The following is a 72,089-nucleotide window of genomic DNA, read 5'->3' as shown; positions in this document are numbered from 1 at the left end:
CTCTCTTTGTCTGTCGTTGTCTTTTGGGAGTTAGAGCGATGTCAGAACGGGCTGCTTCATCTCGTGAAGTTGTTATATTGTTGGGGAGCTCCTTGTTGGTATCAATGTCGTTGTCTTGTACTACAGTGGTGTGTTCAGTTAGTATTTAATTACATAATTATATTCTTAAAGGGGTACAAAAGCTCACCATATAGCGATAAATGGGTCGGTCATCTGCCCAAACTGGGCATCAAAAAGGTCTCTATTAAAATGCCATGTGAATTTCTCATCAGTTAAGATTGCTCTCTCATTCCCTTTGAATTCGTTTCCAAACTCTTTAACCATGTTTGAAAGTGTTGATGTTCGAAAATGACATGCTAGATGGGGTGGCCTCTACACCACACATAGCTTGAACTTCCCCAAGCATCATCTCAAGGTAAGAGTTATCCTATAGCTATAGAGGGGCACCACCTAGCATAAGTGCGGCTAGGACGCAAACATAGATGACCTAGTTTGGCAGGAATAAGGTGCCATCTAGGTAACAAACATAGAATGATGATATAGCAAACATCCAGGTATAGAAAATGCCTAGTCAACAATCAGGAATGTGTGTATGAGAGAGGTATGTGACAAGGTCAGAATGAAGCATGACTGATTGGTGATGGCGCACGTGATGAAGCACAAGCAGAGTGATATACAAGGGCAAAATCATCCCATTGATATGGGGAGAACGAAACTAAGGAGAGGAGAGAATGGACCCAAACATCATGATAGAATTGCACACTTTTATTGATGAGATGATGATACTTACAAAACAACCGTCTTGGCTATTACCAACCATTTTTTCTGCTCCTGACACCGGGGACATACGATGGAATGTGAGCGCCGTATGGTGCAAGGCGAACTTTGGAGTTAGCGGTGTTAGCACATTAGCAGGAGGTTAGTTGACGGAAACATAAATGTTAGGTAAAGGCGGTGTGCCTCACCGTGCTTTGCCCGTGTCCGTCGGCCAGTATCCGGCTACCCACATTTATCTCCTTATTCTTTATACATACAAAGAATAAGGAGCTCTCACTCACATTCTCACATGGTGCTCACACAGTGAGATATGGGAGCTCCACCCACATCATGTGTCGTTCTCTCTCTCTTTCTCTCTCCCCTTCACACTCTCTGCGCACGCGTACCACATCCGCGCACTCACAATTGGTATCAGAACCATGGTGACCGCGGAGAGCACGACGGCTTTGAGAGCTTCGAGGCGATAGCTCCCTCGCTCACGACAGTGGAGAGATTAAGAAACCTTGGAAGCTTTGTGAGAATGCAATGGGAGCTTGTGATCTCAGTTGAGACTGATGTATGCTCTTGTGGAAGCTCAGAAAGGAGTGTGGAAGATTGTGTGTAAGTGAAGATGTTGTCCTAAAAACTATGTGCGCAGCAGCACTGTTTTCAGATTCGTTTTTCTCCCTGTAGAATGCAAATCTGAGAATTTTGTCCTCCAGACCCATCCTTTTCAACATGGTCTACAACTTTGCAGAAGAAATTTATTGCAAATTCCTCACTGTTTTGCTGATATTCAGCTCAGACTGACTGTATACAAAAATTGCAGGTTTTTTTGTTTTCGCATAGTGTGCAAGTTTGATGCACTTTTGGAAGCACGGCAGGTGCTCAAAGTTAGGTGCATAAATTCTGAGCTGAAGATGCAATTTCAGCTTGTGCAGAGCTTGTGGTTTGAGGGTTTTTGGTAGATCTGGGCAACAAGTACGGAAGCGTTTACACACCACTGAAGCGGTCTCTTGAGAGACACGGTTTTTGGAGCACACAGGTGGAAGTTCTTTCATTGGTTTTCACAGTATACTTTGGCACTGATTTTGTGCTTGGATTCATGGTCTTTGCGGATGGTTTGCATATGGTTATGGCGCATGGTTGATGCCCATTATACATGCATTTTGGCGAGCACTTTCAAGTGCCGGTGAGCTCTCTTGAGAGCATTGTTTTTGCATTGATCAAGTTTTCGGATTGCAACTCTTTTGGAACTTGCTTATGCGTGGTCACTCCGTTGATGTACGTTGAGTGCGGATTGCCATTGTATGTGAAAATGTGGAGCCATTTTGGCATTTCTACTCATTGGCATTGAGTAGTGTTATGATTTATGGTAGAGATTGTACTTGAGTTTTTGCTCAGTTTTCAGGGGAAACTCTGCCGGATTTTTTCCAGATTCTCGCCATAGTTTGTGATCGAGTGTTTACTCTCACTTTGATAGGTTTTGTCAGTTTGGACACAGTTTTGTGTTTTTGTATCCACTCTCGTAAGAGTGAGGATTTGTGTATCCTTCTTCGCTTGAGACAGTGGTTTGCTCTCAAGTGGGAGAGTCTTGTGATCTCGAGCATTGTTTGCCACAGTTTTGGCATGGAGATGCTTCAGGTTAGAGGCGGTTCTCGTTCACGATCGTGACTGACATGTTGGCACTGCAGCCATGATGGGCATATTAGCGTCGTTGCTTCAGGCGTATGAGGCAACGAAAGAGACAGATGCATGGTGCTACTATGAGGACAGATGCTAGAGAGTATGCATGTAACGGGCATGTCACTTTTGAGTCTAGTTTGCCTTCAGACTACTTTGTGTCTTGGGATAGCACATTGTCTACGCGTTTTCTACTAGACGAGCATGCAGTTTTTCACGTGACGCCATGTCGTGATTTGTTTTTCTCTTTCTCTAGTGGGAGACTTGGTTGTGTGCAGTTTGCTGATGGTTCAGCATATGACATAGAGGGTGCTGGAGATGTATGCATGTCTTTACCTAGCGGTGCATTGCTTACGCTACGAGATGTACGTTATGTACCAAGACTCAGCCAGAGTCTCATTTCAGTGCCTCAGTTGGGTTGCAGAGTAGTGGACATTGTGTACTGCTTGGAGAGCGGTCATTTCAGATGCATAGGGGATCACTGGTGATAGCCAGAGGTGGTAGGAGTGGTCTGGTATACCCTTTTCATATTTCTGACACACGAGGCGGTGTAGTCTCTTTGTATTTGCAGCCATGTTTGGAGCGAGAGACGAGACGTGTCTCTTTTGCGAATGTGCTGCATGGAGAGCAGGTTGTGCATTTGTCTTGTGGTGATATTCACACAGAAAGTGGTATCTCTAGGAATGCACAGCTTTGTCAGTCATCAGTTGAGGTGACATCAGTTGAGCCAGAGACCGATGCATTGTTCTATGATGAGTCTGATACGTTTGAGGGCGACAATGTCCTTTAGACAGCTGTGTGTGATTGCAGTGGTGCTGATTTTTTGGTTTTGCAGTCATTCTCAGCGGACATGCCTTTGCCAGATGATGTTGACATGGTGATGCATAGTCAGGTGGTTCCTGATGAGGATGCATATGGCACTGAGGTTGCTGACAGGGATAGGTTGGCACATATAGTGCATGTTTTGTCAACTTTTGGGTCTCTCATGTCTGACCTTTGGTTTCGAGACCTAATCTTGCTTATGCGGTTGGTGCATTTGCAGTGGGAGTTTTCAGTCGTGCGATGACTAACACTAGCATTGTGCATTGTGGAGCCATGCAGGTCGTCACTCGATACCTGCATCATGAGTGTCATTGTAGCTCTAGCCCTAGTGGTATGCATGTTGCATCTACACTAGAGCATGTTTGGAGTGAGCCAGTGGGCATAGGTTGAGAGTCGTCTTCTCTCACCTCTTGTATATACTAGTTGTAGGATAGTCTTCTCGCCACTTATCGGCACACAGCCTTTAGTGGGAGAATGTTAGGTAAAGGTAGTGTGCCTCACCGTGCTTCGCCCGTGTCCGCCGGCCAGTGTCTGGCTACCCACATTTATCTCCTTATTCTTTATACATACAAAGAATAAGGAGCTCTCACTCACATTCTCACATGGTGCTCACACAGTGAGATTTGGGAGCTCCACCCCCACATCCTGTGTCATTCTCTCTCTCTTTCTCTCTCCCCTTTGCACTCTCTGCGCACGCGCACCGCATCCGCACACTCACAATCAAGACGATGCAACCGTCGGTGACATCAATCACTAGCATCGAGAGTGGCCTGGGGTAGCATGGTGTCGGTGCATTCAATCCTAGCGTGCTCATGTTGCCTTGCGGGGTGATAGTGAGTGCCTTATGTGCATGGAGTGGTCATGACTAGTAAATCAACCATGGTGTGGGTGGAGATTGGTGGCGGTGGTGATGTTGCCAATGCTAAAATTCCCATGCTTGCAACAAGCATAGCACTATGAGCTCCCTAGCTTGGGAGATGCATTATGTGCTTAGTGATGTATGGAATGTAGAGTGCATGGAGCCTGGGTGGTGCCTCTAGTGTGTTCTTCCCTTTGTGCTTAGTGGAGGCCTCTTTATATAGGCCTGAGAGGTGGTCCTTACCTAATGGTCCTTGCAAATATCCACTGGTCACTGTAGAGAGTCTAGATGCCTCTCCAGTAAGAGAGATAGAAAGGGAGAGAAGGTAGAGATAGAGAGAAGGGAGATAAAAGTGGGGTGGGAAGTTTTTTACAATCCACTAGTCATTGGCTAGGTTATTAGAGAAGAGTGGTGATCGGGGCATTTACAATGGGTGTTGTTGATGGTTTGGGTGGCCGATGTGAGGTTAATGTTGCCAGAACTAGTGTTTTGATGATGTCAAGATGCTGCACGTCACCGGCCGGGGCATGCCTTTGATGTCAATCTTCTATTTGATGCTGCTTCCGCATGCTTTTGGTCATCTTCTTCTTTTGTTGATGGTGTGGTGCTCGTTTCCTTTGCATTACGTGTTTGTGCATATGTGCTTATGCGTGCATGTATGTACGTGTTGTGTGTGCACAAAGTGTGTGTTTATAGTATATAGGTGTGGAAAACCGAGGGAGTGTATGTGGGCGTGTATATGAGATTGTGTGTGTGTATGTATGTGGATGGATGCGCCTGCAAGTGTGTGTGGGAACGAGAGTGAGAGAGATTATTATTTTTATATTTTTCATCTTCCTAGCCGACTACAGAGAACAAGGGAGAGAGAGCATGAGTGAGGAGAGTAAGAGTGGGAGGGAGAGGGTGAGAGGGGCTGGGGAGTGTGTGTGTGTGTGTGTGTGTGTGTGTGTGTGTGTAGGGGTGAGTGTGTGTGTGTGGTGGGTGTTGAGAGAGAGGGAGGCTTCTACTTGCGCCCGCATGGGCTATTGCCGACACAGACTTGGAGAGAGAGAGAGAGCGCAGTCAACGGGAGAAAAAGGGAGAGAGGGAGTGTTGTTGGCGAGGGTGAGGGAGAGCGTGAGGCTGAGGGAAGGGGTGAGGGGGTGGCGATGGTGGCCGTGAGGAGTGTGTCCATGCATGCCCCCCCCCCCCCCCCCCCCCCCCATCCGGGTGACGACACACACACAGAGAGAGAGAGAGAGAGAGAGAGAGAGAGAGAGAGAGAGACAGAGAGAGAATGAGATATATTATATTTGTTTTGTTGTTTTCATGCGCCCTATGGGCTTGCCTACACAGAGAACGAGAGAGGGAGAGAGAGCGTGAGAGATAGAGAGGGAGTGAGGGGGTGTGTGAATAATAGATGAGAGGGGGAGAGAGTGTGTGTGTGTAGCTGAGGGAGACGGTGAGAGAGTGGGGTGGCGATAGTGGAGGGGAGAGAGGGGATAATGGAGGAGAGGGAGGGAATGGTGCCAAAGGGAGGCGCGGCATCTCATTGCATGGGCGCCAACAAGGGAGGGGAGGTGGTTTGGCGGCAATAATAATTTTAAAAAAACATTTTTTTGTTGTTTTTTTACCTTTAGCGCCCTGAATGGGGTCGATTCCCGCGGCCTTGGCTCCGAAGACCAGCCATCTTCTCCGTGTGGCCTAGAGGGCAGTGCGGCTAACCCGGTGTCATTAGCCCTCCCTTAAGGTTAGGGCATCTATGCTTCTAACTCATTTGTTTGGTCATAGTCATCAGAGGTGGGGGTTGATGGTGTATCCTCATCAGGAATGTCGATAGGTGGAGTTTGATCAAATCGTAGAAAATAAGGTTTAAGCCGCCAGCCATTGACTCTGGTCTTATGAAGCTTACCATCAACTTCCATGAGCTGGTAACTCCCATTGGCATATTTCTTCCTGATGATGAAAGGGCCTTCCCATCAGAGTAGGAACTTCTTATCTTTGCGTGTGTCGAAGCGATTGTCATAGCGGAGCACCAACATGCCCTTCTTTAAATCTTTGCACCGAAGATGTTGATTAAAACTAAGCCGTCTATGTTCTACCTGTGCCACATAATGATTGATTGCTTCTTTTCTGTCCAGTTATAGTCATTCCAAGTCAAGGATGTGATCTCTCAAATGCATGTTGGGTCATTGAAACTGGCTTGCCATCACTCTGAGACTTGCTAGTTGCACCTCAATGGGTAAGATTGCATCCTTGCCAAATACCAAATGATATGGGGTGAACCCCAAAGATGTGCGGAATGAGGTTGGGTAGGCCCACAAAGCTGGGAGTAAAAACTTATCCCAATCCCCAGGATGATTGTTAACCTGCTTGGTGATAATTTTACAAACCATTCCATTCACTTTTTCAACTAAGCCATTACATTGGGAGTAATATGGTGAGGAGTTCCTCCTTGTAAAGTCTAGTTTTTGCATTAATTCTCCTACCAAGTCTGCTCTGAAACCTGGTCCTCTATCAGAGAGGATTTCTAATGGTGTGCCAAACCTACAACATATGTGCTCATAGACAAACTTAGCTACCTCCATTGTTGTGATCCTAGTTGTGGCTATAGCTTCCGTCCACCTAGTCATATAGTCGACTCCCATGATGATGTAGAAATTCCCTGAGTTGGCCCTAGGCAATGGTCCTATGGCATCTATACCCCATTTTTCAAATGGCCCATATGAAAGGATAGGTGTCTGTGGTTCAGACATGAGTGATATGGTGCCAGCCTTTTGACACAACTTACATGCTTACACCAGTGGTGTGCATCACAATTGAGGCTAGGCCATATAAAACCAGCCTACAAGATTTTCCTACTTGTTATATCTAGGGCAAAGTGACCGCCACAAACACCATCATGACAACTGGCAATTACCCCCGTAATTTCATTAGAGAGAGGGACCTTTCGGAGTACTTGGTCCTTACCCTTGAAATACAAATCGTCATTGATAAGGTGATACCTTGTGGCCTTCCTGGTAAGCCATTGCTTCTGCCCTTTTGTTAGGTCCGGTGGACATTCCCCTTTTTCCAAAAAATGCATTATGTCGAGTAAGCCATTACTACGTTGAAATAGAGGGAGCTTTAGCTTTATAACCCCAACCACCACTTCCTGCAATCTTTCGCTTGCTAAGGCATCGGCTTCATGGTTTTGAGCCCTTGGGATGTGGTGTAAATGAACTGCTTCAAACTTACCCAACAAAGTTTTTACACAACTTAAGTGAGTCCTCAAGCTAGGATTCTTACATGTCCATACTCCATTTACTTGCCTTACCAAAAGTAGAGCATCCCCAAATACATTAAGGCGCTTTACCCCTTATGAGATGCACCATTGTAACCCCTTGGTCAGTGCTGTATACTCAACTTCTTGTTAGAATGTGATTCTAACAAATGGCCAAGCGAAAATACCTTGATACCTTTGTCATCGAAGACCACTATGCCTACAGCTGCTTTATCGGATGCTCGCTTGTAGGTCCGTCAAGTAGAGAGAGTGTGCTCTTTTTACCACTGGTGGCTCTGGAAGTGATTGAATTCCCTACCCTTTAGATTGCTTTATCTTCTTCTCAAAGTTCTGGTAGGTCATGAGTCCCCCCAAGTTTTCCCTTGTGGTGCTTTCCACCTGTACCGTGTAGTCAAATTCTTGCAGACGAACTAGCCACTTAGTAATCCTAGCAGAAACATACATGCGTTGTACCACATAGGGAAACATTCCATCCATGGTTAAGATTAAAATTGCCTAGGCAACAAATATGATCAAAACTTTGTAGTTGCAAATCTAAGAGCTAGGAGTAGGTGTTCCACAAGGTTGAAACCTTTCTATGCTAATGTCATCATTCGAATGGAGAAGTAGATTGGCCTCATGAAAGATGTTGTTGCATCCTCCTGGAGTAGCACATCCCCCAAGGAGTCATCACCCACGCTTGAGGTGACATACAACTCTTTGTCCCACTTAGGCGGTGAGATAGTTGGTAGGGTGGCTAAGACCTCCTTTACCTTGTTGTAGTGATGTTCACTCTCCTCGTCCCATGTGAAAGTTGATCATTGTGTGAGTTGTTGCAGCGATAGCACAAGTTGTGATAGTAGATGTATGAATCTACTCAATTACCTCACCTTTTGTAGAAAAGAGACTAGGTGACGTGCGATTGTTGGTGAAGGTAGTGCAATGAGTGAGGACATCTTACTTGGATCGGCATTGATACCTTTAGCTGAGATTTCATGGCTTAAAAGAATGACTCTACTTTCCCCAATGTGGCACTTGTCTACATTTAATTGCCCTCCTAGGTTTTGCAGCCTTGCTAAACCCTAAGTCACCTTTTCTAAGTGTGAGATGCAAGGGCTATATATACAAAAATCATCAATGAACACTCTTATGGATGTTCCAAAGAACGGTTGAAAGACATATGTGACATATCTCTAGAATGTGGCAGGTGCATTGGTGAGACCAAATGGCATAACTCTATAAGAAAAACAACCCCATGGTGTAATGAAAGTGGTTTCTAGTTGATCTTCAAAGGCTATGCGTATTTGAAAATAGCTGGAATACACGTCACACACTGTGTAGCATTCAAAACCAGCTACTTCATTCATAATTTCATCCAAGAAAGGGAGAGGGAAATGGTCCCTCTTTGTGGCCGCATTTAGTGGTTTGTAGTTGATGCAAACTCTCCACTTACCATTCGTCTTAGGCGTCACCACTACGGGTGACACCCACTTTGAGTTTTCCACATGATAAATGAACCCTGCTTCCAGTAGCTTCCTTACCTTGGCAAGAAGTGCCTTTTCTTGTATGACCCCCCAGCCGTCGTAGTTTTTGCACCACTGGTTTTACCCCTTCCTTCAGCTTAATATGATGCTCCACTACTATAATACCTGTAATTCTTTCATAGTTGCCAATGAAAAGGTCAGGAAATCCCATCAAAATTTGCAAAAATTTATCCTTCTCTTCACTTGTTAATTCCATAGACAACATACTATTCAACCTACCCTCTCCTAGGCCAGGTGATTTATTTTCCTCTCTATTGCTTTGACCTTGTGTGACGGGTCGCCAGTCGTGCTTGCCCTTTGTAGATCCTTCATGATAATGCCCATCACATCGATGGAATTGTTGCTCTCATTGGTGGAGGTGGTCTCTTCCCCAAAAATGGAAGACTCACTAGTGGTTTCATCTGTTGATGTCTCTAGGTCCATTTGTTTCTGCTTGCGGATCCTAATGTCATAGTAGATTGTTTCCTCCTTCTTACTAGTCATGCGTAGAAGAGACCAGTGCCCCAGTCCTGCTTTGCCTTCATGGCCATCAACCATGGCCTTTCCAAGATCAATGGATAACCCCCCCCCTTAGTTGGCATCACAAAAATAGCTACTTCTACCTCAGTGTTGAAGGATTTTACCTTCATGGCACTTACTACACCCGCACATTTTACTTTTGCGTTGTTTTCCATCTTTGCCTTGCATGGAAAAGGCATGTCAACCTTGAGCCCTAGTCGAAGCATCATAGCTTCACTCATCACACAAATTTGTGCACCACCATCAATGTAGGTTTTTCCAACCCTCTTGCCCTTTATGTTGACGTCGACAATTAGAAGGATGTCATCCATGTTGCAACCCGAAATTGCTCCGGCCACCTTTGCTTTGGAGCGCCTTGTACTTACCATTTTGGACCATTTCCGCCTTACCTTTGGTGCGAGATGTAGCAGCTATGGCCATGTAATATTTGGTCCTTGTTTGCCACATCCGATGTTAGATCAAGGGCCTAGAACTCTCCCCTAACTGAAGGTTGGTGATGCCTAATTTCTGTCGTGGCCTTGACGGCATCTTGCTAGTCTCTCCCTTCCTACTTCTCTCATCATCAGCTTCTACAGTTTTCTCCCTCCTAGCTCTCTTTACAGTCATGGCTTCAAATGGTTCTACAAAGGTTAACTTCTCCTTACCTTTATCTTTATCCTTTACTCTGGGTGGATCCACTACTACAACCTTTTCTTTCTCCTCTAATCTTATGATGTTTACAGTGCGATCATGTGGTGATGATGGTGGAAGATGTGGAATGGGTGCTTGTGGTGGTGCATGGGGTGGACGTAGAATTTTTGTTGGTGGGGCTGGTGCTCGGGGTGGAGGTGGAGGTATTCTCTCTCTAGGGGGTGACAGTTGGTTTCTCCTACCTCCTCTATTATAGTGTTGTCGTGGTTTGGGGCAGTAGTATATACCGTGACCATCTTCTCCATAGTTGTAGCAATAATACTCCCTGTTTTGTTGTTGTCCTCTCCCCGGGTCTTGATCTCTCTCTTGATTCCTTCCTTGCTATATCAAGTGGACATACAAATTTTGCAGTTGATCAATAATGTGGGCCAACATATTTTGTTGGGCATTTCTTATCCCAGGAACCGGTGGTGATGGAGGAATGGTGGTTGTTGTGGTTGTTGGTCGATGTGATGTTCCCAATTCTGCTGACTCAGTTTCTTTGGCTTTCATCCGCAGCTTCTTGTCCTTAAGGCGAGCAATCTCTATTACTAGCTCGTACGTAGCCGCGAATCTACCCTTCACCTTCTCTTTGAGCAGCAGCCACAAGCCATGCGCGAACCGGTCCCTTTTGAGGAAATTGCTTGTAGCTTCCCATCTTGCCAGTGACTCAACCCACCGTTCCCACAAATCCACAAACTTGGACTCATAGGTGGCATACTCTAAAAGACCCTCCTGCTTCAAGTCTCTCAACTTGTCCCACAGCTTCTCTGAAGTGGTACCTCCCCCAAAGCGCCTCTTAAAAGCAATTTTTAAGAGCTCCCAGTCATCCTTAGTTGCTTGTGGGAGTGTGTTGTACCACGACCTAGCTTCTAGCTTCATGAGATGCTTAAAGATTCTAACCCGGGATTCATCTGTGTCTTTGTTGCTTACTACACATGCTACTTCAAAGTCATCTAAAAAATCTGCTACCAAATCCTCCCCCTTCTTTCCTTTAAATGTTGGAAATACTACACTTTCCATGACTACTGAGAGAGAGAGCTAGAAAGATACACTGCTTAGCTTACAACCAAAAGATTTTTACTTTTTATTTTTTCTCTACAAGGAGGCGTGTATACCCTTTTTATACTAGAACATAGAGTAAAATCTCCAACGGCACATTGCCTTGTACCAAAGGTAGGACAAATGGCTGATCTGATGCCAGAACCTCAAAGAAGCACTCCCCGCCCAACATGGTGTTGATGACGTGCTGATAGTGAGCCTTCCAGTCCAGTATTACCTTGATTAAACATACTCGTATTGAATGTGTGATCTGCCTTGAGGTAGGTTGTACTGATTCATGTGAAGCTTGGAGGTGCTTAGTCACTGTGTCCAAACTTGTGGAAGAGGGTGGTGTCCTTTCTTGAAATAGGCTTAGTAGATCCCTAGTCTCTCTAGTGAGAGTGTGAGCATGTTCTTTCGTTATCTATATTGCAGTATCAGGGATGACTTGGAAACTGACTGTGATAATTACCTTGGTGACTTGAGTTACCCGATTCTCAAAGTAGAATAGTGTTGACTCTCTATTGTGCAAAGCTCCCTCCATCTTGTTGTTGTGGATTGGTCGTAGGTTGCGGACATGGTCTCGACTTTCTCCTCCTTCTCCTTGGCACACGGCCTACGTATATCCACTGAGTCTGACGTGTTGGTTGACTTTCCCACTGCAAATCTAGTACCGTTACGCCTCGCACTCGAGCTTCGATGGAGATGCGAAGTTCGTCCAGTTGTGCTTGGAGCTCTTCTTCTTCTATCGTCCAGTTGCAAACCCTGCTAACCATTCATCCATCCACAAAAGTTTAGGGTTTTCAGTCTTGTAAACTGAAGGGTTTCATGAAAGGATCCTGGTGGGGGCGCTAAGAAAATGATGTTCGAAAATGACATGCCAGATGGGGTGGCCTCTACACCACACATAGCTTGAACTTCCCCAAGCATCATCTCAAGGAGGAGTTATCCTATAACTATAGAGGGGCACAGCTAGCATAAGTGCGGCTAGGACGCATACATAGATGACCTAGTTTGGCAGGAATAAGGTGCCATCTAAGTAATAAACATAGAATGATGATATAGAAAACATCTAGGTATAGAAAATGCCTAGTCAACAATCAGGAGTATGTGTACAAGAGAGGTATGTGACAAGGACAAAATGGAGCATGACTCATTGGTGATGGCGCACGCGATGAAGCACAAGCAGAGTGATATACAAGGGAAGAATTATCCCACGGATATGGGGAGAACAAAACTGAGAGGAAATATGGACCCAAAGATCATGATAGGATTGCACACTTTTATTGATGATGATGATACTTACAAAACGGCCGTCTTGGCTATTACCAACCATTTTTTTGCTCCTGACACCAGGGATACATGATGGAATGTGAGCGCCATATGGTGCATGGCGAACTTTGGAGTTAGCGATGTTAGCACATTAGCGGGAGGTTAGTTGAGGGAAACATCAAGACGATGCAGTTGCCGGTGACGTCAATCATTAGCATCGAGAGTGGCCTGGGGTAGCATGGTGTCGGTGCATTCAATCCTAGCATGCTCATGTTGCCTTGCGGGGTGATAGTGAGTGCCTTATGTGCATGGAGTGGTCATGACTAGTAAATCAACCATGGTGTGGGTGAAGATTGGTGGTGGTGGTGATGTTGCCAATGCTAAAACGCCCATGCTTGCAACAAGCATAACACCATGAGCTCCCTAGCTTGGGAGGTGCATTATGTGCTTAGTGGGGTATGGAATGTAGAGTGCTTGGAGCCTGGGTGGTGCCTCTAGTATGTTCTTCCCTTTGTGCTTAGTGGAGGCCTCTTTATATAGGCCTGAGAGGTGGTGCTTACCTAATAGTCCTTGCAAATATCCACTGGTCGCTGTAGAGAGTCTATCGGATGCCTCTCCAGTAAGAGAGATAGAAAGGGAGAGAAGGTAGCGATAGAGAGAAGGGAGGTAAGAAGTGGGATGGAGAGTTTTTTACAATCCACTAGCCGTTGGTTAGGTTATTAGAGAAGAGTGGTTATCGGGGCATTTACAATGGGTGTTGTTGATGGTTCGGGTGGCCAGTGTGAGGTTAATGCTACCAGAACTAGTGTTTTGCTGACGTCGAGATGCTGCACGTCACTTTCGGGGCCGGTCGGGGCATGCCTTCGACATCAATTTTCAATTTGATGTTGCTTCTGCGTGCTTTTGGTCATCTTCTTCTTTTGTTGATGGCGTGGCGCTCGTTTCCTTCGCTTTGCGTGTTTGTGCATGTGTGCTTATGCGTGTGTGTATGTATGTGTTGTGTGTGCGCAAAGCGTGTGTGGGTGTGTGTTTATAGTATATGGGTGTGGAAAACCGAGGGAGTGTATGTGGGTGTGTATATGAGATTGTGTGTGTGTGTGTGTGTGTGTGTGTGTGTGTGTGTGTGTGTATTTGTGTGTGTGTGTGTGTGTATGTATATGGATGGATGCGCCGGCAAGTGTGTGTGGGAACGAGAGTGAGAGAGATTATTATTTTTTATTTTTATTTCCATCTTCCTGGCCGACTACAGAGAGCGAGGGAGAGAGAGCATGAGTGAAGAGAGTAAGAGTGGGAGGGAGAGGGTGAGAGGGGCTGGGGTGTGTGTGTGTGTGTGTGTGTGTGTGTGTGAGTGAGAGAGAGGGAGACTTTTGCTTGCGCCCGCATGGGCTGTTGGCAACACAGACTTGGAGAGGGAGAGAGAGAGAGAGAGAGAGAGAGAGAGAGAGAGAGAGAGAGAGAGAGAGAGAGAGAGAGAGAGAGAGAGAGAGAGTAGTCAACAGGAGAAAAAGGGAGAGAGGGAGTGTTGCGGGTCAGGGTGAGGGAGAGCATGAGGCTGAGAGAAGGGATGAGGGGGTGAAGATGGTGGCAGTGGGGAGTGTGTCCATGCATGCCCCCCCCCCCCCCCCCCCCCCCCATCCGGGTGATGACCGAGGGAGAGAGAGAGAGATAAAGATATTATATTTGTTTTGTTGTTTTCATGCGCCCTATGGGCTTGACTACACAGAGAACGAGACAGGGAGAGAGAGTGTGAGAGATAGAGAGGGAGTGAGGGGATGTGTGAATAATAGATGAGAGGGAGTGTGTGTGTGTAGCTGAGGGAGAGGGTGAGGGAGTGGCGTGGCGATAATGGAGGGAAGAGAGGGGATAATGGAGGAGAGGGAGGAAAGGGTGCCAAAGGGAGGCGCGACGGCTCATTGCACGCGCACGAGCAAGGGAGGGGAGGTGGTTTGGCGGCATTAATAATTTAAAAAAAACATTTTTTGTTGTTTTTTTACCTTATGCTTCTTGAATGGGGTCGATTCCCGCGGCCTTGGCTCCAAAGGCCGGCCATCTTCAGTTTCTCCGGGTGGCCTAGAGGGCAATGCAGTTAACCCGTGTCAGTGCTTGGCTTGCTGTATTCTTGTCGAGGACGACCAATTTATTAAGGGCAATTTTGTAACCGTAGTGAAGCATCTTGATTGCGTAGGTGGTGATTCCAGCAGTCTTTGTGTTTAATATTTCTTGTGCTTCTGTGTCTAGCAATACTTTGTTTGACTCGTATAAATCAATGCCCAAGGATAGCAGTATCTCTTTTTGTAACCATGTTTTAAAAAAAGATAGAGATTACAGAAGCAACCAAATTTCAGGACGGTAATAGAGCCATCTAGCGATGCAGGCATCCAGAGTTGAAGTTGTGTTGTATTGTGGTTTGAATGGGAAGCCGTATTTGCACACTCTAGCTGATCCCATGACTCTGCAACAGTCTTTGCATCTGTGTATTTGTTTTGTGATAACGAGGTTCCGCAACTCGGTGGTGAAGATGTCTTGTGATTCTGTTGGTATGTATGCAACAATCTCATTTGTAACTCGGCACAAATCTTTGTTAGAGATCCACATTATGATATGTGCATGCAATGAGCCCCAATTTTGCACTTCGTAGCGCACCATGTGATGCTCTACATGGCCAAGTATGTTGCTTCCATTGGTGATGTATTTGTTCAAGCTGTGGTGAAATAGCGTTGCACACTCAACAGGGCCATCGTTCCACTTGAAGTCTCGCTTCTAGCCTTGAGCAAGTTTCTCGATTGTGATGACTTCTTGCCATCTTGTTTGGGAAACCTCATCAATAGTGAATGTCAAGAACAGATGTGGTAGTCCCCATGTGTCCACCATTGTTATGAGGTCTCTCAAGTTTCGTTGATGCCATGACGGAGTACCTGGCATTATGGTTGGGAGATTGTATCGAATAATATGCTTTATTGCATCTTGCGTAGATGCAACGGTGTGTGTTTGTTTGTAGCTGTCAATAACCCTTTGCATTACTATTTGTGGAGTTTGCAATCATGATAGCTTGTTTTAATTGTTACATCATGAGCAAATATGGCTTGTCTAATGTGTACACAGAGAAGAAAGTTCCAATCCTCATTCTAATGTAGTCACTAAAGTCGAATTCTCCTTGGTAGTTTCCTTTTCCTATGGGAAAGAGGAAAGGGAATATCCCTGATTCTAATGTGATATCCTCCACTTCAGATCCATGGGCCATAAGTCCATTGTATTGAAAACTGACTATCCGCTCGCTTAGATGAGCGGTATCGCATATTTGTATGGAACCAAACTCGTGTTTGTCTTTTGCAGTAAATGCAATTCTCTTTGTTGTGGTGAACAAATTTTGCAATATGCTAATTTCACATTGTGCCTCTGCTTCATGCATTAGTTCAAATGGATCGTTCTACGAGTGGCCCCTTTAGATATTCTATATAGCTAATGCCGATAGAATACAAATAGATGTTCTTTTGTTTGGCTGCTCAGTGATGCACCGGTACCTTTTGAGAATTGGATTATTCTTTATGTTGTATGCTAGTATTGGTGCTAGTGGCGTGTTTGCAAGTAGCGAAGTTGATCGACACATGTTTTGCTTCATCTACCAACAGATTAGTGGATTGTCGAGTACGACCTTCTATCAAACAGATCTTTTGCAACCGCAGCTGCTGTTTTTGTGACGATGATTGTGACATCGATGACGCTAAGGAGCTACACAATTAGTTGATTTGTGTTTAGGATGGCTTGTATGTAGTCGGGCTGCAAGATGACAATGTTGCTTGTTCTTGGACTTTTTAGGTAGTCAGGACAGCAAGTCCAATTCACTTTAAGATTATGCATTGCAGTTGTTTGCAATAAGGTTGCGTTTGCTAACTTTGTGCGGGTGGTGTTAAGACCATTGTTCTAGATATCACCTCATAGGGTGACGACACATTTTGGCATGTCAAAGAAGGTGTTGCACGTCACCAATATCGACACCCTCAAACTTCGAGGTTGTTGAGTGAACCACTTCAGAGAGCAAGGCTTGCAACCGCGGTTCATCTCGCAAGGTTGTTGTTATCTCGTCCAACATGAGGGCATCCACTAACTAAATGTGTGTGTAATCGCGTTTTCAGCTGCACTGCTTGTTCGAGAAGCATTTTACCTACAAGCGGTGAAATGACGTTATGATGTATTGGCAAGAGCATTTATCACTTTATAGCTCAAAAGTGAAGCTAGATTTTTTGAAGCAATGACAAGTACTGTATTGACAAGGAGGAGGGAATGAAAATCAGCAAATTACTATCTATAATTAAATTTTTCCAGCAACATCAAATATTTGATAAAGCAGTGCAATACGTTTGGTCAAGATCCATGCTCGTAACTTGATAGGGGCCTCCACATACAAGCTAACAGGAAGCGCAATTGTTTCACATCGGATGGCATGCTAAATGTAACAACTAATGGGAATTGTTCTCCTACAATGGTGCCTAACAGAAAGTGGCTCGGTTAAGCACAACGACATGGGGGACCAAACTTTTGATAGCCAATGTTGCAGTACGCAACGCGATCTTTGCAGTGGGTAGGTTACACCATGGAATTCTATAAATAGTTCAACTTTACAGTTTAAAACGGGGGTGTGTATAAAGGAGACTATGACCACAGTGTGTTTGAATGGGAGACAATGACATTTGCAATCGAGAGGATGATTGGCATCGAAGTAATCAGGCTTTTGGAGTGTCATACCGGTCTCTATATCTACTCTACAACAGAAATAAGTTCAATTTTACAGTTTAAGACGGGGGCGTGTACAAATGAGATGATGACCACAGTGTGTGAATGGGAGATGACGACATTTGCAATCGAGAGGACGATGAATGTCGAAGTGATCAAGTTTTTGGAGAGTGATACAGCCCTTCACATCTACCCAACAACAGAAGTAAAATTCACTTTTCTTCTTAGTACCCTTAATTGATATGTACACAACAACGACCTCTAATCTTGCAATGACAAATTCACAATACTGAAAAATATACTAGCAATCAATTGATCCCGGGATTTGCAACAACAACATCGACATAGTATTGCATAATAGATGAGCAACCTTGATCACCAAGGTTGCTCACATAACGATAGAGTTTTAAGGAAATATGTCTTGTTAATAAAAGACAATGCAAAAGTTATGCGTTTATTGAGAACGTGAAATTATTTGTTGCAGTATACCGTGCAACAAAGCAACATGCACGTGCAAAATGCTAGTGTTTTTGGTGCAAACATCGTGCACGGAATGCTAGTGTGTTGTGAAGAAAAAACCATACATAAGTATGGTGTGGAGGTTGCACAATTCTCCACATTGTTTATAATACCGTAAGGAATGTGCCCTTCCCCCGCCACTTTTATCCCCTCCAATGTTGAAGGGGGACTTATGCTTTTCCTCTAGTGTTAGAGGGACTAGTTTTTTAAAAAGAAATAAAAAAAATGACAGCAGTTTGCTACCTTTGCTTTCTTGCATGTGATTCAAGGAACACTTGCAGTTGGCATGAGTCCAATGTTTAGATTCTTGGAGAAGTACACATGCAGCACTGTCGATATGCAGCATAGCAAAAGTTGAAGCAAGGTTTCTAATAAAGAAATTTTAACAGAAATGGCAAGCGATTGTTTAGCTTTGAGATCGTTAGGGATCCAAGACAAGGGGACTCCGACAAATACGGCGAAGTTTTGACAAATGTCCAACATTCATAGTGTAGTGCACCTCTCTCTCTTTATCTCCCTCTCTCTCTCTCTGTCTCCACCACATACACATGCAGAAAAATATTGCTCATCATAGTGAGAGCCACTGAGCTCAGGAGAGCTAGACACTCATGTCTTCCATGGCGACCACAAAGATTAATATAGAACATGAATTAATATACTGAAACAAAAAATTAATATGCACGAACATTGGCTAGTAGTCATTATATTGATGTTCTAGCAAACAAAGAGTCTTCGTGTTTACAACGTAAAAAGCTGACATCTGCTGCAATTAGGGCATCTCTCTCTCTCTCTCTCTCTCTCTACCCCTTTTGCACCTCCTAAAAATGGCGCAAAGCTTTTTGTCTGCTGCCGATCGCGGATTCCCCCCCTCACTTCTGAGCCTCTTCGTCTTCTTCTTAGCTTCCTTTTGCGTTTTGGTTTAGTGCTTCACTTTACTTTTTTTTTTTTAATATATATAACCATGACATTGGCTTAGACAAGGATTGTATTAGTTAGGTCTCATCATAGGTCAATTTAACCTTTTCAAGACGTTTAATATAACATCTAATTGCAAGCTCTCTCTCTCTCTCTCTCTCTCTCTCTCTCTCTCTCTCTCTCTCTCTCTCTCTCTCTCTCTCTCTCTCTCTCTCTCTCTCTCTCTCTCTCTCTCTCTCTCTCTCTCTCTCTCTCTCTCTCTCTCTCCGGTCTGCAGTGAGCCCAGGAAAGAAGGGAGATGATAGCGGGTTAGCAAAGTCATGATGTAACGATACAGCAGCATGTATGCAAAGCATGAAAAAGAAAACAAATGGGTAAAAATTACCTCTGCTCTGCAAGTGCTGCGTCAATTGCATGGAAAAGCAAAAAAACAGGTAAAAATTACCTCTGCTCTGCAAGTGTTGCGTCTCTCTCTCTCTCTCTCTCTCTCTCTCTCTCTCTCTCTCTCTCTCTCTCTCTCTCTCTCTCTCTCTCTCTCTCTCTCTCTCTCTGTGTGTGTGTGTGTGTGTGTGTGTGTGTGTGTGTGTGTGTGTGCGCGCTCTAGGAGTATAACATCGCTGCTATAAGTTGCTAAGATGTTGGCCGCTTTTTTCAATCTCTTTTTTTAAATGTCATTGCTTTGTTCTCTCTCTCTCTCTCTCTCTCTCTCTCTCTACATCCTCATTTAGCAGCACATCATTGCTTTGTTTCTTATTGCTTTGTTCTCTCTCTCTCTCTCTCTCTCTCTCTCTCTCTCTCTCTCTCTCTCTCTCTCTCTCTCTCTCTCTCTCTCTCCATCCTCATTTAGCAGCCCAATCACATGTGTCCACATGGCATGCAATTGACGCAGCACTTGTAGAGCAGAGGTAATTTTTACCCATTTGTTTGCTTTTCCATGCTTTGCATACATGCTGTTGTATCGTTACATCATGACTTTGCTAACAAATGGGTAAAAATTACCTCTGCTCTGCAAGTGCTACGTCAATTGCTGTGTGTGTGTGTGTGTGTGTGTGTGTGTGTGTGTGTGTGTGTGTGTGTGTGTGTGTGTGTGTGTGTGTGTGTGTGTGTGTGCGCGCGCACTAGGCCAGGAGTATAACAGCGCTGCTATAAGTTGCTAAAATGTTGGCCGCTTTTTCCGATCTCTTTTTTTAAATGCCATTGCTTTGTTCTCTCTCTCTCTCTCTCGTATTGCTTTGTTCTCTCTCTCTCTCTCTCTACATCCTCATTAGCAGCACGCCATTGCTTTGCTCTCTCTCTCTCTCTCTCTCTCTCTCTCTCTCTCTCTCTCTCTCTCTCTCTCTCTCTCTCTCTCTCTCTCTCTCTTAAAGAGACGGGCATCTTTCTCGGGGATGATCTCACCCTCTCGCAGATCGCTCATATGCAAGTGATGCCGGAGATTAGAGTGGCAAGGGGAAAGGCAAGATTGCCTTTTACCGAGATGGAAGAGTAGTAATACTAGAACGGCGTTCCACATGACAGCGCGAGACTTATGGGACCACACTCAAAGTGGATGCCTGGAACTGTAATGGATCTATGCGTCTTGATGTGGGTTTTTGAGGATAGCTTTACTGGAAGAGACATCATCTTTTACTCTGAGACACACCAGGCCCCCGGGCAATCCATGCCTCACATCAGTGGATACAGGTGGGAGACAGCCTACAGACAGGAGACATGCTCAGAGCACAGAGGACGGGGCTCGAGGGGAGTGGCAATGTTATTTAGAGAAGATCTACAGCCATTGATACATATAGCCCGTAGGGATGAGCAGGCTAGGTACATGTGGGTGAGACTGAAAGCAGAGACATGCAGATATCTTTACATTGCTATTTGCTACTTTCCCCCGAGTACATCAGTCTATGCATCACCTAGAGGGGAGTCCCCTTTTTCTATTTTGGATGATGACATATGGGACTTCTCTAGAGATGGTGACATTATCATTCTAGGGGACTTCAATGCTAGGACTACCCATCACCAGACAGTGTTTTATGATACTTCAGAGGAGATGCTGAGAGAGCTAGATGTTGTAGAGACGGGCCTATCCAGACTATCACACGATGTGGAATATACTGAGTATGGGCGACACCTGATAGACATGGGCACCGCACATGGATTGGACATCTTGAATGGCCTACAGAGATTTCCTATTGCGGGAGGTTTTACATGCTTCCCACACAGACATGGAGCCAGCACAGTGGACTATGTCATGGCACAGCCGAATCTCATCTCTAGTATCCAGGATCTCACAGTTGGGCCCAGACCGGTCGGAGTGGCAGTGGATCATGCTCTGGTGTCGATGACCATCTCCTTTCAGTTCAGTGTAGCACACAGGCCACGGGTAGCAGCCCCTACTCACTACACCTTCACACGGGAGACGGATTACGTATACATGGACGAGATCTACAGACACCTATGCACTGAGGACCTGAGGCGACCTCTGGAGGAGCTAACTACTATACTGACACAGACACTACACAATGCAGCAGCAGAGGCATACCCACACACCCAGCCTGAGCATGCCTCAGAACAGCTGGTACGATGAGGAGTGCCGCCATACTAGAGCTAGACTTCAGAGGGAGGTGCTTTTGGGGGACGTCACTCCCAGACAGTCACAGATTTGACTTCCAACGCTTGGTGCGGCGGAAGAAGAGGGCTTTTTTGCTCGACTCGAGCAGGATCTATACCAGCTATTCTTGAGTCAGGACTCACGTGAGGCGTGGCGGCTCTTTCATGAGCCCCCCCCCCCCCCCCTGCTATTTCCTCCACAGAGACCTGGGGTCAGTACGCATCATCTTTGTACACAGTACCTGGACAATCGCCCCTTCCCAACCCCCCCGATCCATGCCCACACACATGTGCTTTTTTCACTGCTGAGATGGTGAAGAAAGCCATTGACAAGATGAGGACTGGAAGGGCATATGATCATGATGGCTTAGTCGCTGAGCATTTCGTGCATGCCAAAGACCTGCTAGCAGAGCTTCTAGCAGTTATGTTTAACTGCGCCATGTGTGAGGGTCTACCGGACACTTGGATCCTATCTGCGATTGTACCTATCTTCAAGTCAGGAGACCCCATGGAGCTTGGGAATTATCGCACTATCATGATAGGACACACACTAGCACGGTTATATGCATCCATTCTTGAGCAACAACTAGGTAGATGGGCAGAGAGGGAAGGAATGCGTGCAGCTGGGCAGGCAGGGTTTAGGAGAGGCTTCTCTACTCTTGACCATATCCTGACACTCAGGGCCATCATCGAGGAGGGCAGATCTCATGGGAGGCGGATCTATTGTAGCTTTGTGGATTTCCGCAAAGCTTTTGACACAGTACCCAGAGCTAGATTGATGCGCAGATTACAGGAAATGGGAGTACCCACAGAGCTCATTTGGGGGATCATGGCATTGTAAAGATCAGTAGTAGGGCATCTACGCACCCCTGAGGGACTCTCTACACCGGTTCACTCCACTATTAGGGTGAAGCAGGGTTGCCCGCTCTCTCCTACTCTTTTCGGTATGTATGTGGATGAGGTTTCTGACTACATTGAGAGTGATGGTGATAGACGTGCACAGTTGGCAGGGACATGGATTCCACTTTTGTTATATGCCGATGATATAGTGTTGATCTTCGAATCCCCAGAGGGAATGCAACGTCAATTGGATGCTTTGCATAGGTTTGCCCATGAAAGTGGTTTGTTTGTCAACCTCGGTAAAACCAAGGTTATGGTGTTTAATACCACCCCACAATGGATCAGGAGGTCAGCACCTACATTCACATACGGCCAGGAGACTGTGGAGTACACAGATGCTTACACTTACCAAGCTTGGAGTGGTTTTTAGCGGACCTGCATTCTCACTCAGAAGAGTAGCAGAGACCAGACTGACTAGAGCCCACGCCGCATTGGGTAGACTGGAGAAGACGTGTTCGCAGGTTCAGTTTCAGGAACCCCGGACGAAGCTCTCGCTCTTTGACACTTTGGTGGCTTCAGCATTGCTCTATGGAGCTGAGATATGGGGACCTTCATTAGATCACCACGGGAGACTGGGTCGCACAGATGGATGGGGGAACATGGAGAAACCTCTCGTCTCTATGATCTCGCTGCTCATTAGAGCCAAGGCATCAGTACCACAAGCCATTATCCGAGCAGAGCTAGCGGCCCCCCCACTAGTAGTTGAGGTGCTCACCAGATCAGTCTCCTTCATAAACCGCACATGGGAACTTCCTAGAGACAGATATGCTCGTATTGCACTTGAGTCCTCTCGACGGTTAGCCATGCAAGGAGATACAACATGCTGTTATGGAGAGATGGCATCATGGTTTCAAGCGCATGGGTTCAGCATAGACAGGCTGCCACCATTCCAATACTCATTGGATGCACCATCTCTCACTCTTACACAGTCAGAGATCACCAAGCTCATCCGCCAAGACCTAACCCAGCTAGACACCAGGAGGACATGGATACAGCCAGCACAGGAATTGGGCACGAAGATGGCTTTCTATAGAGACCACCTTCTCCAGCTTACGGAGGATGGTTTTGTGACGAGACCCAGATACATGGACACCCACTTGTCTCATGGGATACGATGTGCTATTGGCCAGTTACGCACATCTTCTCACCAGCTGCGGATTGAGACTGGGAGATACAGCGGAGTACCAGCAGAGGCCAGGACATGCCCCTTGTGTGACATGGAGCCTGAGACAGAGTTGCATTATACATGTCGCTGCCTCGTCTACTACGAGATAAGAGGCCGCTTCCATTGCTTGTTCAGAGAGGGTTTTGGACCACTCTCAAGAGTCATGGGATATGAGGATCAGAGATGCCTAGGTTTGTTCTTGCTCGAGATGCACAGACACACAGACAGCCTGATGAGTGGCAAGGCTAGCCAGTCTCAAAGACGGATCACTGACTTCTTCAGAACAGACACAGGACAACCGCAAGAGCCACTCCCACAGCAGAGCTCCCCCTCGTCTCACACCAGAGGCACACTGATCGACTGAGCGATTGAACTGGGGAAATCCAGGCATCCACGACTGCGGAGGACTACACAGCATCGACGGAGGCTACATCAGAAGATTCGGAGCACTCTAGCCAGGCATGCACGACGCCCGGTCAGACTACTAACCATGGAGGAGATTGATGAGATCATTCAACGACCGATGCTAGATCTCCTTGATTCAGCTAGCTGCTTAGTTCACACCTAGCAGTTTAGGATTCCATAGTATTTTATTTTGTCATTTTGTCATCTTGTTACTCTGACTTTGTATGAGATCCACCACATTGTAACTTTCTGGTCTCATAGGTCACTTTGGCCTTTTTGAAGACGTTAATATAACATTTCATTTCATTTCATTTCTCTCTCTCTCTCTCTATCCTCATTTAGCAGCCCAATCACATCTGGCCACATGACAGAGCTAACCTTGCTCCTTTCACTAAATCGATCTTAGATAATCAAGGTAAAGAATACAATTATTAAACATACGAATACCTCCCGCCTCTTCCCTGCTGCCCCCCGCCTCAAAAGGTCCTGCAGACGGTTCGCCTACTGCCATCGGGGACGAAAGGGAGAGAAGAAGGCTAAATTGCACCGAAATCTTCTAGCAGCAATGAGTGCTGCTGATGGAGTTGGTCGTTATGCTCGATACAAGAGGGCCACGAGTGAATTCTTGGAATGGCTCTCGCATGCTGCTTCACACATACCCAATATCAGTCAATCAACTGGGACCATTAGGGATGCTGCTGCGGCAGTCATCAAAGAGTCGCTGGAGATACCTGCCAGAATTATGGCATCCTTGGAGACAGCAATCCGTTTGAGGAAGGAAACTCATCATTCTTTATTGCTCAAAAGAAGCAATATTCGAATAGATGAAAGCCATTCATATTTCATCAATTTACTGTGCGCTATTCATAGGCAGTTCAAAACAATGATGAGAGCTAAAGAAGAGCCTTCGACATTCCTCAAGAATCGATCAGGTGAGCCTTCGATATGCCTCGAGAATCCATTCGAGCGTCTCCATGTTGGGGATGAGGTCGATATGGTCGAGTCTGAATCTGAACAAGCCAATGATGAAGAGATGTCACTTGATGATTTCAAGGAGGAGAATGTCAAGTTTGAGGTTGATGTGGAGCCGTTCATGGTGATGTGCTTTATCATGGATGTTGAAGAGATAATGCATCAGGTTATAACTTCATGGAAGGAATTCAAGGAGCAAAAGATTACATTTATGGCTGCCACTGCCGTCACAAACTCAGCATTAACTTTGATCACGAAGCTCAGCAGCACGCTTCAGTTGGATTATCCTCACCTAGTCGATTTCGATTCTTTGTTAACCGTTCTCTACATGGATGATGTTGTTGACTTTGTTTTGCAATGCAGCCCAAATCTACCGTACGCAACTGCAATTGATATTGTTACCAAGGCCAGATACTGTACTTTAGAGCGTCTCATCAAGCCCACTGTGAAATATATTCGAAAGAAGGCAAATATTTCTTCTAAGTATATCATAGATCAAATCATCAGTCTATCCGTCCAGAGCCACTTGGACCAGGTGAATCTTATGTTTATAGGATCTCCATATATTGGTGGGCTGAATTCAATCACAAACACACATACAATGTTGACTAAGATGTTTGAGGCTATGAATGAGAATGTATACCTCATTGCTAAGCCTGGGATATTTGGTGCCAAATGGGATGAGAAGAAGCGTTTGGCTATCGGAACCTCTGATCTCTGCGACTTCCTTATGGCAGATGTGCTTCCGCCTTTACTCATTGTCTCCAGTGGCAACCATCCAACACTTGGAGAAAATCAATCTGAAATTTTTTCACTTTTGCCCATGGTCCGAGATTACCAAACCAACAAAGTGGTTTCAATTCCATTTACATTTGCTATGCATACCTTGCTCTCAGTCGTGGTGTCCACGCAAGGTCAAATGTTTATCTCACGAGTAGCGGCTGATTCTGTTGTGAAGATGGCCAATCTGCAGAAGCGCATCGAGCATGACATGGAAATCAATTTCATTGACACACCAGTCAGCAAGAAGAATTTATTGTATTTGCATACATGGATCAATGTCATGAACAATGCCAGCTACCGAATCGTTTTGGAGCCCAAGCAGAGGATGCGTGCTCTATTTAACCCTTGGATGGCTGGCCAACATCTAGCGCTAATGGCTTTAGAAGTGGGCATACATGCAGGGCTTTCGGCTGTAGATAGTATAGCTCAAGCACGTATGGTCCTTCATTTGTATAACGCCTTTCTGATTCTTGGCATCATCAACCATATGCCACTTCTGGATCAACTGATCGATGCCTACTCCAAGTCAGATGCTCTCTTTGTTGGTGGGCGTCCTGTACAAAAAGGACAGTTTCTGAAGGGATTTCTTTTGGCCTGGGGGTACGAAACAAGGTCAGCAGTGAAGATGGCAGCTGCACTGAATAGTGACGTCTCTACAATGAGTTTGTTTCGTCATGACTTCTATCGCAATGCACAAGGTCGTAATCTTCAAGCAGCCGAACCTGAAGATTTTCTCCATACCTATCGCTTAATGGCGCTGAAGGATTTTTCACGGCTCCCACCAGATTCCTTTGCCAATTGCACGACATTGCTCAAAGCAGTGAAACGAACTGTTCAAAGTGAGCGCCATCTTCTCGGGATCAATCTGAACACTCTTGGAAAGACATTTCTCAAGGTCTGGAATGGATTGTTGCAAGAGCTTGAGTTGGACACAGTCGTCAAGGAGCATGTGTCGAAACTGAGGATGGAGCACAAGGAGGTGCTCGACAAGAAAAAAGGCTCTGGATGGCGTGACTCTGAAGAGAATGAGCTTATCTTTTTTCAAACATCTCACCTCTGGAAACTGTTTGTGTTCTGTGATCAGGAAAATCCCACCTCGACGCAGTTGGCTTTCCTCGCCAAGGCAGCTAATGTCATTTCCTCTATCGTGTCACAGCTAACTGAGAAAGAATACTACATATTCAAGGAGTAAAGTTGTTTGTGGATCATCATATGCCATTGTAAAGCACAGTATCTTCGCAAAATGTTCCCAGATTTGGCTCTGCTGTAAAGTATTGCGATGCTTTACTTGAGCTCTGCTGTAAAGTATTGCGATGCTTTACTTGAGCTCAAATTTGACCAGACTCAGGTCACCTGTTGTCCTCTGCAAGATGAACTTAAAGGTAGCCGTATATATATGGTAATTTGCAAATTGCCACCTGGTCTGTTTGTGTTTTTCTGTAGATTTGCGGTATTTGTTCTCACTTTAGTGGTTCCGAAAGAGGGTGATTGGATGACATGACTTTGGCTGATTCCGCTAGTTTTCTGCTTGATTTAGTGATTTCAAAGATTCAGCAGTCAATAGTTTTTATTACAAATTTTGTGTGGCAAGTGTATCATTAGCTGTTTTTATCTGTAGTATGGTACTGACTCCTACTGAGAACATGTTTGACCAGTTTGAACTGCTGTTCAAATCTAATATGTTCCATGATTTATCACATTTAAAATTATTATGTTTGAATGTTGATATGTAGACATTTACAAAATGCCTGTGTAGGGGAAAACAGGGCGGGTGGAGTTTGATGCAACTTCTTTTATTGTTGGACATGAGAGTTAGAAAATTTACATCAATCCAACTACAAGGGCCTCTTCATGTAAATGTCAGGTGAGTGAGCGAGCGTGTGTGCACGTGTGCGTTCTTGGCATGTAATCAATGAGATGTTATAGAGGGAGCTGCTTGCGTTATGCAACCGATTCATTTGAGATTCCAACATGTGCACATCACAATGGTGAATACGTGGTGGGGCAACTATGAAGGTATTTTTTCTTGATTCTTTGGCTTCTTTGCCTAGCTAGCTAGCAGCCATGGTGTTCTTACTGGACACAGGGTCTGTCTTTGTAGTGCTTTAGCTTTTCTTGTATGATGCCTACACATACGTGCACATATTCATGATGCAGGTGTCGTGTTATTCCATGCTCTACAGTTTTTGCCTTAGCACCTTGCCGTCCTCGAGCAGGAGAGCACCAGGTTGAGTTGTATTTACAAGAGCAAGAGCACTTTTGGAACAGCCTGTGCCATCAATAATACATCACCATGTGTGTAGTGGTTGATTACCATAAGCTTATAACTGCCCTTTTCTTTATGGGTGAATGTGGGCCTGCACTTAGCATCTGCTGAAAACAATGCAGAGCTCCAGTGGTGTGGTATTCTTCACTTTATGGTATGGTATGGTATTTTATGGCTTGATCTAGATATCGGACTCTCTGTCGACGTGGTAGGGAGTCCCGCCTACCGGCAACCGGGGTCACGTCTAAAAGGGTTAGACCCCCTCCCCGCCTCCAGGTTTAAATAGGAAATACGTTTGAACAGGGAGCCTGGCATTGACCCCACTCACTATGCTTGAGTGCCAATACATGTATACAATACACATGTATGTACATAGAGATATGTGTGTGTACACCCACCCACCCATAAATATTTATGTGTGTATACACACCCACACACATAAATATATACACGTATGTATGTATCTACATAGAGATGTGCGTGTACACACACCCAACACACATAAATACGTGCACACACACACATAAATATGTGTATGTGTGCGCGCACGAGAGAGTGTGGCATTAAGGGGCAATGACATAGTCTATTGTTGACAAAGGGAGTTGGCCAATGCTAGGAGAATAGGGAGCCAAGAAGGGCTAGCCTCTTACAGCTAGACGTGACTTGGGAAAGGGAAGGTTTCAAAGGTCTCTAAAGCGCTAGGCATCCATGTTGGTGAGCACATAGGTTTGAAGGGAGGTGCAAGTGCTTTGCTTGAAAAACATCAAGAAATTCTTTGTTAAAAGTAGGATGCATGCTACTGTATGTTTAGGCTTTTGTATAGTTTAAACAATCTCACGAGGAAATGCCTTTGTGAATAGATCTGCAAGGTTGTCATGTGTTGGCATATAAGCCAAGCTGATCTCTCCTGCTGAGAGTCTCTTCCTAACATAGTGGTAATGCACTTCAACATAAAATTGGGTTCTTGGCAACTGCCAATGCACTCTGACTGTTAGTATAGATGATGTTGACAGTGTCCTGTCCAACACCTAAATCGGTCATAAGGCGTCTGAGCCATACACACTCAACTGTAGTTGTGAAGATTGTCCTTTACTCAGCCTCACAACTGGAAGTGGCCACAGCAGGTTGCTTCTTGCTCAACCATGATATGCATGAACTGCCGAGCATGAAACAAAAACCACTCGTGGACACTTACGTGTCAAAACAACCAGCCCAATATGAGTTCGAAAAAGCATGTAAATCTAGCGGCAATGATCCCCCCTTGAGATAAAACAAGCCAAGATGCAAAGTGCCACTCAAGTAGCGAAAAATCCCTTTGACAGCCTTCCAATGCTTAGACCTTGGGCTATGCATAAATCTGCTAACGCGTGAGACTGCAAACTGAATATGAGGCGTCGTGTTGCATACATAAATCAGGCAACCAACATCAATTTGGTAAAGAGTGACATCAGTAGGATCACCAGCATCATGAAGACTCAATTTCAAACATGTTTCCATGGTAGTAGCAATAGGTTTGCAGTCCTCAAGTCTAAACTTACATGTAACTTGTTTCACACAAGGCAATACCACCATCACACTGCTTAAAGTGTATGCCCAAACAATGGTGCAACAACCCCAAGTCTTTCATCTTGAAATGAGCATTCAAATTAGCCTTAAATTCAGTAATGTGTCTCGTTGAGTCCAGTGATCAACAAATCATCAATATAAAGAACGACGATGTGAAGTACATCACCCTCACGCTTCACATACAAAGTGCTTTATGTTGGGTTATTACGAAAGCTTCGTTTAACCAAGTGAGTGTGATTTTTCTCGTACCAAGCACGAAGTGTAATGGAAATGGCCTATGAACTTTGAGAGTAACGGAATTATGAAATTAGATAAAGCACTTTTGTGAGATTACTTTGTGCGCATAGTGGTTGAATTTAATTGATGGTAGCAACATAAAAACATGGTACTTAGTTAACTTGGCATGAACAATACTTTTGCAAGAGAGAGAGTTTAGAGAACATGACAACAATTGAGGACCGGATTCATACGGAGCTGGTCCCCCCTCCAATAGGCATTTGTATTATAGTTTCTCCCATCAAGAGAGACTTAGTACAATACAATCTTTGCGTTCCTTGTGACCTTGGTGATGCAATGAAGATGGAAAGCTTCATGCATAACAAGCATAACATAAACTTTGTAGAAAGCATTAACTATCCCAAGGCCTCAAACACCTTCGAAGGTGGAAAAAGCTAGTAGGGAATGAGGGTAGGGAAGAGGAAGAAGAAACATTCCATAGAAGAAAGAATAGTTCCTCACTTATCATCACTCTTCTTGCTAGTATACATGATAGCATAGTAATGAAGATGGAGAAGATGGCAAGCTTAAGCATTGAAGCATGACTCTTGGTTGGATTTGCATTCCATAGCCAAGAGTGTTGGTGTAGGCTCTCACTTCTCACAAGCTTGAAGAAGGAGGTGGAGTTCCTCTACTTTCACCAAGTGAGAATGAATCCACAAAATGTGTATGTGTGTGTGTGTGTATATATACTTCCCAGCACACCCTTGCTTGCTTGGGGCGAGTTCTACCTTTTCCTCATGCCTCAAGCTCATTGGACCCCTCTCCCCCTAGCTAATCACATGTAGCATGCATTTCAAGTACATGGGTAGTCTTTGGACAAGTGTCCTCCTTACCCCTTAGAGAGAGAGAGAGCTTGAAAATATCTAGATATTTGTTGGATGGAACTAAAAGCTCATTGGACCCCTCCTTAGCCCAACCAATAGCATTCAAGCACACCATGTGGCTAAGCATAGGGAGAGTCTGACATGTGTCCCATCTGTCCCTTTAGAAAAGGGGTGCCCTTTGGGTGAGTGGGAGGTTAAGTCAAAGATTCCCCTAACTTTGGGGCTTTCCTCCTCCTTTGTGGTGGGTCTCTTTTTTACTCAATCACCTTACCCTCCCATGCATGGGAAGCTTCTCAAGCACCTTCCTCATTAAGCATGACAAGCACATTAAGCACCTTAGTCATCAAGCACGACAAGCACCTCAAGCTTAGGTCGCGTTCCCACCTCAAACTCAGCCCTAGCTTACCTAAGGTCAAAGGACTTTTAACACTAACCATTATTGAGATGTGACCATCTCTCCCCTTGGTCCCTTGTTGAGATAAGTATAGAAGCACTTATTACAAATTGCTCTTTGGTAGACCGTCTCCTTTTGGACCCCTATTGAGATGCAACCATCTCTCCTTTTGGTCCCCTGTTGAGATAGGTCTAGGAGCACATGTCTCTATTCTAACTCTTGTTCCCATCTATCCTCCCACGTTAAATGATCAGTTTAATATGAGAAAATCATTTGGGTTAGCTAGATATTAGATTTTATGACATGAAGAGATTACTTCAACCCATACAAAGCTTTCTTACATTTGCACACGTTATTTTCTTTCTCTTTAATGACAAAACCAAGAGGCTGCGTTACATAAACTTCCTCAAATATATCACCATTCAAGAAAGCGGTAACAATATCTGATTGCTGTACCTCCCATCCAAAATGAGTTGCCAATGCACATAGAAAATGCACAGTAGTCATACGACAAGTGGGAGCAAAAGTCTCTTCATTATCTATGTCTTTCTATCGTGCATACCCTTTTGCAACAAGTCTAATCAATCTCACCATCTGGATTGCGTTTCAAGTTGTAAACCCACTTCGTACCAATGGCTTTTTTTGCCAGGAGGCAAATCACATATAGTACATGTGTCATTTTCTATAAGTGCATCATATTCTGATTGCATGGCAGCCATCCAATTTTTTGAATTCTGTAAAAGACAGAGGTTCCTCTACATCACATAAGCTAGAAATAGCCAAAGTATAACAATCTGATGCATAAGATGCATGGCGAGAACCTAAACGAGTACGATTAGACAAAGGTGCATCCAATTTACTAACAAAGGTGTTTTTTGTCTGTTGTCAACACCATCATATATTTTCTATCAAAACCTTGTTTTAGGTTGTCAATTGTCAGTTATTGTCGTGTCAAAATTGTACGAGTTATAGACACTGCCACATGAAAAGTGGTAATACCTCCCAAGTTGTCTAGTTGGTTTGAATTCTTGTTGTCTCCACTCTGATTATTGTCCAAGGGAAGTATACACCCCTCGATGTTGTTGTCGGGGGAGGGGGAGGGGGGGGGGGGGGGGGGGGGGGGGGGGGGCTTCTACTCATTGTTTTAGGTGGTTTGTTGAACTTTGCCATGGTTTATACTCAGCCCATTGTTTGTGGTTTGGGCTTGAGAGGGGATTGTTGGGTTTCAAGCCCTGATCATCGTGTTTAACCCATGTGAGAACACCCTATTGTCGAACTGATACACACCACTCTTTATAGTGGAGTTTTTCATGGTAAAAAGGGTGGCTACAAATAGTCAAGTTCTCCTATATATGTAAGAGGTTCCTAATAATAGAACATAGCGTGTTAGTTTTTGTGACTCGTTGAAGTTCTTTGCTCTCCTCTCTCGTTCCCCTTTTTTGTTGCATGTCCTTCCCCTCACCATGGCTCCTCATTGTCGTCATCTCTTATAGCCTAAAACCTAACATTGTTCCTCTCCTTAATCTCCCTTCAATAGGTTTTCTATAGTAGCAAAGATATCTCAATTCAATGGTTGAAACCATGTCAAATATGTTCCTTTCAAGGTCAAGCCGAATCCTTATAATTGGGTATGGAAATCATGCAACTGCTCTGCTCTAAATACTTAGAAAGAGATACATGTGCATGAGGATGTTTTGATCCACCATATTTTTGGTCATGCATTTTGCTACTCGAGATGGTCTCATTTGTCATGGTTCATCTATACGTTTTATCATTTCTAGGTGTCTTATAAAGACCTCTCTCCTTGGTTATTGTCATCTTGGAGGAAATCTTGGAGGCTTCCCGTCTAATATATGCTTTGGTGTTGTTTTTGAAACTCTATTTCCAAATTCTGCTCCTCTTGACTCCATTATGGCAGTATAACTACCTATTTGGCTCGTTGGATTTGGAGGTAGACTCCCTTGAACAGTAGTTCTCGATGTTTGAGATTCCATTGATATTGTAGCTTCAATTTTTGAAACATGGATATATCCTTGAGACTTCTTGGATCCCAATCTTCTTGTAGTTTGTCTTAAATCCTTGCGGATTAGTTTCAAATATCCTTGGTGCGCTCACACTTGGCTATATGTAGTGAGTGAGTAGAGATCAGAGTATTCATATAGGTTTCTAGCTCGATTGGATCGGCAGGTTTGTACTCTCGTCCATACTTATCTACCATTAGAACTTGCACTCCTTGAGCATATGTATACGTGAACACGTAGAGGTTTTTGTGGTCTTTCAACTCTCTAGCATTGGGTTCTACACACTTATAGAGGTTATGTTGATACCCATATATAGGCCCATGTTAGTATAATATGTATTAACTCTCATGGATTTGTTGGTCTTGATGATCTCACATTGGATTTTTTGATCAGAGAGTGTTTCTCCTCTAGGTCCTTACCAACTTTTACTCTCGTGCCAAACATACGTATTTGAGTTGATGGATATAGCGGTTGATATTCAAATGATGAGTTATATTTCCTTGGTCAGTTTGTGTTTGATTTTGATATCTTTTGCTTGTCCAAAATGCCAGTATTCTATATCAAACTGTTTAAGTCCAAATAGAACACTTTTGCTTATCCAAATTCAGATTTGAAAAATCCAATGGACTTCTTATGACTAGGCCTACCTGTGGTATCACCCCTATGTCAGTTGGCTAAATATTTTGGATCGAGATCCAACTTTTGTAAGCTTTTGAGATGAAATTTTACCAAGTGACTGACTACCCACAATGTATAGACGACAATGTAGTTATCTGTGTTTCAATTTTTTCACTTGGCTAGGGTACATGAATCGTGATTTATGTTCTACTAGATTAAGACTTCGAACTTTGGAAGCAGTTAGAAGAGACTCTTTATAGGTTGTTCCCTAAGTTTGTGTTTGATTTGGATGCCAAAATTTCAGCTTGCAATTTTCAAGCTATTCTCCTAGTTTCCTTGATTTGAAGAGGTTTCCACTATTCTCCTAGTTTCCTTGATTTGAAGAGGTTTCCACTATATTATTGAACTCAAAAATTTGGCTCTGGTTTTAGCAAACCCTTGTGTTTCAATGTATACTCAATGTTCCAATTTTTTGATTTGAGGTACATGAATCACGATTCATAATTCTCCACGTGGACTTGATCTCTTGGCAACTTATTGGTGAGATGTGAAGCTCAACATGTACTACTCTTGAATGACTCTCACCAACAATCATCATCATTGGCGTGCCTTCGTGGATACACATATCTTTGCTAGTGATACTATAGTTGGACTACATCGGCTTGGTCTGGCTATCGGAGTGATGGCACACTTATCTATCTAGCTCACTCACTAGCGGTTCACACTAAACCCTTGTATACTTATATGTTGTACCTTCTCTTTTATGTTTTGTAAACTTCTTATCTTGAATAAGTGAAGAAGAAAAAGTAGAAGGTTTTGCCTCCATCTGTGTGTGTGTGTGTGTGTGTGTGCGCGCGCGCGTGCACACACACACACACACACACACACACACAAGTGCACGCGCACTTGCAAGAGCTCAAGAACCTTTCAAAATTTCAAGGATTTGGTTGAAAAAAGATTGGGAAACAAGTAAAGTGCATGAGGTCAGATGGAGGGGGAGAATAATTCTCTAATGGGTTTAATGGTTTTTTGAAAAAGCATGGAATTCAGAGTTAATTTTTATAATGGTATATAGTGCAACAAAGAAGATGTTGTTGAGTGTAAGAACAGGCACATAGCAGAAGTTTCTACAGCATTGATGAATGAGAAGGGCATATATCATTGTTATTGGGTCGAGGTTGTTGCTACAGGTGTCTACATCATGAACAAGATCCCTATTGTTGCAATACATGATATGACACAAGAAGAGAAGTTTTGTGGTGAAAAAATAGATCTATCAGATTTCAAAGTGTTTGGATGTATTTCTCATGTGCATTGTGCCAGATGAGCTTAGAAATAAGTATATAGCGCAGCAAAGAAGATGTTGTTGAGTGGAAGAACAGGCACATAGCAGAAGTTGCTACAGCATTGATGAATGAGAAGGGAATATATCATTGTTATTGGGTCGAGGTTGTTGCTACAGGTGTCTACATCATGAACAAGATCCCTATTGTTGCAATACATGATATGACACAAGAAGAGAAGTTTTGTGGTGAAAAAATAGATCTATCAGATTTCAAAAGTGTTTGGATGTATTTCCATGTGCATGTGCCAGATGAGCTTAGAAATAAGCTTGATTCAAAAGCAAACAAATATGTGTTCATTGTGGATATTCCCTTGAGCAAAAAGGGTATCAATGTTATAATTCTATCGCAGGTAAAGTTAGAGTGAGCAAAGATGTTTTTTATGAAATGGTGAGTTGGTATGTGGATGTGAAGGATGATTTAGGGACTGATGTAAGAGAAAATGTGGCAGTAGAAAATACAGATGCTCATTCATAGGTTTTGGGTGGGCCAAAAGGGTCAGCTAGTGCAAGTTAGGGTGAGAAGCCATGGAGTGACAAGTTGCATGATAGAATGAGTCTTGCTAGCTCATCAAATGTATCAAGAAAAGGGAAAGGAAGAAATTGATGATACCCCTAAGGTGCCAAATTTGAGCGGTGGTCATGAGGATGGTGATAGAAGTGGTTTTATGCAAAGTTTAGATGAGGAGTTTTGCATATCCTCTATGAAAACTCCAGGTACAAGAAAGATGCAAGCAAGAAATAAGGCACTGGAAGTGATTTAGGATCACACAAGTTTGAGAGAGTAAGAAATATTGTGCAGAGATGGACTTATGATAGTTATGTGGCTTGTCAGTGTACATATATAGCAAAGATTACACAAGAAATGGAACCTAACTACTTTGAAGATACTATCAAAGATGTCAAATGGCGGAAAGCTATGGATGAGGAGATGGTTTTCCTTGATACAAATGAAACATGGGAGTTGGTGCTATTACCAAAGGGAAAGAGTGCAATTGGATGCAAATGGGTGTTTAAAATAAAGCACAATTATAATGGTGGTGTGAGTGGCAAGGCTTGTGGCCAAGGGTTATGCACAAATGTATGGTATTGATTATGAGGAGACATTCGGCCTTGTAGCCAAGATAGCCACCGTTCGTGTGTTTATTGTAGTGGCTTCGACTTTAGAATGGGTGTTGAAACAAATGGATGTAAATAATTCTTTCTTGAAGGAAGATGTATATATGATGTAGCCACAAGATTATGTGAATATGAGGCTACATGACCTTGTACGCACGTTAAAGAAAGCACTTTTATGGGATGAAGCAAGCACCTAAAGCTTGGTATGAAAGGATTGTGGCATTCCTTGTTTCTTTGGGTTTTGATATTTCTGATGCAAATCATTCATTATATGTGCCAAAGAATGAAGCAGGACTTGTTGTGATTCGCATTTATGTGGATGAATTGATTGTTGGAGGTGATAATGTGGCGAAAGTAGAGGGTATATAGGCTCTACTTATGCAAGACTTTGAGATGAAAGACTTGGGAGACTTGTGGTATTTCTTGGGTATTGAAATTGTACGCACAGAAGAGGGTGTATGGCTGTCACAAAGACAATATGCTTTGGATATGCTGTAAAAGTGTGGTATGTTTGATTGTATGCCAATTGCAATGCCCTTTGATCTAAATTTGAAGTGGAAATGATGCAAGTCAAGTGCTCGAGAATGCTACCGTGTACAGAAAGATGGTTGGTAGCTCGATCTACTTAACTATCTCATGTCAATTTATACAATCTTTGGAAACCATACTTGAATGTCCTGAGGTGCACATTGCGCTATGTGAGTGCAACTTTGGATAAAGAATCTTTTATAGGGATGATGTTGTGTTGTAGCTTTATGGTTACACAAATGTGGATTGGGTTCGTAGCACATATTATTGTAGGTCTACAAGCGGATTCATGTTTTCACTTGAGAGAGTTGCTATCACATGGAGCAACAAGAAGTAACCTACGGTTATGGTTGCTCTGTCAAGTACAAAGATTGAGTGCACGGATGTTACAGTGGCTGCATGTGAAGTAGCATGGTTGGGATTGCTACTTTAGGACTTTGGAGTACATATACAAAGTCCAATTATCATCTATTGTGACAACCTCAACAACATACAATTGGCTTAAAACCCAATGTTTCATGTGAGGACGACGTGGATTTTGGCAGGCGACATTGACCTTGAGTACGTGACGACGGATAAGCAAGTTGTAGATATCTTCAAGGAGGCCCTTGGAGCACAAAAACTACGGCGTTTTGAGTGATGCTTGGTAAACTAGAGATGGCGTTGAGCTTGAGGGGGAGGATTGAGATGTCAAGAGCAACATGTACTACTCCTAGATGACTCTCACCAACAGTTATCAAGGACTAGATGGTTTTACGACTAAACGAGCTCAAGACACTACGAAACTTTAGGACTATAGGCAAGGACTAGTAAAACATATCTCGACCCTGAAAACCTAATTACAAGATGTACACAAATTGCAATTCATCGTCGATCATGTCTCCAGAACGGGGACAAAAACGGTCTAACAATCTCTCTTAAGGTTTAGAAACAATCTCCTATCAAAAAATTAGCATTAAACCTTGAAAATATCATCAAAGTAGCAGTTGAAGGCTCACAAAGCGTAAACACAAACCTTCACAAAACCGACGATCCATACACTTAAAAGATAGAGCAAGAGGAGAGAAACTCAATGCTTTTGATAGAACTTGAATTGGATTACCGGATTGCAAAATATATCGATCACAAAGTAGCCCTACTTTCTTTTCTACTGGTATGCACAATGAGTTCTCGCAAGTTCCAAAAAACTAGATTTCTCACTTACATTTTGACCTTTATGCTTAGGGCTTCTTAGATTGGTTTTTAAGCTTATTACATTTACAAAACTTACATCTACATCAAAAGTAAGTGAAACAAATCCACTTTTAACATAGTCTGTGGGCTTCACTTATATCCTGAAAAGAATTACAAATTATGACTTTAATAGGGAATTGGTTAGGAGGAGTATTCGTAGTCAGCAGCTCCATAGTATTCCCTAATAATTTTAGCCTCTACAAGGTTCCTCATTCTATGCAGATGTAACCGAGATAGTGAAGTTAAGATAGGAAACTATATCTAGAGAAGCCAATCTAGTAATGCTCCAAATTACCCACTCTTTACATAGTTTAAAAAGTCCAATACAAACTGCAATGTCAAAAAGAGACGCAACAAAAAGTGCCCTTATTGCCCATTTTATCAAAGTCTCAACAAAAGACATGTTGCTCAATCATTTGGTAAAAAAGATTGGAAGTTAACAAAGTTGGCCTTATAGAGTAGGCTCTATGAAGTGCAAAACACTAGTGAGGTCAAAGCTGCACAGCAAAAAGCTCTTTCGAGAAGTGAACAAGATATGCACTACCAAGCTTCGGGGAACCATATCAAGAGAATGCAAACCAATAATACTCCATATAACTCACCTTTTACAGAGTTAAGAGGTCCCAACAAGTATTGCAATGTTTGGAGAGAAGACAGCAAGTAATACCTCTTACCGCCCAAAAATTCAGAGTCTAAACCAAACGACCATGAAAATTTGCTCAATCATTTGGTCATCATGTTTTAAGGGGAGACAAAGTTAACCACATAGTGAATACTCTATGAATTGTTAGAGAGAGAGAGAGAGAGAGAGAGACTCAATTGCACACATCAATCTACAATAAGTATCAACTTTGCTTGTTTTGTAAAATAGTCTTGTTGAATTTTGAGACAACACACCCACAAGCTTGTAAGCACATTGCACACAAGGTTGAGTGAGATCCAATCCAAACTATAAGAATATTTAAAAGCCAAAGGGAACCATAGAAACTTGGCTAAACTATAGACACAACTAACAAAGCACTCTATTTTTAACCTTGGGTTTTATAGACTAAAGGTAAGGCGCAGGGTGTGCCTCCAATGACTTGTCATTTCAAGAAATTGAGAGGGATGTAAGGGGTTGCAATCACAAGCCACGAGATCTCTTTGCAGTAGCAACATCAAGAGTCATTACTCAGCAGGTTGCACCTATGTCATTTTGTTGACGGAACATCGCAAGAAAGCATCACAATATTCAGACCCCATAATAAGAATTAGAATTCTAGAATCCCTTACAATTCACATTTGGTATAAGATCCTCTCATTGACGTGACTTTCAATTAAAGGAAGGTGATTGGGTGCTTCTCAAGTTTGAGAAGGTTAGAATGAGAAAGATGAAGGGTAAGGAGAAGCTTTATCCAAAGCTAAGTATGAGGTACTATGGGGCCTTCCTAGTCTCAAAAAAGATCAATGAGGTCTCCTTTAGACTGAAGTAGCCAAATACTTGAGGATTAGCGATCCTTATCATGAGAGCCTACTACGACCTTCTATGGGACAAGTGCCAGAGGACACGGAGCCAGAGCCTACTACGACCTTCTATGGGACAAGTGCAAGAGGACACAGAGCCAGAGGAGCAACCAGAGGCTTTGCAAGCTCATGTGCACAGGAGCCATGGAAGTATTGCCCATAATGGCAAACCGCATTGCCACACTTGACAACTCATTGAAAAATCTGGCACATGATGGGCGACTTCGGAAGCATAGCCCATTGAGTCGATCATCTTTCCATCGCCGTGCCACATAATGGATGCCTACATCTAAGAATGCGGCCCTACTCATTCAAGAAAGCCAATGTACTATTTTAGAAATACTTTGAAACAGCTGGTTCTCTACGTTTAAGGAATGACCCAAGTAACAGAAAATATCCCATCTTACACAAAATAACACACGTACAAGCCATGAAACTGACAAGATGCATACTTGGCGAGCGTCTATACGCAAAATCAAAGAGAGATAGAGCGGCATGCACACCTCCGAGTCTGAAGTGCTATGCATGCACGTGAAAGAGAAGAGGAGAGGTACAGTGGAGAGAAGAACCTGTCTCTTGAATTTAAAGATTACATCAAAGAGAGCTTTACAAAGAATGGCAGCCAACATAAGAGCAAAGAGGTGACTAGCAAAGAGGTGACTACAGGCACGACATGCTGGTGAAACACAGACCAATTACAGTAAGCGTACATCAGGCTACTCGTTAATATCTATTGAACGCTCCATCTTCCAATATATTTGGTTTCTGTTCCAAGCAGCTTCATGCCAGTAAATCAATATTCTGTTTCTAAGAGACCGTCGATCAAACCAAACTCCATGGCCTGCAAGAAAATGCTGCAAATAATTAGGCGAAACATTGCAGAATAAATTAAGGTCACATATACAAACATATAGTCCATTCTGACCCATGCACACCTCTAGAATTTCCTTCATTAAAAGACAACTTGCACCCCTACAAATCTAAGTTAACACGCCCACATTACCCACTCATGCATACTACCAAAACAGCATATGTGATTGCATAATAGTGGACACTGCATTCAATCAAACCTCAGTCAAGGTCGGCAATCGGGGGGCTGAGCATCTCGGCCGTCAAACCTGCAGGCATTCTCTGCCATAATAGCAGCTGCAACTGACAGATGCCAGCCAGCTCGGCAGCTGTATTTTGGCAGGATGCATACCAAACAGACCACTCCCACTCAGCACTTGGAATGGCCTCAGATTGCGACCACTCAGCAGACAGAATCTGCAATTCAATCATGCATGCAGAAGGCCCCACTTCAGCAGTCGGAATGGCCTCAGAATTCTGTGCATGATTAACACTCCCCCCTCCTGCCAAGCTTGACGGCCAGGAATGGTTCCCCTGCAATACTGCTCCTGGCCTCCGCCACTTGCAGCAGTATTACAGGGAATGGTCACTGACCACTCCCTACCCCTTAAATTGTGAGGGATTCCTCAGGCATGCTTCAAGGGATTGGTATACAGAACTTGCAACAATCTTTGCCACTACTAGCACCACCCATTACTATTAACCTCAACTATTTGCATGCTTTCATAAAGGTGCAGATTTGTGATGCTGCTTCAGTAAGCTTAAATCACAACTAGTACTGCCATTGACAATAGCAAACATGATAAGGTCCCTCAAAAAAGAGCTATAAAAAAATCCAACCTCAGCGGCAGAGAAAAAGTGATCTCTATCTGTAAATCTCTGAACCCTTTCCACTGGTTGGCCAGTAAACGCAGCATACATCTTGTCAATCTTCTGCCCCTCATGAAAGTCACAAAAGTAAAGACGTCTTAGTCATCACCATGCAGTTCCCTTCTAGCAATCCATATTAAAGGCATCCTTGGTCTCACAACCAGAAACTCGAAGAGCGAAAGTTAGTAAAAAAGACCCACATCTCTTGATGCTACCACTTCATTGACCTGCCTTCTTACATCCTCCATAGTTCCCTGAGTGCAAGCAAGCATCGATTAGGTACCACTGTGAGGATACACTGTAAAATGTTAGGAGCTTTACAAACTTATGACGAGGACCACCACGGTCCTGATTTACTGAAATGCTTACAAACAAAAATGCTTTAGGACAAGGTTGTCCACCTTGGAGTTCAGGACAAAATTGACAACCTTGTCCTAGAACAATTTGTTCATCCTAGAATACTGCACAACCTTGTCTTAGAACACTGCACTCCAAAGATTTGACAGCATACAAACAAAATCTGTGATCCATAAAATATCAACAGACCAAAAAGTTCACAAGCAGTAACGTTCCAACAAAAAAGTGTATCAACTAACATACCCCACAACCTCCTTGTGGTTGATGGATCATAATTCGAGCATTTGGCATGGCAAAACGCCTTCCCTTTTCCCCACCTGCTAACAAAAGGGCACCCTGACTTGCTGCAATCCCAAAACAAACTGTTTTTATTTTGGGCTTTATCTGCACACACGAGAAGAAAATCACTGGAATGCCCTAGCTACAGGTAAAGATGTTGTTGTTACTCAGACCAAACATTCTGACATAGAGACATGGAAACAAACTGAAATGGACACGGAATAGACCCTCACAAATTCCTTAGTTATTCCCACAAAGAAGATAATAATGTTGCTCAGGTCCGCCTATGACAAATAGTGACCAAAGTTAAATCGTTTTGTATTCACAACTGGGCCTTGATCCCTTGACACAACCCACCAATCCTGAAAAAAAATTATATGCTGTACACATACCCCAAAATCTACAGAAAGAGCAATGTCACCACTTCCAAGTTGCTTTCTGAGAAACCTCAGTACCCCTTGAAATTTGGAGATTAAAAATAGGCCAAAATCACTAGAGCTGTAAACATTCTATACATCTTCATAACGTCTGACCTGACAGAACTATAAGAAGGGTCAGAGAAAGACAAACAACGGTACAAAACACGCAACCAGGAGATACACACATACCAATAAAAAATAAAAGTTTGATTTTGAATTATTATTGGAATTTTACTTTTGAGAAAAACAACAACACCCTTTAAAAGAACAAATCCCCATTGAAAAGAGAGGCAAGGTCAATGAGAGAAGCTTACTTGAATGACATTCATTTATCTTCTTAAAGAACTCAATTTTACGGCCATTCAAATAAGGACATGCAACCAACATGCAAAGACTTGATTCCTGACCTCAAGCTCTTACAACAAAGATCATACAAGGCTAAAAAGCAGCAATGTGACCTCATAAAGTCTGACCTTACAAATTATAAGAAAATCTAAAACACTTGCACAAAACACACAATTGAAACATACATATATATTTAGAAGATTCAACCTGGTCATTTTCAGAAACATTTAAACAAAAGAGATAGTGAAGGGTAGTACTTAAATGAAACTCATCTACTTATGAAACTTTTGAAGATTGTTTTCAATTAGTGTGTACATGCTTGCACTAAATTTTACTGCCCTATGCAGGGCTAATACAAAATGTTGAAGCAAGAGAAAATGCAATAGCTAAGAGAAGATTCTTGCATCCCAGAAGCGAGATTTGGTGATACTTGCTGTGAGGCAAATTGACAAGATAGTTTTAGGTTTACTCCCTGACTCCTGTCCTTGGGAGAAACTAGGACGAACTGGACGAATCTAGAGAGACATAGATGAATGCAACATAAACTAAAAAGTGTGACTTTTTGAGGAATGGAATTATGGGTTTTACTCGAGGAGTTGAGGTTCTATTCCTATGCGTAAAAATGAGTCAACCAATAGCTGGGGGCTGTTTTGTGGCTGTCCCCGGCCGGAGTGAGGTAGTTTTCTCATGTCAAGATTTAGTTAGCCATGTTTAGCTCGGGGTTTTGGCTTGGTTCCATGGCCATATAGGCTCTTGTAGGCCTAGGATATATTTTTATCCCAGCCTCTCGTTTTTTTTTCCCCAGGTACTGGTATCCTTTGCCGCCCTTGTTTCCTTTTCCCTAAGGCTTCTCATGCAAAGAAAAAATGGACACGATAAGAGATGAGACAAAATGGGCAAAAAAGGGGACAAAGTCTAGAGACCAAGAACATTGTGTGCAAAAACCTACTTGTAGCCACGGGTGACCAACCAACAACCAAGGGCCCAAACACTAATGAACAAGGCCTAAGGAATTAGCAATAGATATCATTTAGAAGCAATGATAGGTTGTTTCTTGAATTCCTATGATATTGATAGCAAAACAAATCCTCTTCTTACAAATCCCAAGAGCACCGTTTAGTAACTTCACTCAAAAAAAAAAAAGGGAACAATGTATTGGAATGGAATGCAGTCTTTAATATTACCCAGGACATGCAGTCGTAGATTGCCAAAACCGAGTATGTGCTTCCACCTGGACAGTTGATGTACATCTGAGGATTGATCGAAACAAACAATATTATGCAAACCTTCAACACCAGTAACTAATGCATGATGTATGTGATATAAGTCAATGGCTAAGCCGCTCCCCATACATCACAAATGTACCACAAATAATTCCATGCATACTCTTGATAGACAGTTGTAAAAATTTTGAGATACCTACTGAAACAGTCACTCCTTACTGTATATGCATATGCACAAACGGCTCTTGTACAATAAATGAGTTCAAAATAGTACCTGAATTTCCTCATCTTCATTAACCGCAGCTAATGTCATCAGTTGGGATATAGCACGTTGTGCAACCTGTGAATTAACTGGCTGGCCAATAAAGATGATGCGATTTCTAAAAAGGACCGATGATAGATCCATTGGACCGGCTGGTGTAGCCACAGCTGGCATGATTGGTGGAGGTGCTTTTCTGGCCGCCCTAATGCTTTCTCTGGCAATCACCAGATGATCAAATTTTAGCTAGATTGCACCAACTTACAACAGCATCACAAGAACAATGTTTTAGTGAGAATATCTACAATCAACTGGCATCTTCATACACTGCTAAAACAACCATTACAATAAAACCAGTCATATGTTGTACAAATGGAATCTGGATATTTTCACGATTGTAATACAAGTGTTGTGAGACAGACCCACAACTCCAAGAGTGAAAAATTCTTGTCAGGCTTCAGCACCTACCCAATGAAGAAGAGAAGATAGACCAGAAGAGGAATGAAACTGAATATGCAGGCACGAGTAGACTGCTATTAAGTACATAATAATAATTTGACACTAGGTGTTTACACTAGAACCTTGACAACCACACCAACTGCAAACTTCCAAAGCTAAGTCATCAATGATGCTTTTTATGGGCTTTAATTGCTTTTAATAGATAACAATGGCATGTTTGTTTTATCCCATATGGGCTTCAATCTCATGGGATCATCTAAATCTCATTTTGGGTCTCTCTCTCTCTCTCTCTCTCTCTCTCTCTCTCTCTCTCTCTCTCTCTCTCAACCTACAAGCCCTCCCCCCTCGCGTAACCTGCAGGCTCTCCCCCTCGTGCGTAACCTGCAGCCCGCCCATCACGTAACCTGCAGCACACCCCCACCTCCTTTCGCGCGTAACCTGCAGGGGATCAACTCTGCAGGTCGTGCAGGGCTCCTAAGATTCGCAGGTGGCGCAGGGCCTCCAGAGACTGCTCGCTGTCCAACAGTGCTGACTGGGCTATCGCAGCAGAACAAATTACTACAGGGGCAGCAGGGGGCAGAAAATCTGCAGTCACTGGCGCAGGGCAGAGCTGCCGACGAATGTGTAGGACACAGCCCTACAGAAAAAAAAAAAAAAAAAAACAGAAATTGCAAACAGAATTTACAGAAAATTCAAAATTTCAAAAATTGCAGAATTGGCAGTTGCAGAAAGCGGGACTTTGTCTTGACTTGCAGAAACTGCAGAAGTGCAAATGTATGCCGTGTATGCTTAAAGTGGGAGAACATGTATGCATAATGTGGTGCGTGTAGTGTGGTCTCCTACTACCGTCGCAAATTTCCCTCTCGTTTTTTACGGCGACCAAGCATGAGGAAACAGAATGATAAGCTCAACCCCTTAAAGGATGCAGTTCCAAAGTGCAAAGAAGAAATGACCGAAACCATTAACAAGATCAAATGCAACTTATTGGGCACGATAAAAATGCTCTACGAACGTGTGTTGGCCCAAAAAAGTAAGATAACCACACTGGGAGATCGTGTGACGGCCCAAGACGAAGAGATTGCGTCACTCAAGAGGGAGCTCGCTGAGGTACGATCACAAAATACACTTGAAGGAGGAGAATTGCAACCTTCAGTAATAGAAGAGCTCAACACGATCAAAGAGCAAGTGCAAGCCATCAAAGAGGGGGAAGAGCAACACAAAGAAATGACGACCTCTTGGGTGGACGTTATTACAAAGACTCAACAGAAGGCAAAAGAGGCCGAGAAATGGATTGAGGTTGCCAAGAAAGGGAAAAGCAAGGAAACAACAACGTCCACACCCACCATAATTAGTCTGACACTAGAAGAGGAGCGAAGAAGGCGTGTGCGCTCTCTACATGTGAGAATTTGCGGCCTTAAAGACAAAGATAACATGGACGAAGAGGTAAAGGAACTCATGGCTTTGATGGGGGTTCATGAGCCGATGCACTCAAGAGCTTGGAGAGTGGGCAACAAGAAAAATGGGAGCAAGGGGAAAACCTCGAAAGAAAGGGCACTCGTCCTTCATTTTTCCTCCATGAAAGCAAAGGACTTTTTGAAGAAGAGACCAACTCTTAAGAAAACGGGCATCTTTCTCGGGGATGATCTTACCCTCTCACGGATCACTCATATGTAGGAGGTAATGCCAGAGATTAGAGCGGCAAGGAAAAAAGGTAAGATTGCTTTTTACCGAGATGGAAGAGTGGTGATATTGGAGCCACGCTCCACATGACGGTGTGAGACCTGGAATTGTAATTGGATCTATGCATCTTGATGTGGGTGCTTTTGAGGAAAGTTTTAGTGGGAGAGACATCATCTTCTACTCTGAGACACATCAGGCCTCTGGGCAGTCTATGCCTCACATTAGTGGATACAGATGGGAGACCGCCTGTAGACAGGAGACACGATCAGAGCACAGAGGGCGGGGCTCAGGAGTGGCAATGTTATTCAAGGAGGAGTTGCAGCCATTGATACATATAGCTCGCAGGGACGAGCAAGCTAGGTACATGTGGGTGAGATTGAGAGTAGAGACAGACAGATATCTTTACATTGCTATTTGCTACTTTTCCCGAGTACGTCAGTGTATGCACCACCCAGAGGACAGTCCCCCTTTTCTATTTTGGATGATGACATCTGGGAGTCCTCTAGAGATGGTGACATCATCAATGCTAGGACTGACCATCATCAAACAATTTTTTATGATACTTCAGAGGAGATGCTGAGAGAGCTGGATGTTGCAAAGACAAGCCTATCCAGACTATCACAGGATGGGGAACATACTCAATATGGACGACACTTGATAGACATGGGGACTGCACATGGATTGGTCATCTTGAATGGCCTACAGAGATTTCCCGATGCGGGGGGTTTTACATGCTTTCCACACAGACATGGAGCCAGCACAGTGGATTATGTCATGGCACAGCCGAGCCTCATCTCTAGTATCCAGGATCTCACGGTTGGACCCAGACCTGTTGGTGTAGCAGTGGATCATGCTCTTGTGTCGTTGACCATCTCTTTCCAGTTTAGTGTAGCACACATGCCACAGGCAACAGCCCCTACTCGCTACACCTTCACGCCGGAGACAGACTGTGTATACATAGATGGGATCTAGAGACGCCTGTGTACAGAAGAGCTAGGGCGACCTCTGGAGGAGCTTACTGCTATACTCACACAGACATTACATGATGCAGCAGCAGAGGCATACTCACACACCCAACCTGAGCAAAGATGTCGTTCTGGGAGCATGCCCTAGAACAGCTGGTATAATGAGGAATGCCGCGAGACTAGAGCTAGACTTCAAAGGGAGGTGCTTTTGGGGGATATCACTCACAGAGTCACAGATTAACTTCCGGCGCCTAGTGCAGCAGGAGAAGAGGGCATTTTTGGCTCGCCTAGAGCAGGACCTATACCAGCTATTCTTGAGTTAGGACTCACGTGAGGCATGACTGCTCTTTCATGAGCACTCCCCCCCCCCTGCCATTACCTCTACAGAGGCCTAGGGCCAGTACGCGTCATCTCTGTACATAGATCCTAGACAGCCGCCCCTTCCCGACCCCCCCGATCCATGCCCCCACACATGTGCTTTCTTCACCGCTGAGATGGTGAGGAAGGCCATTGACAGGATGAGGACTGGGAGAGCTTATGATCATGATGGCTTAGTAGCTGAGCACTTCATGCATGCCAGAGATCTACTAGCAGAGATTCTAGTAGTTATGTTTAACTATGCCATGTGTGAGGGCTTGCCTCATATTTGGAGCCTATCTACTATTGTACCTATCTTCAAGTCAGGAGACCCTATGGAGCCTGGGAATTATCGCACTATCATGATCGGACACACATTGGCACGGTTGTACGCATCCATTCTTGAGCAACAGTTGAGCAGATGGGCACAGAGAGAGAGAGAGAGAGAGAGAGAGAGAGAGAGAGAGAGAGAGAGAGAGAGGATACGCGCAACCGGGCAGGCAGGGTTCAGGAGAGGTTTTTCTACTCTTGACCATATCTTGACACTCAAGAGCCATCATTGAGGAGGGCACATCACATGGGAGACGGATCTATTGTAGCTTTGTGGACTTCCGCAAAGCATTTGACACAGTACCCAGAGCTAGATTGATGCACAGATTACAGGAGATGGGAGTACCCACACAGCTCATTTGGGGGCTCATGGCATTATACACGTCAGTAGTGGGGCATGTACGCACCTCAGAGGGCCTATCTACAGCGGTTCACTCCACTATTGGGGTGAAGCAAGGTTGCCCGCTCTCCCCTACTCTATTTGGTATGTATGTGGATGAGGTTTCTAACTACATTGAGAGAGATGGCGATAGAGGTGCACAGCTGGCAGGGACATGGATTCCACTATTGTTATATGTTGATGATATTGTGTTGATCTCGGACTCGAAGCAACGTCACTTGGATGCTTTGCATAGATTCGCCCATGAAAGTGGTTTGTCTGTCAACCTTGGTAAAACCAAGGTCATGGTATTTAATACCACCCCACAGTGGATTAGGAGGTCAACGCCCGCATTCACATCCGGCCAGGAGACGGTGGAGTATACAGATGCTTACACTTACCTTGGAGTGGTTTTCAGTGGACCAGCATTTTCATTGAGAAGAGCAGCAGAGACTAGACTGACCAGAGCCCATGCAGCATTGGGTAGATTGGAGAGGATGTGTTCACATGTTCAGTTTCAGGAACCTTGGACGAAGCTCTGGCTCTTTGACACTTTGGTGGCTTCTGCATTGCTCTATGAAGCTGAGATTTGGGGACCTTCATTGGACCATCACAGGAGGACAGGTCGCACTAATGGATGGGGGAACATGGAGAAGCCACTAGTCTCTATGATCTCGCGTCTCATTAGAGCCAAGGCTTCAGTACCACGTGCCATTATCCGGGCAAAGCTAGCTGCCCCCCCACTAGTGGTGGAGGCGCTCACCAGATCTGTCTTCTTCATACACCGCATGTGGGATGTAACAGACTTGGACACTCCAAGTCAAGAATCAATCACGACAGCACCAAATAACCACTTCAAACAATTCACAGATCACAATATATTTGCACTGGCCCGGCGGAGTTCCGTGCCTAGAGATATTGGCCCCAAAGACTGGCGCCCCTTTCAGTATTTCTTTTTGTATTAATCAATCATCAAAGTACAAGAGAGCGGTTAGGGTTTCACTCTCAGACTCTCCGTCCAAATGCTCTGAGAAGTGAGGCCCTCACCACTAATTTAAAGATTACAAGGGATACCCAAAAGCAAAGCCCTAAAAGCTTGAAAGCAAAAGCAGATTCTCTCTCTCTCAATGAGAGTCAATAAAAAGCAAGTTCTCTTTTTCTCTCTCTTTCTCCCAAATCATAGCAAAAAGCTGAGATTTGCGTCGCTCAAAATTTCCAAAAAATATATATATTTTTTCAACCTCCACGATTTTCGAAAATTAGGGTTTTTGGCAGAAATTAGGGTTTGCAGGAATTTTAGGGTTTCTGGCAGAAATTAGGGTTTCTGCTGTCCGTAGCCACGTCATCACTTTGTGACATACCCCCCTCTTGAAAGCAATTGTAATCGACCACGATTACGCCTGCTAAACCGACAAAAGCCATAAACCGTCTTAGAAGACACTGACTGTTAGTACCTACGTACTAGGAACACACATCTAGCACATATACAAAATCGACAATCACATCACACGACATCACAGGACATCACATGACATCACATGACATTCAACATTCATTCGGATCTTAGAGCATGATTTATCGGCAATGTAGCTAGCAATCACATCTAGGTCCAATCGGGACCTCATCGATGTCCGATTGACTAACCCCTATTGCAACCATGTCTATTCAAGATCAAGTAGACCAAAATGCTACAGTCATTTCGTCTATCAGTTCCTGCACTCAAAAGAAGTGAAGAAATAAATCAGTATCATTATTAGGAATTCCATTTCATAAAGTCATCCAGCAGAATACTGTCAGCTATCAGTATCCCTGAAGCTCAAAGAGACATCAGTGACTTTAGTATCAAAATCGAGGCATCTGTTGACAAGGGAGCAGAGTGACTCCCCTCTTGTGCATCCCACTGCACCAGATCTCCGGCCAAGCTGAATTATGGGTTCCGTTTGGAGTAGACTATGCTAAACCAAAACATCGAGGTAAAGTTTCACAATCCGAGGAGTATCTGCTAGGTCCTCCTCCTCCATCCACTTCGCATCAAATGCAGGAAAGTTCTTGAACTTAACCAAGAACCGCCTTCGGACTTTACCTTTCTTCGTATCATTATGTGCCAAAATCTGTTCAAGAACAAGGATCTCCTCGTTTTCTTCCACTTCGGGTTGCTTATCAGGCTCCCCATCATCAAGCACATCACCCTTAACAGGTTTCAAGAGACTCACATGCAATGCATTGTGAATCCTCCAAGTATCTGGCAGTTTCAATCGGAAGGAGACATCATTTATCTTGTCAGTGATCTGGAAAGGTCCGTAGTATCGCATACTAAGCTTTGGAAAAAGCCTCTCCTTTCCCTGTTTCTTTCGTAGGCGTGCCTTCTCAAAACGTAAGAGCACCCAATCATCCTCCTTCAATTTCGAGTCGCGACGATGGCGATCCGCTGCCTTTTTCTGTCGTTCTTGAGACTCTTGCAAAGTCTCGCGAACCTTGGCAAAAGCCGTATCCAAATCTCGCGAATATTCATCCGCTTCAAATATCTAATCTTTCGTGCTCGGGAAGGATAGAACCTTCGCAGCATTTTCAACAATCTCACATGGCGCCTTCCCCGTCGAAGAGTGTATCGTGTTATTGTAGGCAAATTCCACCAAAGGTAAGTTCCTTTCCCATTGAGTCTTCTGATCCGAGATACAAGACTTCAATAAATCTAAAATCACTGAATTGGCAATCTCAAATTGCCCGTCAGTCTGGAAGTGGAACGATGACGAGAACTGCAACTGCGTGCCAATGTTCTCCCAAATTTCCTTCCAAACCAAACTCATAAATCTGGGGTCTCTGTCGGAGACAATCATCTCAGACGTGCCATGTAATCGGAAAATCATCGTGATCATTCTGTGTTCGCGGGAGATCAAAAATGAAATCCATTTCAATACTTTTCCAGAGGTGGGTGGGTATGGGTAAAGGCTTTAACAATCCCTGTGCCTTATGCCTGTCAAAATTGACCTTCTGGCATACTAAGCAACTGCGCACAAACTCTTCCGCATCCTTTTTGAGTCTCGGCCCAAAGAAGTATCTCTCTACCCCCTTCATGGTGGTAGTAATGCCGCGGTGACTCGTAAAAGGTGGACAATGGCATTCAATCATAACCTTTTCCCTCAACGGCTGTGTAACGCACAACATAGTCTTTTTCATCAAGTAGCCTTCCCGAAGGGAGTATCCAGCTACTGTCTCCCCATCCCATATCCGTGTGAAAATATCTGCAAAAGCTGTATCTGTGGCATACTGATCGACCATATCCTCGAAGCTCCTATGATGTATCGCGGAAATAGCCAAATCCAATGGCTTCCGAGGCAAAGCATCTGCCACCACATTCTTTTGTCCCTACTCATGGACAATCTGGAAGTGAAACTGTGACAAGATGTTCGCCCACCGCATCTGCTTTTCCGAAAGCTGCTTCTGTGACAAGAAGTAGCGCAAACTTTGATGCTCTGTAAAGACAGTAAAATCCGCTCCAAGTAGGTAGTGCCGCCACTGAGTAAGAGCATGGATCACTGCCAAAAGCTCTTTCTCATATATCTGTGCTGTCATCTCCGGCCTAGAGAACAATCGGCTCTCGTAAGCAATGACATGGCCTTCTTGCATCAAGACCGCACCTAGACTACGACCACAAGCATCACAATATACTTCAAATGACTTTTGCAAGTCCGGCAAAGTCAAAATTGGTCCCGTAGTCAATTTCTCTTTCAATGTCTGAAAGGCAGTCACTTATGTGGATCCCCACGAGAAAGGGACTCCTTTCTGTGTCAAGATATGCAAAGGGGAAGCAACCTCTGCAAACTTTCATATGAACTGTCTGTAGTACGAACACAATCCCAAGAAGCTTCCAACTTCATGGACATCCTTCCAATCGGGCCAATCACGTATAGTCTCTATCTTGGCCAAATCCACTTGCGCTCCTGCTGCTGAGACAAAGTGTCCCAAAAAGGGTATCTCTAAAGCAAATGATCTCTGTGTTCTGCCTCATTCTTGGAGAAAACAATGATATCATGAAAGAAAGTGCCAACAAATAGCCTGTGCTCTCGAAAAATCATGTCCATTATCCGGTTAAATATCGCAGGAGCATTGGTTAAACCAAAAGCTGCCTTGTAGACGTCTTCCAGCGCGATTCGGATCTGATGATATCCACTCTTCAGGTCAATCTTGCTAAAGCACGAGGATCCCTGTAACCTGTCGAGTATATCATCGATCCTAGGAATCGGAAATATGTTCTTGATGGTGATTTTGTTGAGAGCTCTATAATCAATGCACATTCTCCAAGATCCGTCTTTCTTCAAATCCAACAGTGGAGAGCAGTACGGTGAAGTACCAGGCTGGACAAGGCCCTTTTCCAAGAGGTCTTTCACTTGGTTCATAATCTTTTCAATCTGTACTCGGCTCACACGGTAAGGTGGTCGGTTTGGTGACGTGCTTCCAGGTATCAGGTCAATGGTCTGATCTTCAAGCCCTCTAAAAAAAGCAATCGGTATGAGTGTGGAGAAAAATCTTGGCGTTTTTTTGTTCAGGTCAAAACATATTCAACCTTTATCCATCGTTCAGTTCTCTCCCAAAAGAATGAATAAAGAAACTGAAGTTCACAAGTACAATCTCTGAGCCCTTCATTTGTCAAAGTCGCTTTCTCGGCCCGGTAGTCAACCACGGCGTAGTTCTGGTGATACCAAGGGATTCCGAGTAGAACGTCACTCGCGTGCCCTGAACACCCTTGTCATTGCAAACGAAGTTTGCCAATGCTCGGTGTAATGGCAACATCCCGTCCGGGTGCCAATCGAACTACCTTCGCCTGTGGCGTCAGTCTGTCGGAAGTAGTTCCAAATCGAGCCGCCAATTCCAAGTGAAAAGAAGTTGGCCTTGGCTCCTTCAAAAGAGCTTCCTGATCCTTCACTTTGCCCCAAGAGCGGCAAAGTTTGTACTTTCATTCATTAGATTCGGTGCAGGTCCCACGCCATGTGGTACCAGTTCTGCTTTTCTATCTCCCTTTTCTGCCACATTCCTCAGCTGCTCTCGAACTCTCAGGCCTGTCGTCGTTCTTATCATTCTGTTCTTTTTGTGCCTTTTTAGGGCACTTCACGGAGATATGTCCATGTTCCCCGCATCCAAAGCACTTCCCCTCTCTAATGAAGCGAGCTCTCTCCTCAGGAGTAAGCTTGGGTCGTGCATCCTTTTTCTCTGGGGGTTGCTCTTTTTTCCTTCTACTTTCATTCCCAGAAGTCTGTTCGGCTCGTTGTGTCATGGCCTCATCTGTGGGGTAGGTCAGACTGCCAGAGTGAATGGCAAAGCCCCGCTTCGCATGACTCATCAACTCCTGAATAGAAGCTGACTTCTGTTCCAAGCAGTGATCTCGGATCTCTCTAGGTAGACCCAAGGTAAACCGCTCAATCTGTTCTCTGAATGAGATCTTCTTGAATGAAGAGGCGGGTAGAAAAGAGCTCCAGAATCTTTCACAATAAGCATTGATTGTATCTTTCTTGGTCATCCGAAGATGGTTCCAAGCAGCTCGTACATCTCGTTCATATTCTTGAGTCAACCAAGAAGAAATAAAAAGCTTCTTAAATTCCAGCCATTTAACTGGCGCAGTCTTGTTTAAAAGAAGAGTGGACCACCAAGTACGAGCATTCCCCTTAAAGTAAGAGGTAGCTCTCCGAATCTTGGAGTGCTCTGAATAGCGTCCTCCCGCGAAAGCGATGTCAAAATGTTGTATAAAAGACAAAGCCTTCGAAGCATCTGAGTATCCTGAGAAAGTATCAAACTTGATCGAGTGGCCACCTTCCTTAAATTGTCGGACTTTCTTGCTTTTATCTTCGAGAAAGTCATACGGGTTGGCTTTGTAAAAATTCTTCTTGTTTGCATAAAAGTTTTCGTCATCGGAATCTAAGCTGCCTGTAGACGAGTCCTCATTAGAATTGTCAGTCTCTGAGCGAGATTTAGCCTTCTTTGCCTTTCTCTTGCCCTTTCCAAAGCGTTACTTCTTGCTTCGCTTTTTACCTTTTCTGCCTTCTTCGCTCGAATCCGAGGAGCTAGAAGAACTATTAGAAGAAGAAGAAGAAGAAGAACTGGGTACTCCTTCAAATCGAACACGCTTCTTCTGTTTCTTAACCTTGTCAAAAGTCGACTGACGACCAAAATAACCTAGAAAGTCAGTGCTTTTCTTTTGCTTTTTGCCATGCTTGTTGGCTTTCTTCTGTGCGTCAAAAAGCTGAGCAATCCGTGCATCAACCACCTCTTCTAGTTCCTTCTCTGAATATTGTTTGGGATCAGAAGGTTTCTTGAAAGCAGATTTCGGGGGTGGTGTAGTGGTTTTCTGCCACTGTGCATGCACTTCCTGAAAAGAAGTCTCGCTCATATATTTTGCCAATTTCGGATCCTTCCCAAAACTGAGCATCATCTTTGTTGCATCGCCGATCAATTGACGACGCTTCATCTCTCTTTGCTCCGCCTGAGTAGGCCGAGGCGGGCCATACTCTCTGTCTGAATCTTCGTTGTGATCCCAACCCGCATCTCCATATGCAGAGGGAGTCGACTGGTGCTTGCGTGAAGCCATAGGTGCCGCGGAAAAAAATTGGGGATCGGATTTCCCGTAGAAGAGAAATCAGCCGTGCTTTGATACCACTGTAACACACTTGGACACTCCAAGTCAAGAATCAATCACGACAGCACCAAATAACCAGTTCAAACAATTCACACATCACAATAGATTTGCCCGGCGGAGTTCCGTGCCTAGAGATATTGGCCCCAAAGACTGGCGCCCCTTTCGGTATTTCTTTTTGTATTAATCAATCATCAAAGTACAAGAAAGCGGTTAGGGTTTCACTCTCAGACTCTACGTCCAGATGCTCTGAGAAGTGAGGCCCTCACCACTAATTTAAAGATTACAAGGGATGCCCAAAGGTAGAGCCCCAAAAGCTTGAAAGCAAAAGCAGATTCTCTCTCTCTCTCAATGAGAGTCAGTAAAAAGCAAGTTCTCGTTTTCTCTCTTTCTCCCAAATCATAGCAAAAAGTTGAGATTTGCGTCGCTCAAAATTTCCACCAAAAAAAAAAAAAAATCACCTCCGCGATTTCCGGAAATTAGGGTTTTTGGCAGAAATTAGGGTTTGTAGGAATTTTAGGGTTTCTGTTGTCCGTAGCCACGTCATCACTTTGTGACGTGGGAACTTCCCAGAGACAGATATGCCCGCCTTGCACTTGACATCTTCACACGAGCTGCGGATCGAGACTGGGAGATACAGTGGAGTACCGGCAGAGGCCAGGACCTACCTCCTGTGTGACATGGAGCCTGAGACAGAGTTGCACTACACATGCCACTGCCCCGTCTACTACGAGATACGTGGCCGCTTCCACTGCTTGTTCAGAGAGGTCTTCGGACCACTCTCCAGAGTCATGCGGTATGAGGATCAGAGATGCTTGGATCTATTTTTGCTCGAGCTGCACAGACACAGAGAGAGCCTGATGAGGGGAGACTCGAGAGCCTAGCCAGTCTCAAAGACGGATCACAGACTTCTTTAGAGCCGACACTGGACACCCGGAGGAGCTACTACCACAGGAGAGCTCGTCGCCTCACACCAGAGGCACACTGATCGACCGAGCGACCGAGCTAGGGAGATCCAGACGCCCACGACTGCAGAGGAATACACAACGTTGACGGAGGCTGCATCAAAGGATTCGAATCACTTTGGCCCGACATGCACGACGCCCGGTCAGCATAGTAACAGGGAATGGCCGTTTTCAGGTCTCCGTTCCCCGTTCCCATTCCAAGTTCCCGTTCCGAATCCCCATTCCGTGTTTCAAACGTGAGTACCCGTAACAGGAAATGGCATTTTGTTCTGCGTTCCCGTTCCCTGTTCCCGTTCCGGTTTCCCATTCCTGGTAACTATGCCGGTCAGGCTATTGACCATGGAGGAGATTGATGAGATCCACCAGCGACGACTGATGCTGGATCTTTTGTGATTTAGCTATCCCACCTAGCTGCTTAGCTCACACCTAGCAGTTTAGGATTCCATAGTAGTTTATTTTGTCATTTTTGTTACTCTGACTTTGTATCAGATCCACCACATTGTAACTTTCTGGTCTCATAGGTCACTTCGGCCTTTGAAGATGTTAATATAACATTTCATCTCTCTCTCTCTCTCTCTCTCTCTCTCTCTCTCTCTCTCTCTCTCTCTCTCTCTCTCTCTCTCTCTCTCTCTCAACTTGGATGCATTCTATTACTTGGAAAATCCCTCAGAACTCACAAAATGGTGCTGATTCTAGGGAAGCACAAAGTCAACAAGCTGGAAACGGTAAAAAACTGGATACAACTAGCCACATACGCTAACTGTGGAAACTAGGAGCCAAGGGAAAAACCTCTTCTAAACAGACATTCTGCAACACTATATCAAAAACCTGAAACATCAAAATCTGCTAATGGTGAAAAGGACTCGACGTCGGGCAATAGATAACAGCTGACATCACCAAGAGACTACAAGAGGAAGCCAAAAGGTGAGTAGCAAAGCGCTGCACTAGAGCAAGCAAGGAGCTGTCAACTTGTATAGAGACTAGTCCACTTGCTGAAGGTGGTTCTTGAAGAAGAAAGCTGGGGAGGGAACTCCAAGAAGACAATGTAATAGGCTCCGAAAACAACCACCATGTGAAACCTTGTAACAGACTTGGATACTCCAAGTCAAGAATCAACCGCGACAGCACCAAATAACCACTTCAAAACAATTCACAGATCACAATAGATTTGCACTGGCCCGGCGGAGTTCCGTGCCTAGAGATATTGGCCCAAAGACTGGCGCCCCTTTCGGTATTTCTTTTTGTATTAATCAATCATCAAAGTACAAGAGAGCGATTAGGGTTTCACTCTCAGACTCTGCGTCCAGATGCTCTGAGAAGTGAGGCCCTCACCACTAATTTAAAGGTTACCAGGGATGCCCAAAAGCAGAGCCCCAAAAGATTTTAAAATCAAAAGCATCAGTTCTCTCTCTCTCTTAGAGAGTCTTTTCTCTTTTTTTTATTGAAAAAAAAAAAAGCAAAAGCAAAATTCGCGTCGCTCATCATTTTTCAAAAAAAAAAAAAATAATAATAATAATAATCCGCCTCCGCGATTTCTAAAAATTAGGGTTTTTGGCAAAATTTAGGGTTTGCAGGAATTTTAGGGTTTCTGCTGTCCGCCACGTCATCACTTTGTGACAAACCTGCTATAGAATCCTCATAGAGGGAGCAAAGAGCAGAGCAAGGAACGAACAACCTAAACCAAAACAAGAAAAACCAGAAAACCAAACAAAAAAAGAAAGAAAGAAAACAACAAAAACAAACGAAACTAGAAAGCAAACTAAAGGCGTAACTTCACCCACACCCACACCCACACACACACACACACACACACACACACAAAAAAAAAACAAGTCTTCAGAGTACAATGAAATGCTTCACACACACACACACATAGAATAATGAACACAAGGAAACACACGCAAAAATAAAGCAAGTTACAACAAAAGCAGGAAAGCAAAAGGACATACAAGGAAAAAAACTATCCCGCCACATGATCAATACCAAAAAGCCACCGAGACCAGCAAAGGGAGTAAAAATCAGGACAGCGGCAAGGCCATCTGCATCACCAAGAATACCACCAACCATGTCACAATGTAGGGCTCCAATGCTTGCAAGGTTCACTCCAGGCCATGAAGCCAATCTGCGGAGTCCTTCCAAGTGGTGGCTTCTACAAACAAAGAAGCGGTTGGGGCCAACAGTTATAGGCTTGGACACTCCAAGCGAGAAAATCAATAGCAACACACGAACATAAACTGCAAAATCACTGAACTTTGAGAGAGAGAGAGAGAGAGCACGGCGAAGTTCCACGCCTAGATGCACTAGCCCCAAAGACTAGCGCCCCTTTCGGTAATTCTTTATTATTGCTCACAGCAAAAGTACAACTCCCAAGGGTCCTCTGCTCTCGGACTCTCCGTCCACATGCTCTGTAGAGTGAGAGGCCCAAGGGCTCTTTTAAACTTACATGGGATGCCTAAGAGTAGAGCCCCCAAAAGCACTAAACCACAAAAGCACCTGCTCCGAAAAGCATAGCACTGAAATCTGCCCAAAACAGCCAGCGCTTTTTGCGTTGGAAATCCGTACAGCCTGCCACGTGGGATCCTCAGTGCAAAAAGCAAACTCCGTACAATACTGCCACGCCATTGTCCATACTACTTGCCACGTCAACATGTCACGCATTTTACGAAAATCAGCCTCAGACTTCAAGCTTCTTGTCTTTAGGGTTTTAGGCCCCTCGGCTGATGCTTCATAAATTCTTTCAATTGGTTGGCTCAGTTTCTCGTCCACTTGGCCATTTCTCTTGTAATTGGGCATGCCACATCATCACTTTTTGACATTCCCCCCTCTTGAAAGAATTGTAATCGAGGGCGATTACACCTGCAAAAACAGCCAAAGGTGAGAAACTCTCTTCAGTAGACACTAACTCAATGTACTCGTGCACCAGACTCCACCAATCCAGCACTTTTACAAAGACATTTGTCATTGATCACATCACATTTCTGCCAAGGGTCTCACATACAAATCCTAATTATTGTAACCATTTAGCAATCACATCCAGACCACACTCATCTTTCACGGATGTCTTGATCTACTAAATCTTGTTACTATCAAATTCATATCCTTTCATTTCACATTCAACCAAGCAAACCATGCCCATGATCATTGTCACAAACTGATGACGTGGCATGTTCATAAGTTGTCCCCAACTTATAGGGCACCTACCGACAGGGCCCTAGGACAAAGAGACAAGCGGCAGGCTGTATGGAATTTCCACGAATCACGTTGAGTCGTGGCTAGCCGTACGGAATTCCGCATATCGCGCTGGCTGTGCTGACGCGGCAGGCCGTACGAAAGAATGCAAATTGCGTTGGCTGAATTGCACGCTGGCTTGTGGGAGCCAATTGCTTTTGAGTTTGGCAGCTTTTCATGTTTTGCTTTTCCAAAGGCCAAGGGCCTTTAAATAAGTCCCTTGGGCTCTCTCTGGCTGATCGTGTGTGCTAACGAGCCAGTGAGCAGAGGAGTCCCAAAGGCAATTGTACTTTGCTCAAGCATTAATACAAAAAGAAATACCGAAAGGGGCACCAGTCTTTGGGGCCAATGTCACAAGACGAGGACCACGTGCCAATAGAAAAGAATAGACTGAACAAACTTTTAGTACTTCAATAACAACTGAACTGAGAGAGAGAGAGAGAGAGAGAGAGAGAGAGACGATACGCGACACGGAGTGGCGGAATTCCACCCCAGAGAGTATTGGCCCCAAACCTTGCCGCCCCTTTCTGTATTTCTTTATATTGCATCAACTCAATACAAGCCGGTACTCCTGACTTTGCACCTTCTCCAGGAAGCATGCCAGAGAATGAGCCCTTAGCACATATTTAAAGGCCCTAGGCCCCAAAAGCAGTTTACATGAAAAGCCTTCAAAACTCAAAAGCTTTTGGTACAAAAGCAATGCCAAAAAGCTGCCAACGCGATTTGCGGAATTCCATACAACTGCCACATCATCAATCAACGCAAAACGTGGAGCGTCCGTACAGCTGCCATGTCATCAGTTTTGCGCGTGTGTGTGAGTTCTGCATTATTTTAATCCCTTTATGTCACTAGGGCCCCATCGGACGGGGTCCCCATAAGTTGGTAGGACTTCTTCTTCTTCTGCTACTTGTTCTTCTTAGGGTTTAGGCCCCTCGACCGGCATCAGCAAGTTGGCTCCATTCTTCGGGGCTTTGACATGTCAGCAGTTTGTGACATCCCCCCTTCTTGAAAGAAAGTAATCGTCCACGATTACAACGTATCTACAAAACAACTCAAGTTAGCTTAAAAACTTCCGAGGGACATTCCGAGGGACAATCACTTTGCTCTTTTCGTTAAGAAGTTAGATTCTCCTTTCGGCTCTTTTGATCAAGGAGTTGGCTTCTCCTTTCGTCCAGATCGGAGCTCTTTATATTCCGATAAGTAAAATTAGCCATCACACCCAGACCGCACTGATCTTCCACGGTTGTTTTGATGCACTAAAATTACATACCCAAGCAATCTCATCCAATTAGGAATAATCAGTGGTTGGCACATCACAATGCAACACAAATGCTCACATATGCATGTTACAAGACATAAAAACATAAAGCCGCCGATGAACACTCCTCCCGCATAACCTAACAAGGTTCGGGCCGGGAAATATTCAACGACTCCCTCATCACTCCTCCCGCATAACCTAAAAAGGTCCGAGCCGGGAGATATAGAGGCCTTTTACAACCAAACGCCCCCCAGACCGCAGCTTGTGTCGTTTGGAGGTGCTGAGAGTAACCACTGTTGAGACTTCTTAATACTTCTCCCGCATAACCATCCAGGTCCGGGCCATGAGTAAAAACAGCACTTTTCAATCATTCAATACTCCCCGCAAATAACCACAAGGGTCCGGGCCATGAGTATAAACAAGCATTCCCAAACATCATTTCTCACCCTCCACCCGGGAATAAAATCACCAATCATTGAAACCAGTATTAAAACCAGAGTCAAACATTTCAAGTCGGCACCAAAACAGGTTCAAAACAGATACCATCCATTTCAAACAAATTCCAACAAAATCACCAAACAAGTTCTCAAACAAATTTCAAACTTAAAAAGCAATCTCGACATTGATCGAGCTCGAAAAGTCGACTGACTTTCCATCCTGAAACCTGCACCAAAATTTAGGGTTAGATTTCTTCCATAAGGTCGTAGCCGACCACAGCATGGTCCATCAACTCTTGGACAGACAGTGTTCCTGTGGCGGTGATTGTAGTCCCAAGTCATAGCAGTCACACCGGACCTCCGAGGTTATCAACAAGAGGCACCTGCTGAGATGTAAAGAAATTTCAAGTTATAATTTGTTAGGGTTTCCATGGCAAGCATTTCAAGATACCCCACTTTGCCAGAAGTTGCACTCCAAAGGAAGATGTCAGAAACCATATAACTTCGGGCAAAAATTTTCTTGAAGCTTGCCAAGTACTTGGAGTATGCTGCTTGGTAGCTATCAACATCTGCATGTCACTGCCTCTGAGAAAAACAGCATCTCGAAACAAATCTTGGATCCTTCTCTTGTAAGTGATCTTTATGGCTTATGTCTTGTAAGACATGGGCGGTGAAGACGGGAGTCCGCCCGATGCACGATGAAGTAAGGGTGGGAGTGGCTAATAAGTCCGGGGTCGGAGCACGAAGCTAAAATTTCCAATGAGCTTTTGAAAGTACAATCTTGCTCTGTCTGCTCCTTGGTAGGACCGGTATGCTTTCAAAAAAGCACACGCCTGATGCTCTCATACCACTGTCACAAGACGAGCACCACGTGCCAATAGAAAAGAACAGACTGAACAGACTTTTAGCACTTCAATAACAACTGAACTAAGAGAGAGAGAGAGAGAGAGAGACGATATGCGACACGGAGTGGCGGAATTCCACCCAGAGAGTATTGGCCCCAAACCTTGGCGCAACAGACTGAACAACCTGGCACCAAATCTATCGCATGATCCTCAAGACTCTCCGGTGGCAACCGAGTAGAAAAACAGTCATTAAACTCTCGCAAAAATGCTTACCTTTCTTTATCTAACACAAATAAATTTGATTTGACAAGTATCTGAAACATCACGTGCAAAAATCAAGTACGCAGAAAGATGATTCTTAATTACAAAAGTGTTTGGTTTCAATAATTTCAAAACATTACCACCATTTTCGCACTCTCTGGATTCAGCTTCGCTCATTCTAAGCCAATCTCAGATTCGCAAGCTCATCAAACAGAATATCACATAGCTCAGTACTTGGTGCCACCATAGAAGCCAATGAAGATGTCTTTCTACAAGGAGCATCTTCTCCATACTGCACAGAATGGGTTTATCGAGGTATATGGACAGCCACTTACCACAAAACCTGATTGTCCAGATAAGCACAACCTCGATCATATGATGGTAGTGAAAAAAAGTTGACCTGAAACAACTTCAAAGATACTGCTGAAATAACCCAAGTCCCAAGATGAATCAGAATGACTGGCCTGCCCTCTAAGCTTCACTAACTTTATCATGAATCAGTACGTAGGTTATCCAAGTAATTTCATACCAAAACGTTTATTCCAAAGCAAGCAAAAATAGCATTGGAAGTAAATGATCCATCCAATGACAATCTGCATCATCTCTGAATATATGACTTGGCAAAAATCTCTCTCTTGAGAAAAATATATATGACTAAAGAAAAATCTCTCTCTCTCTCTCTCTCTCTCTCTCTCTCTCTCTCTCTCTCTCTCTCTCTCTCTCTCTCACACACACACACACACACACACAAAAATTATTCGATCACCTATTCTGCGCAATCAGATGGGTAAAGGCACAAGCCGTAAACATAGTTAACGGTAGATTACCCGCGTACTAAGTATTCAGTTTCATGGTAAGCCACCAACGTCTTTGGTTTCCCATCTGTCTTGAAGCGCCCCAGCTTGGGTCGTGTGGCTATGGCGAGGTGAGGAAGAGGCTTCAGCTGATGCCCCACTATCTCGCTCGTTGAAGACCGGGAGATGCCTGCTGAAGCTACTCGTGCTGCTGCCATTGCTATCTTGCACACCCGCCGCTCTATCTGAGTTCGAACACTACAATCCCGAAGACTTCCATGATTTTTTATCTTTTAATAAGATTAATGAAGAAGATTTTATCCAAAGGGTGTTGTCCTAGTGGTTAAGGTGAGGGCCTTTAGGCACACCCACTATGGTTCAACCCTGCGGACATGAGGTGTGGGTGAGTGGGCGCAATCCCGTAAAACTAGCTCGCGCAAGTGAGACGGCAAAAAAAAAAAAAAAAATTAATGAAAATGGATGCAAACCTTACGATAAACTAAAGTGGAGAGGTCCTTCTATCAAGTTGGAATCGTAACATCCCTTATAAAGAAACTTCAATGTAAGCAAGCTCTCTCTCTCTCTCTCTCTCTCTCTCTCTCTCTCTCTCTCTCTCTCTTAAATGTGGGGCTTGTACCCTTTACATTGCTTAAAATTTGACCGGTGGTCAATATAGCCAAAACAAAATATCGTGAGAACCTGAGAAACATACAATGCATCATAGGGATAGAGCACCCATACAACCACACGGGAGACATCAAAGTGATGAGAAATGATCAATTATCAAGAATGGTCTGGAAGCCATTAGATGTATGAAGCCTACACAAATCTACCAAAAGCTTTATCCACCTTTGGTGGTGTAGCAAAACAAAGTAGTCTAGTGCTAAATACCAAAAGTGATCTCAGTTACACCTTGTAAAGAGCCATCCTGTAGCAACTCATAAAATCCACGATACTAAAAATCCCTTATGTTGTGCCTCAAATCATCTCATGTTGTAGACCAAGATAAGATGTAGATCTTGTCAATGAGTGTTGTCTTATTTGATAGAGCAAGAGCCTCTTGTGTCCAAGGTCTTGGGTCAAACCCCCTTGACATCTCGTGTGGCATGTAGCCCGTAGAGGTTGTTCCCCAAGTTTATATGATGGGTTGGCCTACCTTATCCGGCTCGGAAGCTCCATCTCATGGAGTCAAGGGTGTGAGTTGTAATTTCAAGTTGTAGGTATCCTCTATGAAAATATGCAGATCTCTTAGATAGCCTCTTTGGACCTAAAAATGTTCACATAACTACCCATCCTACAAGGAAGTGTCAAAAGATTTTCATGGGAAATGAGTTGGAAGCCACATAGATAATGGAAAAGTTTTATGGTGATGCAAAGCCCATCTAATAGTCAAACTCCTTTGCTAATTAAGGAGTCCTAAAATCATGGTATCTCATAGTAGTGTCTACTGTGGGAGGAACATATGAGTGAATGGATCTCCGAAGGGGCAATAGACTAAAAATCTAGACACTCTAGAGGCACCTTAGGTTGATCCTACAATGTGTCCAATTATCAATCTAAGTGTTTTAGAGGGGTTCATCAATCTAACTCATCGCTTTAATTTGTTGGCTTCTAGTCTAGCAACCTCTCATCAAAGCGGCCTGACTAGAGGCTACTCCATATAGGCTATCTCACTACCCATGTGTATACATTATATGGCTAACCCTGACCCTATCTATATGACTACCTCTATCTTTGTCTCTATTGTCCACTCTGAGCAAACTACTATTGTTTGTGATCCCACTACTCTCTATCATGCTAGTGTACACTGCCCTGATTTTAAACACGACTATAACGGGACTACTATGGCTGAGAGCAACGGGCTCTTCTGCAACCAAACTACCTATGTGGTAGACCCTTGGGACAATCCTTCACCATGTTACCCATCATATGACATTTGAAACATCTTTTTGGTCTACTGGTGACCACAACCCTCTATGAATGTAGCATGTCCTCCCAATCAACAGTAAATGCTAGAAAACCAATGTGATACCATATTATGGAATCGATGTGGGTGGACACACCTAGGATCGTAAGGGCCCTTGTTTTCTCTGCTAAGAAGTTCTTTTCCCTTGACCTATAGATATTTCCCATCATTCTCTGCCAAGCTTCATCTTTGTATGAGCACACTTAGTAATACAACTTCTAGTGTTATGTGCACGTGAGTCTCTCTCCTCATCTTCTCCATATTTGTGTGCATTCTTGCAACTATATTTTTAACGATTGGTATCAAAGTAGGCTTTGGCATCGTGGGAGTCTTGTTGGCACGCTCCTGGCTCACTCTCTCATACTAAGGTGAGCTTGGTATCGATAAATATGATTTGGGCTCATTCCCGCCTCCATTTACACTACGAGCAACACTATGTAGGTAACTTCATCCTTTTGTATAGAGTTTCTGACACTTACAAATATGGAATTGTACCACATGAATTCAAAATAAGAGGCATTTTTTAACTTTATAGGATCACGTCTACAAGAGGATTTTTCTAATTGCAATGTGAGAAAAGCCCCATAAGTTTCCTAAAGGGATCACCTCATAGCATGTAAGTATAAGGGTTTCTTTAGGACCCTTTGAACACACATGACTTTCTATAGGTGAACTCCCTTAGGGATTTCTACAAAATAAACACTTTGTAGTCTTATGTTGGAGTCGTACAACCAACTTGTGCTATATATCACAAGTTGGTTTTGTGCGATTTTTCCTGTACACAAACAACTTTTGCATCTGGTACAACCATCGGCCATGGCTGACAACAATGATGTTGTTTCATGTTGTCTCTCAAGGACAAATTGGATGGGGACAACTACCCACTTTAGGCATACGTGATGCAATATTTCCCTGTTTCAAAGGGAGTTTGAAACATTGTGCATCGTTATGATGTTCTATGGATATAAGTTATGTGGAGGATGGTGCAGAATCTAGCAGCTCTATGTAAAGTGTGAGCTTTGTCCTAGATTATGAGTCAAGGAGTGAAGAGAAGGAAATATCTCACATGTAGTGGTGCAAGGTTGTAGAGCTACTTAAAGCTCATTTCATGAATAAATAAACACAAGTCTATTTTGCATTATGTCTCCCTTGTTTATGGTGAGCTTGTGATGGCTTAGCAAATACTCAAGACCGTGTTTATGAGTCCAAGTTAATTGATCTTGGAACCTAATTTGCTTGAGTGATAATCTAGCCAACACGTATCAAAGCTTCAAAGCATCCAAATTTCTCGTAGCTCCAAGCAAAAATTCGAGCTAGTCAAGGCTTCGCACCCAAGGCAAAGAAAATTGTCAAGAGGAGCTTCACTCCAGTGAAGAGGAGTTTCACAAAGTTTGAAGGAAATTTTCTCTTTCTTGCTCTCTTTCTCTCGCGATTAAAACTCTTAAAATCTTGCAGCCAAGCACAATAACTTAAAATAAATCATCTTTAAGGAGAATTTGTGCTCGTATAAAGAGGTAGACAATGGCTAGGAGAGTCTCCTAAGCTAAGACCCCTCTATTAGCGCAATGGAAGAGAAGGGGCTTGGGAAATTTAATGAGGAGGGCTTTCATACTTGGCAAAACAAGTTAAAAGGCTACTTAATGAAAAAGCGGTTGTGGGGAATAGTAAAGCCAACACTCACTGATTCGACATCTACTAATGGTGCACAAGTTCTGGCACAAGCTATGAGTGCACAAAATCAAGACAAGGACGAGCATGCATTAGGAATCATAATCACGCACTACATGACAATTATGTACACTTTATTGATGATTGTGATACCTCATCAGTTGCATGGGAAGCACTAGAAAAAAAAATTGGAGCTAGGAAAAAGAAGAGCAAAGTAAGCTTAAAGAAAGATCTATACAAATTGCAAATGGAACATAACAAAGATATTGCAAGCTTGGTCAATCACCTCAAAAGCATGACCACACAACTAGCTTATGTAAACAATGCAATACCATATAAGAACAAAATCGTGGTTCTTCTAGCAGCCTTACCACCTAGCTTTGACCAGATCATGAGTCATGACCATCATTGGGGAGAAGGATGCAACACGAGATTTTCAAGATGTCATCAACTCTTTAATGTCCGAGCAGAAGAATCAAGGAAGGAATGCTACTTCAAGGGAGGAATCAAGGGAATAAGGGACACCTTCCTTCCAAGTGTTTCAAAAGGGACAGAGGAAGCACCAACAGAAATCCAAAGCCCAAAGTGTATTTGGCAGAAGAAGACAAAGATGATGATGAAGAAGAAGGTGACTTGCCTTTCCCTTTCAGTTGTATTTGTTTGGAGATAGCTTGGGCTAGCTTGGTCTCAGTTTGATACATTTGTTTGAGGGGAGGTCTTTGAGTATCTCTTGGATTAGAGATAGTTTGTCTCCTAGATTGGAGATGTTCTTTTGCTCTTGGATTGGGGTGTGCCAGAGATGTCAATTTCTTCAGTTTCTTCCTAGTCCAAACCTCAGGGGGAGGATTGTAAAGTGTGAGCTTTGTCCTAGAATATGAGTCAAGGAGTGGAGAAGGAATTATCCACATGCACTAGTGCAAGGCTGTAGAGTTACTTAGAGCTCATTTCATGAATGAATAAACACAAGTCTATTTTGCATTACATCTCTCTTGTTTATGGTGAGCTTGTGATGTCTTAGCAAATACTCAAGAACGGTCGTGTTTATGAGTCCAAGTTAATTGATATTGGAACCTAATTTTCTTGAGTGATAATCTAGCCAACACGCACTCACTTGTGTGCACGATGTTTCTCTTTCATCCACCCTAGCTAGCACAATCACATTCCCATTACTCTACAGCTAGTGTTGTTTTTCCTATTGCTTGATTGGGCATGCTGGGATGCTAAAGATAATCAAGCTCATGCAATGAATGCACTTGCTAGTAAGCACTCCATTATTCCACACATTCACTCAACAAAAACAACAAAACATCATGGGATTTACTAGCTTCTTTGTATGCAAGACTTGATCATTGCAAACATTCTTATTTGTGTAAGGAGATCAAATGTTGTGCACAAAGAGAATAATATGGATGTATTATTTATAAATATTGGAGATTGTAAGGAGTTGTTAATTACCATTGGTGACTTCGTTCTTGGTAGTTGCCTTATATTGATAGTTCTTTTGCAAATTTTTTATCAAACTTTTTCCTCCAAGACCTGTGACAAGTTTGTGACAAAGAATAAAATTGATGATGTAAAGTTTGATGGACTTTTCTTTGTATTTTTGTAAGAGACCAAACTAATAAAAAATAGGGCTAAACAATATGTTGTTCAATAGGATTTTGAGATGCTCAAAAGAGGAGTACTAATGTTGCTATCCCAAATGCTTCTTAAGCAGAAGGCTTGCATCGGTTGCTTCTTCTCTTCAAACAACAATAGCTATGAGAAGTCTAGTGATAAGGGCAAGAAGATGATGAAATGATCATCTCATTAAGCAACATTCTAAACTTAGGGCTAAAGAGGATCATAAGAAAGAGGCAAATGTAGCCGTTGCAAATGCTTCTTCAATGTGCATTTGATGAAAGTTATGCAATATGAATTTTAGTGCAACGTATTAATGTGAACCATTTGTTCATGATGCATGTATTGTAGACTTGTGGTTCATATGTGGCACCTTGATACTAATGCAACCAAGCACATTATCTCTCATCGTGATTGAAACATGAATATCAAGGTTGAATTTTGGTAGGAATGGTTTTGTGTGGGCTACTCCCAAAGTGCGGCTTGTGTGTGGGGCTTGATGCATACTCCATCTTTTGGGATTCATTTGTACTTTGTGAGTTTTATTGATGATTACTCCATGTGTGCATGGGTATTTGTTCTTAAAGCAAAGTCCAAAGTATTAATGTGGTTCAACAATTCTTGGTTATGGGTAAGAGTGTATTTGATTGTATTGTGGGCACCCTCCATTATAATCAAGGGGTGCAAATTATGTCTAAAGAGTTCAATGTAGCTCTCGCAAGTTATGGATTAAAGCACCAATTTATAGTGCCATATATGCAAACAAAATGGCAATTTTGAGAGAACAAACATGTCACTTATGAAGATGTCATGATGTATGGTCAAAAGCTAAGCTTTTCCATGTGTTTTGACTTGATATTGTCATATGATCAAGGCATGTACTGAACAAAGGTCCAACTACAACATTACAATCTATCGCTCCATATGAGGCATGGCATGGCAAGAAGCCATCTATTTATCATAAAATCTAATATCTAACCAACCCAAATGATTTTCTCATATTAAATTGATCACTTAATGTGGGAGAATAAACGGGAACAAGTGTTAAGATATAGATATGTGCTTATAGATCTATCTCAACACGGGTCCAATAGGCCCAAATGGGAGATGGTCTATCAAGAGCAAGGCTAACCAATGGAGCATAAGACCTTAGGGTTAGCTTCATTGAAGACCTCCAATAATGTGTGTAAAAGTCCTTTGACCTTAGGTAAGCTAGGGCTAAGCTTGAGGTGGGAACCCGGCCCAAGCTCGAGGTGCTTGTCGTGCTTGAGGTGCTTGTCCTGCTTGAGGTGCTTGACTTGGTGCATGATTAAGGTGCTTGAGGTGCCTTGAGAAGCTTGCCTAAGATGCTTGTGGGAACACCCCCTACTTCAAGTGCTTAGTCATGCTTGATGACTAAGGGGCTTGCTCATCCAAAGTCAAAAAGGTCCCTACAAGGAGGGGGGCGAGCCTACAAGGGGGGGGGATGAGAGAGAACACACACACACACACACACACACACACACACACACACACACACACACAAGGGAAGCCCTAGCTTAAAGAGGCAGCAAGGACACTTGTCAAGTTCCTCCTCATGTTGCCCTCATGGTGTGCCTGAAGCCTATTGGTTGGCCACCCAAGGGGTCCAATGATAATTTAGGATATTTAATTAATTGATTTTACATTTATCAAGTCCTCTCTCTCAAAGGGGAAATGGGGACACTTGTCCCAAGGCTACCCATGTTGCTTGTAATGGCTCTTGCTTGTGATTGGCTAGGCCTAGAGGGGTCCAATGAGCTTCAAGCATGAGCTACAAGGGGGGGTCGACCCAAGCAAGCTAGGGGGGTGCTTAGGGGGTATACTCACCCACACACACTCACAAACACTCTCATTGTGTACTATGCAAAGTGCAAGAGCTCCCTCTCCTTCTCCAAGCAAGTAGAGGTTGAGAGCCTACACCAACACTCTTGGCTATGGAGTGCAAATCCATCCAAGAGCCTTGCTTCAATGCTTGAGCTTGACATCTATTTCTTCTTCATTACTATGCTATTATGTATGCTAGCACAAGAGTTATGATAAGTGAGGAACTAGCTCTTTCTCGTATGAAATGTTTCTTCTTCCTCTTCCCTACCCTCATTCCCTGCTAGCTCTCTCCACCTTCGAAGGTGTTTGAGGTCTTGGGACTGAGGCTTGGTATGGTTAAAGCTTTCTTCAAGTTTAGGTTATGCTATGATGGTGATGCATGAAGCTTTCCATCTTCATTGCTTCACCTAGGTCACAAGGAACACAAAGAATGTATTGTAACAAGTCTCTCTTTATGGGAGAAATCATAATACAAATGCCTATTGGAGGGGGGACCGGCTCCACATAAATCCGGTCCTCAACTGTTGTCATGTTCTCTAAATTCTCTCTCTTGCAAAAGTATTGTCCATGCCAAGTTAACTAATTGCTATGATTATGTTGCTATCTTCAATTATGTCTACCCGCTATGCTCACAAAATCATTTCTTGAAAGAACTCTCATTAAATTCCGCTACTCTCAAATTGAATAGGCAAATTCCATTACATTGGTATCAGAGCATTTGGTTTCTCTTTTCTTGCTTAAGAAGAGAGGTCCTTAAGTAGCCTATAAATGGTTGATGTTGTTAATTATAATAGAGTAAGTGGAACTGGGATCTAATATCGGTTTTGTTAAGCCCACTATGTGGGGGATGGTGCACACCTCGGGAGCTTTGGACTTAATAATGGAGTCATTTTAAACTTGCCTACGGCTTTACCATTATTGAGCCATAAGAAGTCCGAAAGGAGCTAGCCCTTGGCAACTCTGCTATGTTAGACCTACTCCTCTACTCTCTATAATTAACCACTTTGAGCCGTGGGTGTAGATACTTAAGAGCCGATTTTCAAAGGCTAAGAGGAGTGGCAACTAAGGTTTTGTATTGCCAAAGCATACACTAATTATAAACATAAATTTTGTTAACATGGCTGACAATAATCAAGAGAGTAGAATGAACACTGATAGCTTTGATTTTGCACATGAAGGTGCTAATGATGATGCTCCCATGTTTGTGAATTATGTCGTCACTAGGTTGCAGCAAGCTATGGGCAACCCTGCTTTGCAAGCCGAAGTTACTCAACAACTTCGTGCTTATGGAATTTCCCTTCCTCTCCCAGAGGAGAGAGAGATTAGGAGGCCTCTTGAAGAGACCCCCAAAAGAAGACTCTCTCCCATTCGAGAGGAGGAATCCAAAGAGAAAGAAAGCAATGAAAGTCTAAGTTCTTCTGAAGAGGTGGCTCCACGAAGACGGCGGTCTAGACGATCGCCTACTCCTCCCAAGAGGAAAAGAGCAACCTATAGTCCTTCTCCTCATCACTCTGAAAGGCAAGAGAGGAAACAAAGGAAGAAAAGGGCTAGGAAGAGGTCACCCTCTTCTCCTTCTTCTTCACCTTCCTCCTCTTCCGATGAAAGTTATGGCTATTCTCCTAGAGAATACAAGAGGGGAGGACATCGCAAATCATTTCCTGCATGGCGAAGGTCATAAAAGCTAAAGAAGTTCAAGGAGGGAGGAAAGAGTATCTCTTTTCTCACCTACGATGGCATCTTTGGTGCTACCGACAAAGTGCTGGCCTTCATCCAGCAATTTTATGCGGCCTTTGGGGACGAGGGCTTCACAGAGTCCTCCAAGCTACGCCATGTAGCTATGCACTTCCAAAAATCAGCTCGTCAATGGTGGGCTAGCCTTCGTGGCAATGGAGAAGCCCCAAAGACATGGAAAACTCTACGAGTTTCCATCATGAAGCAATTTCTTCCAAGCGATACTAAAGATAAAGTTCTTACCGAATGGCGCGGCTTGAAGCTTCTCTCTCATGAGTCTATCAACAAGTATGTAGACAAGTTTTGGGATTTACATCTCAAAGCTACTGTCTTTCAAAAGATAGACTTTGCCGAGCAAAGACAACAATTCTGTGCGGGATTACCTGAAGAGATGGCCGAATACATCAACTCTCAACGGCATGGTACTATTACCGAAGTAATCCATCACACCATGGTTGCTTCACGCATCAATTCCATCAAGGGGCTAGACGTAATGTCAAGCCCATGGAAAACAAAGATAAAAATGATGCAAAGGGGAAATCCAATGCTCAAAATAATTCCCAAGGCACTTCCAACAACAACAATAACAACAACAACAATCGGTCCAAGGAGAAGGGAGTTTACAAAGGTAAAAACAAACTCTCTCCTGAAGAGCTTGAAGCTTTTCGCAAGGACCATAAATGTTTCAAGTGTGGGGAGCAAGGACATGGCTATCGTTCTTGCCCCAAGAAGAATACTCGCAATGAGACTCCTAGGGCTTCCACCATCGAAGCTCCAAAAGAGGATGCTCATTGCAAAGGATCATCACTCTCCTATGCTTGGGGAAAGGTAAGAGAGCATGATGCCTTCATCTTGTTTGACCCTGGCTCTACTCTCAACTTCATATCAATAGAGTTGGCCACCAAGTTGGGCATTCAAGCTTTTGAGATGGGAGATATAGTAACAGCTGATGCAGCTTTCAAGGGACAACAAGCCTCCGTTACTC

At 43.7% G+C, this 72,089-nt stretch overlaps 2 protein-coding genes across 2 annotated transcripts; one reads left to right on the top strand and one right to left on the bottom strand.

The window, feature by feature from the left end:
- Positions 1-24,039: 24,039 nt before the first annotated feature.
- Positions 24,040-26,833, top strand: LOC147431823 (uncharacterized). Its single transcript, XM_086493044.1, has one exon. It carries the CDS (start codon positions 24,208-24,210, stop codon positions 26,587-26,589), a length of 2,382 nt encoding a protein of 793 aa, XP_086349170.1. The 5' UTR covers positions 24,040-24,207; the 3' UTR covers positions 26,590-26,833.
- A 12,813-nt stretch (positions 26,834-39,646) lies between these two features.
- CLPP6 (CLP protease proteolytic subunit 6) lies at positions 39,647-62,544 on the bottom strand. Its single transcript, XM_086494293.1, has 7 exons — positions 62,308-62,544; positions 43,707-43,908; positions 43,394-43,459; positions 41,410-41,550; positions 41,010-41,063; positions 40,780-40,872; positions 39,647-39,931 (listed from the first exon to the last, which is right to left on the bottom strand). The coding sequence occupies exons 1-7, from the start codon at positions 62,490-62,492 to the stop codon at positions 39,884-39,886; spliced, it is 789 nt and encodes a 262-aa protein (XP_086350419.1). The 5' UTR covers positions 62,493-62,544; the 3' UTR covers positions 39,647-39,883.
- Between the last annotated feature and the right edge of the window lie 9,545 nt (positions 62,545-72,089).

The sequence above is a fragment of the Adiantum capillus-veneris genome, chromosome 21 (assembly GCF_014529385.1).
Source record: "Adiantum capillus-veneris isolate H3 chromosome 21, ASM1452938v2, whole genome shotgun sequence".
Taxonomy (NCBI): Eukaryota; Viridiplantae; Streptophyta; class Polypodiopsida; order Polypodiales; family Pteridaceae; genus Adiantum; species Adiantum capillus-veneris.
This window is presented reverse-complemented; position numbering and strand designations above follow the sequence as displayed.

Excerpts from the sequence above, each read along its gene's own strand:
- CLPP6 (XM_086494293.1), bottom strand. The coding sequence starts at position 62,492 with ATGGCAGCAGCACGAGTAGCTTCAGCAGGCATCTCCCGGTCTTCAACG. Across the intron at positions 41,064-41,409 it reads AACCACAAGGAGGTTGTGGG|GGAACTATGGAGGATGTAAG; the intron begins GTATGTTAGTTG and ends GCTTGCACTCAG. Across the intron at positions 40,873-41,009 it reads AAGTGGTAGCATCAAGAGAT|AAGATTGACAAGATGTATGC; the intron begins GTGGGTCTTTTT and ends CATGAGGGGCAG.
- LOC147431823 (XM_086493044.1), top strand. The coding sequence starts at position 24,208 with ATGAGTGCTGCTGATGGAGTTGGTCGTTATGCTCGATACAAGAGGGCC.